Source organism: Arachis stenosperma, chromosome 10 (genome assembly GCF_014773155.1).
Source record: "Arachis stenosperma cultivar V10309 chromosome 10, arast.V10309.gnm1.PFL2, whole genome shotgun sequence".
Classification (NCBI taxonomy): domain Eukaryota; kingdom Viridiplantae; phylum Streptophyta; class Magnoliopsida; order Fabales; family Fabaceae; genus Arachis; species Arachis stenosperma.
The window spans coordinates 52,514,362-52,586,450 of NC_080386.1; the positions used below are offsets into that span (position 1 = coordinate 52,514,362).

General features: G+C 39.7%; 2 protein-coding genes and 1 long non-coding RNA gene across 3 annotated transcripts; 2 read left to right on the forward strand and 1 right to left on the reverse strand.

The window, feature by feature from the left end:
- Positions 1 to 33,617: 33,617 nt before the first annotated feature.
- Positions 33,618 to 35,241, forward strand: LOC130958069 (uncharacterized). Its single transcript, XR_009077324.1, has 3 exons — positions 33,618 to 33,654; positions 34,232 to 34,397; positions 35,182 to 35,241. It is a non-coding gene; the product is annotated as an uncharacterized LOC130958069 (long non-coding RNA).
- A 1,012-nt stretch (positions 35,242 to 36,253) lies between these two features.
- Positions 36,254 to 37,549, forward strand: LOC130957083 (chlorophyll a-b binding protein CP26, chloroplastic-like). The gene is made up of 4 exons (XM_057883980.1): positions 36,254 to 36,305; positions 36,415 to 36,741; positions 37,321 to 37,388; positions 37,544 to 37,549. The coding sequence occupies exons 2-4, from the start codon at positions 36,540 to 36,542 to the stop codon at positions 37,547 to 37,549; spliced, it is 276 nt and encodes a 91-aa protein (XP_057739963.1). The 5' UTR covers positions 36,254 to 36,305; positions 36,415 to 36,539.
- Positions 37,550 to 47,009: 9,460 nt separating this feature from the next.
- LOC130957084 (uncharacterized) lies at positions 47,010 to 48,290 on the reverse strand. Its single transcript, XM_057883981.1, has 2 exons — positions 47,681 to 48,290; positions 47,010 to 47,290 (listed from the first exon to the last, which is right to left on the reverse strand). The coding sequence occupies exons 1-2, from the start codon at positions 48,288 to 48,290 to the stop codon at positions 47,010 to 47,012; spliced, it is 891 nt and encodes a 296-aa protein (XP_057739964.1).
- Between the last annotated feature and the right edge of the window lie 23,799 nt (positions 48,291 to 72,089).

Here is a 72,089-nt window from a genome sequence, read left to right on the forward strand (position 1 = left end):
CAACAAGAATATTCTTGTCCTTGCTCCTGCTCATATGAAAAAGAAGGGAACAGAAAATAATAATAGGGATCCTCTTTGTCCAGATATAGAGGTTCCTTTGTGTGAATAGAAGAAGAAAGGGGATAAGGATTAAGAAGAAGGAATAATCCAAACACAAGGGTAAGGATAGGGGCAGTGATTTGAGATGAAAAGAAGTGTTAGTGAATAAATAAATAAATAGAAGAAGAGGAGAGGGAAGGAATTTCGAAAATAATTTTGAAAAAGTAGTTAGTGATTTTCGAAAATTAAAGGTGAAATAAAATTAAAATTGAAATTTAAAACAATTAATTAATTTAAAAAAAGAATTTTGAAAAAGGGATGAGATATTTTCGAAAATTAGAGAGGAAAAAGTAGTTAGGTGGTTTTGAAAAAGATAAGAAACAAACAAAAAGTCAAATAGTTAGTTGAAACAGATATTAAAATTAAATTTGAAAAGATAAGAAAATAAGAAGTTAGATAAGATATTTTGAAATCAAATTTTTGAAAAAGATAAAATTTTGAAAAAGATATGATATAAAAAGATATGATAAGAAGATATGATTGAAAAATATTTAATTTTAAAAATAAAATTAATTACTTGACTAACAAAAAACTAAAATATAGGATTCTAGAATTTAAAGATTGAACCTTTCTTAACAAGAAAGTAACAAACTTCAAATTTTTGAATCAATCATATTAATTGTTAGTGTAATTTTCGAAAATTATGAAATAATATTAAGAAAAAGATTTTTGAAAAATATTTTTTTTATATTTTCAAAAATAATTAAAAAAATGAAAAAGATTTGATTTTTTTGAAAAAGTTTTGAAAAGATAAGATTTTTAAAATTGAAAATTTGACTTGACTTTGTAAGAAACAACTAATTTTAAAAATTTTTGACCAAGTCAACCCAAAATTTTAAAAATTTTGAGAGAAATAAGGAGAAGATATTTTTTTGATTTTTGAATTTTTGATGATGAGAGAGAAAAACAACAAAAATGACTCACAACATGAAAATTATGAATCAAAACTCATGATGCGTGCAAGAACACTATGAATGTCAAGATGAACACCAAGAACACTTTGAAGATCATGATGAACATCAAGAACATATTTTTTAAAAATTTTTGATGCAAAGAAAACATGCAAGACACCAAACTTAGAAATCTTTAATGCTTAGACACTATGAATGCAAAAATGCACATGAAAAACAACAAAAGACACAAAACAAGAAAATATCAAGATCAAACAAGAAGACTTACCAAGAACAACTTGAAGATCATGAAGAACACTATGAATGCATGAATTTTTGAAAAATGCATAATAATTTTTTTTAAAACATGCAATTTACACCAAACTTAAAAATTGACTCAAGACTCAAATAAGAAACACAAAATATTTTTGGTTTTTTTGATTTTATGATTTTTTTTGTATTTTTATTATTTTTTTCGAAAATATTCTTTAGAAAAACGAAAATAAAGAAAAAAATCTTTGAGAGATTTTTGAAAAAAATTTTTTTTTGAAAAGAAAATAAAAAGAAAATTACCTAATCTGAGCAACAAGATGAACCGTTAGTTGTCCAAACTCGAACAATCCCCGGCAACGGCACCAAAAACTTGGTGGACAAAATTGTGATCATTAACAATGGCTCCAAAGGCTTGGTGCTCTCAAACGTGAATCACACTTTGTCACAACTCCACACAACTAGCTAGCAAGTGTACTGGGTCGTCCAAGTAATAAACCTTACGTGAGTAAGGGTCGATCCCACAGAGATTGTTGGTATGAAGCAAGCTATGGTCATCTTATAAATCCCAGTCAGGCAGATTTAACTGGATTAAGAGATTATTGGTTTTTCGAATAATAATAAAATAAACAAAAAATAAAGATAAAGTTACTCATGTAATTCAATGGTGGGAATTTCAGATAAGCGTATGGAGGTGCTGTGTTCCTTCTGAATCTCTGCTTTCCTACTGCTTTCTTCCAGTTTTTTTATCACTCCTTTCTATGGCAAGCTATATGTAGGGCATTACCGTTGTCAATGCCTACATCCCATCCTCTCAGTGAAAAAGGTCCAAATGCTCTGTCACGGCACGGCTAATCATCTGTCGGTTCTCGATCATGTTGGAATAGAATCCCTTGATTCTTTTGCGTTTGTCATCATGCCCAGCAATCCCTTTTTTTGCCATGCTTTAAAAGCGTACCCATAGAGAGAAACAGGTACGCTTTTAAAACGTGGCTAGTTTGTCAGAATATACAGGCATGGTGCACAAAATTGTGATCCATTCTTTTCACAACTCAAATGGTCCCCGGTAATGGCTCCAAAAACTTGGTGCTCAATACCATGGTCTAAACATAATTTCACAACTTCGCACAATTAACCAGCAAGTGCACTGGGTCGTCCAAGTAATAAACCTTACGCGAGTAAGGGTCGATCCCACGGAGGTTATTGGTATGAAGCAAGCTATGGTCATCTTGTAAATCTCAATTAGGCAGATTCAAATGGTTATGGATGATTTATGAATAAAACATAAAATAAAGATAGAGATACTTATGTAATTCATTGGTGAGAATTTCAGATAAGTGTATGGAGATGCTTTGTCCCTTCCGTCTCTCTGCTTTCCTACTGTCTTCATCCAATCCTTCTTACTCCTTTCCATGGCAAGCTGTATGTTGGGCATCACCGTTATCAGTGACGATATTGATGATAGTGACGATATCGACCGTGACCTTGATACAGAGCTGGAGCTTCTAACTATGATGAATGCGCTAACTATGGATATGATGCCGGAAATAGACCGATTTTATATCACCCTTCAATTCGAATTAGCAAAAGCAATGTCTCCTTGCATAATATAGGCTACAATCCCGTCCTCTCAGTGAAAATGTTCAACGCACCCTGTCACGGCACGGCTAATCATCTATCAGTTCTCAATCAGGTTGGAATAGAATCCATTGATTCTTTTGCGTCTGTCACTAACGCCCAGCCTTCAGGAGTTTGAAGCTCGTCACAGTCATTCAATCATTGAATCCTAGTCAGAATACCACAGACAAGGTTTAGACCTTCCGGATTCTCTTGAATGCCGCCATCAATTCTAGCTTATACCACGAAGATTCCGATTAAGGGATCCAAGAGATTTCCACTCAATCTAAGGTAGAACGGAGGTGATTGTCAGGCACACGTTCATAGGTGAGAATGATGATGAGTGTCACGGATCATCACATTCATCAAGTTGAGGAACAAGTGATATCTTAGAACAAGAACAAGCTGAATTGAATAGAAGAACAATAGTAATTGCATTAATACTCGAGGTACAGCAGAGCTCCACACCTTAATCTATGGTGTGTAGAAACTCCACCGTTGAAAATACATAAGAACAAGGTCTAGGCATGGCCGAATGGTCAGCCCCCATGATCTAAGAACTAGACATCCAAAGATGATCCTAAGATCTAAAATGATCCAAAGATTATCCTAAGATCTAAAATGATCCAAAGATGAAAATACAATAGCAAAAAGGTCCTATATGTAGAGAACTAGTAGCCTAGGGTTTACAGAGATGAGTAAATGACATAAAAATCCACTTCCGGGCCCTCTTGGTGTGTGCTTGGGCTGAGCATTGAAGCATTTTCGTGTAGAGACTTCTCTTGGAGTTAAACGCCAGTTTTTATGCTAGTTTGGGCGTTTAACTCCCATTCTTGTGCCAGTTCCGGCGTTTAATGCCGGGCAGTTTTGAGCTGATTTGGAACGCCAGTTTGGGCCATCAAATCTTGGGCAAAGTATGGACTATTATCCATTGCTGGAAAGCCCAGGATGTCTACTTTCCAACGCCGTTGAGAGCGTGCCAATTAGGCTTCTGTAGCTCCAGAAAATCCACTTCGAGTGCAGGGAGGTCAGAATCCAACAGCATCTGTAGTCCTTTTCAGCCTCTGAATCAGATTTTTGCTCAGGTCCCTCAATTTCAGTCAGAAAATACCTGAAATCACAAAAAAACACACAAACTCATAGTAAAGTCCAGAAAAGTGAATTTTAACTAAAAACTAATAAAAATATAATAAAAACTAACTAAAACATACTAAAAACATACTAAAAACAATGCCAAAAAGCGTATAAATTATCCGCTCATCACAACACCAAACTTAAATTGTTGCTTGTCCTCAAGCAACTGAAAATCAAATAAGATAAAGAGAAGAGAATATGCAATGAATTCCAAAAACATCTATGAAGATCAGTATTAATTAGATGAGCGGGGCTTTTAGCTTTTTGCCTCTGAACAGTTTTGGCATCTTACTTTATCCTTTGAAATTCAGAATGATTGACTTCTATAGGAACTCAGAATCCAGATAGTGTTATTGATTCTCCTAGTTAAGTATGATGATTCTTGAACACAGCTACTTTATGAGTCTTGGCCGTGGCCCAAAGCACTCTGTCTTCCAATATTACCACCGGATACATACATGCCACAGACACATAATTGGGTGAACCTTTTCAGATTGTGACTCAGCTTTGCTAGAGTCCCCAATTAGAGGTGTCCAGGGTTCTTAAGCACACTCTTTTTGCCTTGGATCACAACTTTATTTTTTTCTTTTTCTTTTTCTTTCTTTTTTTTTGTTTTTCTCTCTTTTTTATTGTATTCACTGCTTTTTCTTGCTTCAAGAATCATTTTTATGATTTTTCAGATCCTCAGTAACATGTCTCCTTTTTCATCATTCTTTCAAGAGCCAATATTCATGAGCCACAAATTCAAAAGACATATGCACTGTTCAAGCATACATTCAGAAAACAAAAGTATTGCCACCACATCAAAATAATTAATCTGTTATAAAATTTAAAATTCATGCAATTCTTCCCTTTTTCAATTAAGAACATTTTTCATTTAAGAAAGGTGATGGATTCATAGGACATTCATAACTTTAAGGCATAGACACTAAGACACTAATGATCACAATACACAAACATAGGTAAACATAAGCATGAAAATTCGAAAAACAAGAAAATAAGGAACAAGGAGATTAAAGAACGGGTCCACCTTAATGATGGCGGCTTGTTCTTCCTCTTGAAGATCTTATGGAGTGCTTGAGCTCCTCAATGTCTCTTCCTTGCCTTTGTTGCTCCTCTCTCATGATTCTTTGATCTTCTCTAATTTCATGGAGGAGGATGGAATGTTCTTGGTGCTCCACCCTTAGTTGTCCCATGTTGGAACTCAATTCTCCTAGGGAGGTGTTGATTTGCTCCCAATAGTTTTGTGGAGGAAAGTGCATCCCTTGAGGCATCTCAGGGATTTCATGATGAGTGGGATCTCTTGTTTGCTCCATCCTTTTCTTAGTGATGGGCTTGTCCTCATCAATGGGGATGTCTCCCTCTATGTCAACTCCAACTGAATAACAGAGGTGACAAATGAGATGAGAAAAGGCTAACCTTGCCAAGGTAGAGGACTTGTCCGCCACCTTATAAAGTTCTTGGGCTATAACCTCATGAACTTCTACTTCTTCTCCAATCATGATGCTATGAATCATGATGGCCCGGTCTATAGTAACTTCGGACCGGTTGTTAGTGGGAATGATTGAGCGTTGGATGAACTCCAACCATCCCCTAGCCACGGGCTTGAGGTCATGCCTTCTCAGTTGAACCGGCTTCCCTCTTGAATCTCTCTTCCATTGAGCGCCCTCTTCACAAATGTCTGTGAGGACTTGGTCCAACCTTTGATCAAAATTGACCCTTCTAGTGTGAGGGTGTTCATCTCCTTGCATCATGGGCAAGTTGAATGCCAACCTTATATCTTTCGGACTAAAATCTAAGCATTTCCCCCGAACAATTGTAAGCCAATTCTTTGGGTTCGGGTTCACACTTTGATCATGGCTCTTGGTGATCCATGCATCGGCATAGAACTCTTGAACCATTAAGATTCCGACTTGTTGAATGGGATTGGTAAGAACTTCCCAACCTCTTCTTCGAATCTCATGTCGGATCTCCGGATATTCACTCTTTTTGAGTTTGAAAGGGACCTCGGGGATCACCTTCTTCAAGGCCACAACTTCATAGAAGTGGTCTTGATGCACCCTTGAGATGAATCTCTCCATCTCCCATGACTCGGAGGTGGAAGCTTTTGCCTTCCCTTTCCTCTTTCTAGAGGTTTCTCCGGCCATGGATGCTATAAATGGTTATGGAAAAAACAAAAAGCAATGCTTTTACCACACCAAACTTAAAAGGTTTGCTCTTCCTCGAGCAAGAGAAGAAAGAAGAGAGTAGAAGAAGAAGAAATAGAGGAGATGGAGATGGCTTTGTGGTTCGGCCAAAGGGGGAAAAGTAGTGTTTAGGTTGTGTGAAAATGAAGGAGTGAAGATGGGTTTATATAGGGGTGGGGAGAGGGGTAGGGTTCGGTTATGGGAGGGTGGGTTTGGGAGGGAAAGTGGTTTGAATTTGAATGGTGAGGTAGGTGAGGTTTTATGAAGGATGGATGTGAGTGGTGAAGAGAATAGTGGGATTTGATAGGTGAGGGGTTCTTGGGGAAGAGGTGTTGAAGTGATTGGTGAATGGGTGAAGAAGAGAGAGAGTGGTGGGGTAGGTGGGGATCCTGTGGGGTCCACAGATCCTGAGGTGTCAAGGAAAAGTCATCCCTGCACCAAGTGGCGAGCAAAAATGCTCTCTATGCCAATTCTGGCGTTAAACGCCGTGCTGGTGCCCATTTCTGGCGTTTAACGCCAACTTCTTGCCCTTTCCTGGCGTTTAACGCCAGTCTGGTGCCCCTTTCTGGCGTTAAACGCCCAGAATGGTGCCAGACTGGGCGTTAAACACCCATTTGCTGCCCTTACTGGCGTTTAAACGCCAGCAGGGTCTTCCTCCAGGGTGTGCTATTTTTCTTTCTATTTTTCATTCTGTTTTTGCTTTTTCAATTGATTTTGTGACTTCTCATGATCATTAACCTACAGAAAACATGAAATAACAAAGGAAAATAGATAAATATAACATTGGGTTACCTCCCAACAAGCGCTTCTTTAATGTCAGTAGCTTGATAGTGGGCTCTCATGGAGCCTCAAAGATACTCAGAGCAATGTTGGAACCTCCCAACACCAAACTTAGAGTTTGAATGTAGGGGTTCAACACCAAACTTAGAAGTTGGTTATGGCCTCCCAACACCAAACTTAGAGTTTGACTGTGGGGGCTCTGTTTTACTCTGTTTTGAGAGAAGCTCTTCATGCTTCCTCTTCATGGTGATAGAGGGATATCCTTGAGCCTTAAACACTAAGGATTCTTCATTCACTTGAATGATCAATTCTCCTCTGTCCACATCAATCACAGCCTTCGCTGTGGCTAGGAAGGGTCTGCCAAGGATGATGGATTCATCCATGCACTTCCCAGTCTCTAGGACTATGAAATCAGCAGGGATGTAATGGTCTTCAATCTTTACCAAAACATCCTCTACAAGTCCATAAGCTTGTTTTCTTGAATTGTCTGCCATCTCTAGTGAGATTCTTGCAGCTTGCACCTCAAAGATCCCTAGCTTCTCCATTACAGAGAGGGGCATGAGGTTTATACTTGACCCTAGGTCACACAGAGCCTTCTTAAAGGTCATGGTGCCTATGGTACAAGGTATTGACAACTTCCCAGGATCTTGTCTCTTTTGAGGCAATTTCTGCGTAGACAAGTCATCCAGTTCTTTGGTGAGCAAAGGGGGTTCATCCTCCCAAGTCTCATTACCAAATAACTTGTCATTTAGCTTCATGATTGCTCCAAGGTATTTAGCAACTTGCTCTTCAGTGACATACTCATCCTCTTCAGAGGAAGAATACTCATCAGAGCTCATGAATGGCAGAAGTAAATCTAATGGAATCTCTATGGTCTCAGTGTGAGCCTCAGATTCCCATGGTTCCTCATTAGGGAACTCATTGGAAGCCAATGGTCGTCCATTAAGGTCTTCCTCAGTGGCGTTCTGGTGCACGAAATTGCAATCACACTTTTGCAATCCCGCACAACTAACCATCAAGTGCACTGGGTCGTCCAAGTAATACCTTGCGTGAGCAAGGGTCGATCCCACGGAGATTGTCGGCTTGAAGCAAGCTATGGTTATCTTGTAAATCTTAGTCAGGATATCAGAAATTATCAGGATTGATTGTGAAAAGCAAAAGAACATGAAATAGGTACTTGTTTTGCAGTAATGGAGAATAGGTTGAGGCTTTGGAGATGCTCCATCTTCTGAATCTCTGCTTTCCTACTGTCTTCTTCATCAAACACGCAAGGCTCCTTCCATGGCAAGCTGTATGTAGGGTTTCACCGTTGTCAGTGGCTACCTCCCATCCTCTCAGTGAAAACGTTCCTATGTTCTGTCACAGCACGGATAATCATCTGTCGGTTCTCGGTCAGGCCGGAATAGAATCCATTGATTCTTTTGCGTCTGTCACTAACGCCCCGCCTGCTAGGAGTTTGAAGCATGTCACAGTCATTCAGTCATTGAATCCTACTCAGAATACCACAGACAAGGTTTAGACCTTCCGGATTCTCTTGAATGCCGCCATCAGTTCTAGCTTATACCACGAAGATTCTGGTTAAGGAATCCAAGAGATATCTACTCAATCTAAAGTAGAACAGGGTGGTTGTCAGGCACATGTTCATAGTTGAGAATGATGATGAGTGTCACGGATCATCACATTCATCCGGGTTAAGAGCAAGTGATATCTTAGAATGGAAGCAAGCATGATTGAATAAGAAACAGTAGTAATTGCATTAATCCATCAAGACACAGCAGAGCTCCTCACCCCCAACCATGGGGTTTAGAGACTCATGCCGTGGAAGGTATACAATGAAATGTGTAAAAATGTCATGAGGTTCAGATACAATGTCAAAAGATCCTATTAATAGTAGACTAGTAACCTAGGGTGTACAGAAATGAGTAAATGACGTAAAAATCCACTTCTGGGTCCACTTAGTGTGTGCTTGGGCTGAGCAGTGAAGCATTTTCGTGTAGAGACCTTTTCTGGAGTTAAACGCCAGCTTTCATGCCAGTTTGGGCGTTTAACTCCAAGTTTTATGCCAGTTCCAGCGTTAAACGCTGGAATTTCTGAGGCTGATTTGCCACGCCGGTTTGGGCCATCAAATCTTGGGTAAAGTATGGACTATCATATATTGCTGGAAAGCCCAGGATGTCTACTTTCCAACGCCGTTGAGAGCGCGCCAATTGGGTTTCAGTAGCTCCAGAAAAGCCACTTCGAGTGCAGAGAGGTCAGAATCCAACAGCATCTGCAGTCCTTTTCAGTCTCTGAATCAGATTTTTGCTCAGAACCTTCAATTTCAGTCAGAAAATACCTGAAATCACAGAAAAACACACAAACTCATAGTAAAGTCCAGAAAAGTGAATTTTAACTAAAAACTACTAAAAATATACTAAAAACTAACTAAAAGATACTAAAAACATACTAAAAACAATGCCAAAAAGGGTACAAATTATCCGCTCATCACAACACCAAACTTAAATTGTTGCTTGTCCCCAAGCAACTGAAAATCAAAATAGAATAAAAAGAAGAGAATATACTATAGACTCCAAAATATCAAAGAAACATAGTTCCAATTAGATGAGCGGGACTAGTAGCTTTTTGCCTCCGAACAGTTTTGGCATCTCACTCTATCCTTTGAAGTCCAGAATGATTGGCATCTATGAGAACTCAAAACTCAGATAGTGTTATTGATTCTCCTAGTTAAGTATAATGATTCTTGAACATAGCTAGTGTATGAGTCTTGGCTGTGGCCCAAAGCACTCTGTCTTCCAGTATTACCACCGGATACATACATGCCACAGACACATAATTGGGTGAACCTTTTTAGATTGTGACTCAGCTTTGCTAGAGTCCCCAATTAGAGGTGTCCAAGGTTCTTAAGCACACTCTTTTTGCCTTGGTTCACAACTTTATTTCTTTCTTTTTCTTTCTTTTTCTCTTTTTTTTCGAAATTTTTTTTTTTTGCTTCAAGAATCAATTTGATGATTTTTCAGATCCTCAATAACAGTTCTCTTTCTCCTCATTCTTTCAAGAGCCAACAATTTTAACATTCTCAAAACAACAAATTCAAAAGACATATGCACTGTTCAAGCATTCATTCAGAAAACAAAAAGTATTGTCTTCACATCAAACTAATTCAACTAGTTTCAAGGATTAATTTCGAAATCCTGTACTTCTTGTTCTTTTGTGGTTAAAGCATTTTTCATTTAAGAGAGGTGATGGATTCATAGGATATTCATAGCTTTAAGGCATAAACTTCAAATTTTATTAATTATGAATTAAGAACAAGACTCAGAAAATAAATTTAAGATGAAACTAGAAATAGAAAACAAAACAAAAAAAACGCAAAACATAGGCTCCTAATGATAGAGGTTTTCACAGAGTTAGGACTCAACAACCTTGATTTTGAGAAGTGGATGCTCCCTCAGCTTGAGAGGAGAGCTTTTGGCGTTTCATCTCTTGGAGTTCACGCCCCTGCTTCTCTTGTTCCTTCAGCAATTTGCAGAGCATGTAGTTCTGATTCTGCTGTTCTTCCTTAAGTTGCTCCATAGTCTCTTACAACTTGGTGATAGATGCTTCTAGGCTGGCCCAGTAGCCAATTTCAGGAAATTCAGGGAGGAACTCCTGCGCCCTCCTTTTGATAGAGTTGTCTTGCACTTGTCCTTCCATTGACTTCTTGGTGATTGGGTGTTCAATGGGTATGAATTCATCTACTCCCATTTTTACCCCAGCCTCTTTACAGAGCAAGGAGATCAAGCTTGGGTAAGCCAGTTTGGCTTTAGTGGAATTCTTATTTGCAATTGTGTAGATCTCACAAGCAATCACATGATGAACCTCCACTTCTTTTCCAAGCATAATGCAATGAATCATCACTGCTCTCTTGATAGTTACCTCAGAACGGTTGCTAGTGGGCAATATGGAACGCCCAATAAAGTCTAGCCAACCTCTTGCAATTGGTTTGAGGTCTCCCCTCTTGAGTTGGTTTGGGACACCCTTAGAATTGGTTATCCACTTAGTTCCAGGGAGGCATATGTCCTCTAGAACTTGATCCAACCCTTTATCTGCTCTCACCATTCTCCTATTAAAGGAGTCAGGATCATCTTGCAGTTGAGGCAACTTGAAGATTTCTCTTATTTTGTCCAGATGGAAGTACATAACTTTCCCTCTGACCATGGTTCTGTAGGTATGGTAAGCGGTTCCAGTCATTCTCTGCTTATCTGTCAGCCACAGATTTGAGTAGAATTCCTGAACCATGTTCCTTCCAACCTTTGTCTCAGGATTGGTTAGAACTTCCCATCCTCTGTTTCGAATTTGCTCTTGGATCCCCGGATATTCATCTTCTTTCAGATCAAATTTTACTTCCGGGATCACTGACCTCAGACCCATTATTTTGTGATAATGGTCTTCATGTTCTTTGGTTAAGAACTTCTCTTGATTCCAAAGATTCTTTGGATTATTCTCTTTCTTGCCTCTTAAATTGGTTTGTTTTCCCTTAGGAGCCATGATATTGATGAATCTTGGCTTAGTGATCACGGAAAAGCACACCAAACTTAGAGGTTTGCTTGTCCCCAAGCAAAAGAAAGGAAAGAAGAGAGATAGAGGAGCAAATTCGAGTGGTGTGGGCAATGAGGGGCCGAACGTGTTCTTATAAGGGGGGGAGGAAGGAGATTTTGAAAAAAATAAGAAGAGATTTGAGATGATATGGAAAGAATTTGAAAAAAGGGTGAGTTTTTGAAGAAGATTTGGGATTAATTTGAGATAGATTTGAAGAATGGTTTTGATTTGTGAAGAATTGAGAGTGAATGATGAAAGGTTGAAGTGCATTTATGTAGAAGAGTATGGGTAATAAAAGGAAAGTTTGAAAAAATTTGAGTTGAAAACGAAATTGTGGTCCCCCCACCTTTCTGGCGTTAAACGCCCAGAATGGCACCCATTCTGGCGTTTAACGCCCATTTGATGCCCTTTTGGGCGTTTAACGCCCAGCCAAGTGCCCTGGCTGGCGTTAAACGCCAGAAAGCCTTTATCAATGGGCGTTTTTCTAAACGCCCAGGATTCTGCACACCTGGCGTTAAACGCCCAGAATGGTGCCCATTCTGGCGTTTAACGCCCAAAATGGCACCATTCCTGGCGTTAAACGCCCAGAATGGTACCCATTCTGGCGTTTAACGCCCAAAATGCCCCTTACTGGCGTTTTTTCGCCAGTAAGCTCTTTTTCTCTGCTTTTTGAGCTGAATCCTTCTGTAACTCTTTGAATTCCTTCATTTTTGATACTTGCCTCTGTAAAAACAAATCATATAGCCTCCTAATGACTGGGTTGCCTCCCAGCAAGCGCTTCTTTACTGTCTTTAGCTGGACCTTTACTGAGACTCACTCAAGTCTCAATTTTGAGCATTCCTGCTCAAAATTGCTTTCAAGATAATGCTTGATTTTCTGTCCATTAACAATGAACTTTTTGTCAGAATCAATATCCTGAAGCTCAACATATCCATATGGTGACACTCCTGTGATCACATACGGACCCCTCCATCGGGATTTGAGTTTTCCTGGAAATAATTTGAGCCTGGAGTTGAAGAGCAGAACTTTTTGTCCTGGCTCAAAGACTCTGGTTGACAACTTCTTGTCATGCCACTTCTTTGCCTTTTCCTTATAAATTTTTGCATTTTCAAAGGCATTGAGTCTGAACTCCTCTAGCTCATTTAACTGGAGCAATCTTTTTTCACCAGCTAACTGAGCATCTATGTTTAGGAATCTGGTTGCCTAGTAGGCTTTATGTTCCAGTTCCACGGGCAGATGACAGGCCTTCCCATACACCAGTTGATATGGAGAGGTTCCTATAGGAGTCTTGAATGCTGTTCTGTATGCCCACAGAGCATCATCCAAGCTCTTTGCCCAATCCTTTCTTCGGGCTATCACAGTCCGTTCTAAGATTCTTTTTAGCTCTCTGTTAGAGACTTCAGCTTGCCCATTTGTCTGTGGATGATACGGAGTTGCCACTTTATGGCTAATTCCATATCTAACCATAGCAGAGTGTAGCTGTCTATTACAGAAATGAGAGCCCCCATCACTGATTAGTACTCTGGGAACACCAAATCTGCTGAAGATGTGTTTCTGGAGGAATTTTAGCACGGTCTTGGTATCATTAGTGGGTGTAGCAATTGCTTCTACCCACTTAGATACATAGTCCACCGCCACCAGAATGTAAGTGTTTGAGTATGATGGTGGGAATGGCCCCATGAAGTCAATTCCCCATACATCAAACAATTCTATCTCTAATATCCCTTGTTGAGGCATGGCATATCCGTGAGGCAGGTTACCAGCTCTTTGGCAACTGTCACAGTTACGCACAAACTCTCGGGAATCTTTATAGAGAGTAGGCCAGTAGAAGCCACACTGGAGGACTTTAGTGGCTGTTCGCTCACTTCCAAAATGTCCTCCATACTGTGATCCATGGCAATGCCATAGGATCCTTTGTGCTTCTTCTCTGGGTACACATCTACGGATCACTCCGTCAGCACATCTCTTAAAGAGATATGGTTCATCCCAGAGGTAGTACTTGGCATCTGAAATTAATTTCTTTCTTTGCACACTGCTGTACTCCTTGGGTATGAACCTCACAGCTTTATAATTTGCAATATCTGCAAACCAAGGAGCTTTGATGGGAAATTTTGGTGGAAAAATGAATTTCTCCCAGAACAACACCAATCTAACCGGCAAGTGCACCGGGTCGCATCAAGTAATAAAAACTCACGGGAGTGAGGTCGATCCCACAGGGATTGAAGGATTGAACAATTTTAGTTTAGTGGTTGATTTAGTCAAGCGAATCAAGATTTGGTTGATTGATTGGTACTTTGCAGAATTTAAATTGCATTGAAAGTAAAGGGAATGGGAAATTGGCATGAATCTTAAGAAGCAAGAAATTAATGGCAAAAACTTAAAGAGCAAGAAATGAAAATTGCAATAATCTTAAATGACAAGAAATGTAAATGGCTTGAAATGTAAAGGGGATTGGGACTTGTATTTGCAGGAATTAAACTAAGAGAAATTAACTTGCATCAAACAGGAGAGTAAATGGGATTTGGGATTTAATTGAATTCAAACAGAGAGGTAAAATGAACAATTAAAGCAAGAACAGAAAATTGAAATGGTAAAGTGAGATCTCAGGACCCAGAGACTAGAAAACCAAGTCTAGATCTCAATGCCTTCCTAGATCCAACAAGAACAATAGCAAGAGAATTTAAATTGCAAGGAAATTAGATGAAGAAGCAAGTAAAAGAAACAGAAGCTTAATTGCAGTGAAAATAAACAAGATCCAAGGTGAGATTGAAACAGAATTCCTTCAATTCTCCAACCCAAGATCCAAGACAATTGTACTTGAAATTGAAAGCAATAAAACTAAGAGGAAGAGAATGGAATTCTCCTTCCCCCAAACTAAGAAATTAAAGGTCACTCAATACCAAAAGCTCTCCGAAAACTACTAAGCAAAACTAAAAAGAAGAGCTCCCCGACTAACTTGAATCTTAGCCTATTTATACACTTTCTCCAATTGATCTCCAAGCCTTGAGTTGGGCCTTTGCTCTTGGTGGAATTGGGTTGAAAGAGGCCTTGGTTAATTGTTCTTGAAGTTTGGAGAGAAACCCAAGTGAACCATGTGAACCGGATTTGAGTTTTGTAAAGTTGGATTCAAAGTTTGAGTTGAAGTTAGGGGGCTAACTTTAAGGCCAACTTTTCATATCAGCACACCATACTTCCTGATGCCAACGTTGGTGCCAAAGTTAGGGGGCTAACTTCAGCGCCAACGTTGGCCCTTCCTGATGCATGAATGGCGCCAACGTTAGCCTCCAAGTTAGGGGGCTAACGTTGGCGCAAACTTTGGCCAGCCCCTGGGAGGAATTAACATGCCAACGTTAGCCTCCAAGTTAGGGGGCTAACGTTGGCGCAAACTTTGAATGCCCTGGGTGAGAATTAACATGCCAACGTTAGCCTCCAAGTTAGGGGGCTAACGTTGGCGCAAACTTTGGCCATCCTGGGAAGAAATTGTCATGCCAACGTTAGCCTCCAAGTTAGGGGGCTAACGTTGGCGCAAACTTTGAGTGGCCCAGGGAAGAAAATTCAACTTCTCAAGTTAGCCTTCAAGTTAGGGGGCTAACTTTGAGGCTAACTTTGCACCAAAAGTTTGTGCCAAAGTTTGAGGGCTAACTTCAACTCCAACTTTATATTTCCTGGTTCAATTTCACTTGTTTCATTGTTCCCTCTTTGCTTCTAGCCATTCCTTCTTGCTTCAACCTTTTTCCAAGCTTTCTTCACCTATCATAAATCAACCAAACACATCAAAGCTATGCTCAAAATCATGAGATGTTCAATCTATCATAATATGCAACATTTATGGCTTCAAACCTCATGAAATTGCATTAATTCACATATGGTTGATTTAATCAAAGGAAGCATGAAAATTTACCCAATTGGCTTGCTTATGGCTCAAGAAAGTGCATAATTCAAGTGAAAACAAAAGAAAAAGACTAGTAAAACTAGGCTAAGATGACTTGTCATCACTACACCAAACTTAAAGCTTGCTTGTCCCCAAGCAAGAAATGAATTATTAAGAAGAAAAAATGAAATGGAAGAGGGTGTTCATGCTAGCAGGAAGTTATTGGTAGTTCATGGGATTTTGTGTGGATATGCAATACTCACTTCTTATTGACTCTTAGGCCTAGAAAGTCTCCTTCAAGCTTCAAGTAACTTACAGCTATGACCTCTCATTATTCCCTTATCCTTGGCTATTACTTTGTTCAAAGCTTTATTTGAGTGTCATGTGTAGCAAGTTCATTTTCTTTTCTGTATACTTGACACATTATTCACCATGGACACTTGGCTTACCTTTCCTTTTAAACATTGATGCCCAGCACCTTTTTTATGGTTACTAAATGCCTTGTGGTTAGGTTGCTTTTGATAGTGAATTTTCAGCTGATGATCCCGGATTAGTTAATCCAAGTCACCGAGTGTTGAAGCACTCCAAAGAGCTTAGTAGTCCAAGCAGATCCTAATACACAGACACCACAGGCATATATTTTTAAGGTTCAAGCTATTGGTGTCCAGCTTTGTTTCTTTTGTTTTCTTTGGTTCTGCCATCTTTTGGCTATTTCTTTTCTTTTCTTTTTTTTTTGTTTTTCTTTTGAACCAAGGATTTTCTTATTGAGATTCATAGACAGTAAGTTACTCTATACTTAGAATGAGACATTCTAGTTCTTTATTCACTAAAAGTGAGTTTTTATACAATCACACACATACCACCACTTACTTTTATCATACTTCTATCTAGCAGAGAACTATCTTACTTCACATTCAAACATTTCTTTTATTGATTAGACATGCAGGGGACAGAACATGCTTTTAGTCAAGTGGAAGTAAACACACAAGCACAAACTTAAACTAGCTTACTTATTTTAAAAAAATTGACTCTGTTTGAACTCAATGAACACTTTAGCAAGACACAAGTCAAAGCATTTCTCAACAGCAAGAGTTAAGTATAGATACAACCTATTGGTTTGCAGTTCTTTTGTCCTTCCTTCTGTTGTGCCCCTTTTGAGTTATGATGCATAATGTCTTCAAATGGTGGTTAGTTCCCTGCACAAATCTCAAAAGTTGCTTGCTTCTCAAGCCCTTAGGTGACTGGTTATTATGCAAAGATTGGTTATGGCCTCTTGAACTTACTTTGGTGTGTGAACACCAAACTTAGTCCCTTGCCACTATTTCCCATGCATCAGATTAACCATATGTGGAATCCTTTTTGTCTTTGCTAAAAGTAATAAAACTAAAGACTAAAAAACAAACAATGGCTGAATAGTTTATCTGATTGCTTGGAGCTAGCAAATCTTTATGCAGGGAGTTAGAATGTGCTTTTAAATGAGATTTTGGTGGGACACCAAACTTAAAATCTTTCATTCTCACTTAAATTGTTTTGGTGTGCAACACCAAACTTAGCTCCTTGCAATACATATAAAACTACTCAACCTTTTTATTGAAATAGTTAGGAAAGAAAACTACCTCAGGTTGGGTTGCCTCTCAACAAGCGCTTCTTTATTGTCACTAGCTTGACATCTTGTTCTTTGGTCATGGAGGTTGAAAATCATAGTGCCTCAACTTTTCTCCTCTTACTGTGAACTTCCTTCCATTCTCCTTTTTGATGATCTCTAGGTGTTCAAGTGAAAGGACCCGGTTCACAGTGTAGTATCCAGATAATTGTGGAGACATCTTCATTGGTCGTGTGTTTAACATTACTTTATCCCCTGGTGAAAAGCCTTCAGTGGGGATCTTCTTGTTTCTCCACCCTTTTGGCCTCTTCTTTTTTTCTTTCTCAGAAGATAATTCATGCCTTGGTGGTTCTTTATTTGGGGTGTTGAGGTTCTCATCTGGGGGTTTTGGATCTAGTTCCTCCCTGATTTCTTTGGTCTGTTGCACTATCTCTACTTCTTTCAATCGTAGATTTAGAAGTCTTGGATTTGACTCATTGAATGCCTGCTTCAAGCTTTGATCTCTGGCCTTATCCTTCATACAATCTTCTTCTTGAGTGGGCTCATGCAGGGTTTTAAAAACATGGAATGCTAGGTGCTCATCATGCACTCTTAGCAACAACTCCCCTTTTTCAACATCTATCAATGCTCTGCCCGTAGCTAGGAAAGGCCTCCCCAGGATGATGGGAGTGTTAGGGTCTTCTTCTATATCTGAGATAACAAAGTCAGCAGGGAGAAAGAATTTTCCCACTTTTACCAATACATTCTCCACAACTCCCAGTGCTTGCTTAGTGGATTTGTCAGCCATTTGGAGAACTATTCGTGTGGATTTCAGCTCAGAAATTTGAAGTTTCCTCATTAGAGACAAAGGCATCAGGTTTATGCTTGCACCCAGGTCACAAAATGACTTCTCAATTGTTATGTTTCCTATGGTGCAAGGTATGTAAAAACGCCCAGGATCATCTTTTTTCTCTGGCAACTCTCTTTGGAGGATAGCACTACATTCCTTTGTCATCTCAACAATCTGTCCTTCCTTCAGGGATCTTTTCTTTGTCAGCACTTCCTTTATAAATTTGGCATATAGTGGCATCTGTTCAAGTGCTTCCAAGAAAGGAATATTGATGTTGAGTGTCTTGAATATGTCCAGGAATTTTAAGTATTGCTTATCCTCATTTTCTTTTTTAAACCTCTGAGGGTATGGAAGTTTGGGGACACAAGGATTCACTCCTTCCCTCTTCTCTTGTAGTTGTGGTTCAAGGATGTTCTTGTATCCCTTTGAAATTTGTGCATTTTTGGTTTCTTGATCCTCTTTATTTTTCCCCTCTGTCTCTTCTTGTGGAACTTCTTTGTTGTGTTTGTCTTGATTGATGGCTTCCTTCTTCATAGTCTTCTCACTTCCCACTGTGATTGCTTTGCACTCCTCCCATTTTGTAGCTTTTCCTTTGTCCCTTGGGTGGTCTTGAGTAGCAATAGGAGATGCATTTGATTGCTTCTCACCCATCTCTGCAATTTGTTTAGCCATTTGTTTCATATGCCTCTCAAGAATTCTGATTGAAGCTTCTTGGTGTTTGATTGTAGCTTCTTGGTTTTTGCTTGTTATGGCTTGATCTTTCCGTGCTGCTTCCTGATCTTGTTTTGCCATCTCTTGATTTTTCATGAGTTTCTCCATCATTACCTCTTGGTGCTTCATCATCTTTTCCATCAATGTCTCCAAATTGGAGATTCTTTGAGTGTCTTGTGACGCTTGTGGCTGGTTGTGAGATGTTGAAGGTTGATGGTAGGTGTTTTGGTTAGTGGTTTGGTTATTGGGTGGATAGTAGCTAGAATTTGGGTGGTTGTTTTGGGGTTTTCTATACGGATTGGGGTTAGTGTTTTGCTGGTTGTGGTTTTGGTTGTTTCTTGAGTTGTTTTGGTTTGAGTTTCTTTGCCATGGTTGCTGGTTTTGAGTGTGGTTATCTTCCCATCTTATGTTTGGATGGTTCTTCCAGGACGGATTGTAGGTGTCACCATAGACTTCATTTTGGCCGGAGCTTTGATTGTGCACATATTGAGGTTGTTCCTGCTGCTGATCTTCTTGGTTTTCTTCATTTTGTCCCCATTTGGTTGATGATTGGCTTGTGTTGACTGCTACAACTTGGAGGTTGTCAATCCTTTTGGCCATTTGTTCAAACTGTTGTTGAATCTGTTGTTGCATCATCTTGTTTTGAGCCAAAATGGAGTCCACTCCTTCCAATTCTAATACCCCCTTTCTCTGTGATGGTTGGCGGGTTCTTTGATGAGCAAAGAAGTATTGATTGTTGGCCACCATGTCCACAAGATTCTGGGCTTCTTCAGCAGTTTTCATCAGTTGTAATGAACCTCCAGCAGAGTGATCTAATGCCTCTTGAGATTTCAACGTCAAGCCTTCATAGAAATTTTGTAGCACATCCCATTCATTGAACATTTCTGGGGGACACTTTCTGATTAGAGCTTTGTACCTCTCCCATGCTTCATACAAGGATTCGGCATCTAATTGGGTGAATGTCTGCACCTCAGTTTTTAGCCTGACGATCCTTTGGGGTGGGTAAAATTTGGCTAAAAATTTAGTCACCAAATCGTCCCAACTAGTGATACTTCCTTTGGGAAAAGTTTCAAGCCATTGTGCAGCCTTATCCCTTAATGAGAATGGGAACAGCAACAATTTGTATGGGTCTGGATGCACACCATTTGTCTTGACCGTTTCACAAATCCTTAAGAAAACAGACAAATGTTGGTTGGGGTCTTCAAGAGGGCCACCTCCATAAGCACAATTGTTCTGCACCAAGGTGATTAGTTGAGGCTTCAACTCAAAGTCATTTGCCTGAACATTTGGGGTGAGGATGCTGCTCCCATAATGTCTGGGATTGGGGATAGTGTAAGAGGCCAACACCCTTCTTGCAGGCTAGGCATTGTTGCTCACTCCCTCTTCACGCACCTCAGCCTCCATGACTTGCAAAAATCACAAACAAACCAAATAAAACATGAATATTCTAGTGCTAGAATGTGGTTAGAGGGTTAGGTGACACAATGTGTCAAACAGTTAATGTGCTTAGTAAAAATAAAGAAAAATAAAGAAAAAGTGCTTAATCTAGACCACCACCTTACTTAATCATTGTCAATCTATTTCAATCCCCGGCAACGGCGCCAAAAACTTGATGGGAAATTTTGGTGGAAAAATGAATTTCTCCCAGAACAACACCAATCTAACCGGCAAGTGCACCGGGTCGCATCAAGTAATAAAAACTCACGGGAGTGAGGTCGATCCCACAGGGATTGAAGGATTGAACAATTTTAGTTTAGTGGTTGATTTAGTCAAGCGAATCAAGATTTGGTTGATTGATTGGTACTTTGCAGAATTTAAATTGCATTGAAAGTAAAGGGAATGGGAAATTGGCATGAATCTTAAGAAGCAAGAAATTAATGGCAGAAACTTAAAGAGCAAGAAATGAAAATTGCAATAATCTTAAATGACAAGAAATGTAAATGGCTTGAAATGTAAAGGGGATTGGGACTTGTATTTGCAGGAATTAAACTAAGAGAAATTAACTTGCATCAAACAGGAGAGTAAATGGGATTTGGGATTTAATTGAATTCAAACAGAGAGGTAAAATGAACAATTAAAGCAAGAACAGAAAATTGAAATGGTAAAGTGAGATCTCAGGACCCAGAGACTAGAAAACCAAGTCTAGATCTCAATGCCTTCCTAGATCCAACAAGAACAATAGCAAGAGAATTTTAAATTGCAAGGAAATTAGATGAAGAAGCAAGTAAAAGAAACAGAAGCTTAATTGCAGTGAAAATAAACAAGATCCAAGGTGAGATTGAAACAGAATTCCTTCAATTCTCCAACCCAAGATCCAAGACAATTGTACTTGAAATTGAAAGCAATAAAACTAAGAGGAAGAGAATGGAATTCTCCTTCCCCCAAACTAAGAAATTAAAGGTCACTCAATACCAAAAGCTCTCCGAAAACTACTAAGCAAAACTAAAAAGAAGAGCTCCCCGACTAACTTGAATCTTAGCCTATTTATACACTTTCTCCAATTGATCTCCAAGCCTTGAGTTGGGCCTTTGCTCTTGGTGGAATTGGGTTGAAAGAGGCCTTGGTTAATTGCTCTTGAAGTTTGGAGAGAAACCCAAGTGAACCATGTGAACCGGATTTGAGTTTTGTAAAGTTGGATTCAAAGTTTGAGTTGAAGTTAGGGGGCTAACTTTAAGGCCAACTTTTCATATCAGCACACCATACTTCCTGATGCCAACGTTGGTGCCAAAGTTAGGGGGCTAACTTCAGCGCCAACGTTGGCCCTTCCTGATGCATGAATGGCGCCAACGTTAGCCTCCAAGTTAGGGGGCTAACGTTGGCGCAAACTTTGGCCAGCCCCTGGGAGGAATTAACATGCCAACGTTAGCCTCCAAGTTAGGGGGCTAACGTTGGCGCAAACTTTGAATGCCCTGGGTGAGAATTAACATGCCAACGTTAGCCTCCAAGTTAGGGGGCTAACGTTGGCGCAAACTTTGGCCATCCTGGGAAGAAATTGTCATGCCAACGTTAGCCTCCAAGTTAGGGGGCTAACGTTGGCGCAAACTTTGAGTGGCCCAGGGAAGAAAATTCAACTTCTCAAGTTAGCCTTCAAGTTAGGGGGCTAACTTTGAGGCTAACTTTGCACCAAAAGTTTGTGCCAAAGTTTGAGGGCTAACTTCAACTCCAACTTTATATTTCCTGGTTCAATTTCACTTGTTTCATTGTTCCCTCTTTGCTTCTAGCCATTCCTTCTTGCTTCAACCTTTTTCCAAGCTTTCTTTACCTATCATAAATCAACCAAACACATCAAAGCTATGCTCAAAATCATGAGATGTTCAATCTATCATAATATGCAACATTTATGGCTTCAAACCTCATGAAATTGCATTAATTCACATATGGTTGATTTAATCAAAGGAAGCATGAAAATTTACCCAATTGGCTTGCTTATGGCTCAAGAAAGTGCATAATTCAAGTGAAAACAAAAGAAAAAGACTAGTAAAACTAGGCTAAGATGACTTGTCATCAAGCTTCCTGAATGGCAAAGAGTTGCTCATCTGGGAAAGTCTCGGAGATCTCAGTAGAAGGGAGGGACGCCCCAGCTACTGGTTCTATTTGGGACAGATGATCGGCTACTTGGTTCTCTGTCCCTTTTCTGTCTCTTATTTCTATATCAAACTCTTGCAGAAGCAACACCCATCTTATTAACCTGGGTTTTGAATCCTGCTTTGTGAGTAAGTATTTAAGAGCAGCATGGTCAGTGTACACAATCACTTTGGATCCCACTAGATAAGATCTAAACTTGTCAATGGCATAAACCACTACAAGTAATTCTTTTTCTGTGGTTGTGTAATTCTTCTGTGCATCATTTAGAACACGGCTAGCATAATAAATGACGTGCAGAAGTTTGTTATGCCTCTGTCCCAACACTGCACCAATGGCATGATCACTGGCATCACACATTAACTCAAATGGCAATGTCCAATCTGGTGCAGAGATGACTGGTGCTGTGACCAGCTTAGCTTTCAGGGTCTCAAACGCCTGCTGACACTGTGTGTCAAACACAAATGGTGTGTCAGCAGCTAGCAGGTTACTCAGAGGTTTTGCAATTTTCGAAAAATCCTTTATAAACCTTCTGTAAAATCCTGCATGCCCCAGAAAGCTTCTGATTGCCTTAACATTGGCAGGTGGTGGTAATTTTTCAATTACCTCTACCTTTGCCTTATCCACCTCTATTCCCCTGTTTGAAATTTTGTGCCCAAGGACAATTCCTTCAGTCACCATAAAGTGACATTTCTCCCAGTTTAAAACCAGGTTAGTCTCTTGGCATCTTTTCAGGACAAGTGATAGGTGGTTAAGACAGGAGCTGAATGAGTCTCCATATACTGAGAAGTCATCCATGAAGACTTCCAGAAATTTCTCTACCATATTTGAGAAGATAGAGAGCATGCACTTCTGAAAGGTTGCAGGTGCATTGCACAGACCAAAAGGCATCCTTCTGTAGGCAAACACGCCAGAAAGGCAGGTAAATGCCATTTTCTATTGGTCCTGAGGATCTACTGCAATTTGGTTGTAGCCTGAATAGCCATCCAAAAAGCAGTAATAATCATGACCAGCTAGTCTTTCTAGCATTTGGTCTATGAATGGTAAAGGGAAATGATCATTTCTGGTGGTTGTATTGAGCCTTCTATAGTCAATACACATACGCCACCCTGTAACTGTTCTTGTAGGAACCAGTTCATTTTTTTCATTATGAACCACTGTCATGCCTCCCTTTTTGGGGACAACTTGGACAGGGCTCACCCAGGGGCTATCAGAAATAGGATAAATAATCCCAGCCTCTAGTAATTTAGTGACTTCTTTCTGCACTACCTCCTTCATGGCTGGATTTAGCCTCCTTTGTGGTTGGACCACTGGTTTGGCATTATCCTCCAACAGGATCTTGTGCATGCATCTAGCTGGGCTAATACCCTTGAGATCACTTATGGACCACCCAAGAGCTGTCTTGTGTGTCCTTAGCACATGAATCAGTGCTTCCTCTTCCTGTGGATTTAAAGCAGAGCTTATAATCACTGGAAAAGTTTCACCCCCTCCCAGAAATGCATATTTCAGGGATGGTGGTAGTGGTTTGAGTTCAGGTTTGGGAGGCTTATCCTCCTCCTGAGGAATTTTCGAAAATTCCTTTGTTTCCTGTGGTTCTTCTTGATCAGGTTGAACATCCTTGAAGATGTCTTCAAGCTCTGATTCTAGGCTTTCAGCCATATTGATCTCTTCTACCAGAGAGTCAATAATGTCAGCGCCCATGCAGTCATTTGGTGTGTCTGGATGCTGCATAGCTTTTACAGCATTCAACTTGAACTCATCCTCATTGACTCTCAGGGTTACTTCCCCTCTTTGTGCATCAATGAGAGTTCGTCCAGTTGCTAGGAAAGGTCTTCTTAGAATGAGAGTTGCACTCTTGTGCTCCTCCATTTCCAGCACCACAAAGTCAGTTGGAAAGGCAAAGGGCCCAACCTTGACAATCATGTCCTCTATTATGCCTGATGGGTGTTTAATGGAGCCATCAGCAAGTTGGAGGCATATCCTGGTTGGTTTGACTTCTCCAGTCAACCCAAGCTTTCTGATAGTGGATGCAGGTATTAGATTGATGCTTGCTTCAAGATCACATAGGGCTGTCTTGGTGCAAGCACCCTCTAATGTGCATGGTATCATAAAGCTTCCAGGATCTTGAAGCTTTTTTGGTAAGCTTTTCAGAATGACTGCACTGCATTCTTCAGTGAGAAACACTTTTTCAGTTTCTCTCCAATCTTTCTTATGACTTAAGATCTCTTTCATGAACTTAGCATAGGAAGGTATTTGCTCAAGTGCCTCTGCAAATGGAATCTTTATTTCAAGAGTCCTTAGATAGTCTGCAAAGCGGGCAAATTGCTTATCCTGTTCCGCTTTGCGGAGTTTCTGAGGATAAGGCATCTTGGCTTGATATTCTTCAACCTTAGATGCTGCAGGTTTATTTCTTACAGAAGTGGTTGAAGAAGCCTTGTTAGAGGGATTACTGTTAGCACTCTCAGGTGTCTGATCTCCCCTTGGCGTCTGAACGCCAGGATTGGGTGAAAAATGGGCGTTTAACGCCAACTTTTCCCCCTTTTCTGGCGTTTGAACGCCAGAACTAGGCAAGGAATGGGCGTTTAACGCCAGCTTTCCTTCCCTTTCTGGCGTTTGAACGCCAAAAACATTCCTCTCTGGGCTCTTACTTTCCTCAGAGGGATTTTGAACATTGGTTTGGTTATCCTCTGTCAATTGTTCCTTGTTTGGCTTTTTGCTCTTTTGAACAGTGGTATTCAGTGTTCTCCCACTCCTCAGTTGAACTGCTTGACATTCTTCTGTTATCTGCTTAGATATTTGCTGTTTTGCTTGATTCAACTGCAGTTCTATGTTCTTGTTAGCAACCTTAGTATCATGGAGCATTTCTTTAAATTCTGCTAACTGTTCTGTCATCAGGAGCAATTGTTGATTAAGCTCATTCATCTGTTCTTGAGGATTAGGATCAGTGACTAATGCCATGACTTCCTCTTTTGGAACGAACTCATTGCTAGAATATAAGTATTGGTTTCTAGCAACAGTGTCTATAAGCTCTTGAGCTTCTTCAATTGTCTTTCTCATGTGTATAGATCCACCAGCTGAGTGGTCTAAAGACATCTGAGCTTTTTCTGTGAGCCCATAGTAGAAGATGTCTAACTGTACCCACTCTGAAAACATTTCAGAGGGGCATTTTCTAAGCATACCTCTATACCTCTCCCAGGCATTATAAAGGGATTCATTATCCTCTTGTTTAAAGCCTTGGATGTCCAGCCTTAGCTGTGTCATCCTCTTTGGAGGGTAAAAATGATTCAGGAATTTGTCTGACAACTGTTTCCATGTCTTTATGCTTGCTGTAGGTTGGTTATTCAACCACCTTTTAGCTTGATCTTTTACAGCAAATGGAAACAGTAATAGTCTGTAGACATCCTGATCTACCTCTTTATCATGTACTGTGTCAGCAATTTGTAAGAACTGTGCCAGAAACTCAGTAGGTTCTTCCTGTGGAAGACCGGAATACTGGCAGTTTTGCTGCACTATGATAATGAGTTGAGGATTTAGCTCAAAGCTGCTTGCTTTGATGGGAGGTGTACAGATGCTACTCCCATATGCAGCTGTAATGGGGTTAGCATATGACCCCAGAGTCCTTTTGGACTGATCAATCCCTCTTAGGTCCATAATGGACAAAAGGGAAATGATAATGATTGCAAATAGATAAATTTTTTTTTTTTGAATTAAACGAAAAAAATTAAAATAAAATAAAAGGAAATTAAAAAAAATTCGAAAATCAAAAAGAAAACAAAATCAAAGCAAATTGAGAACTGAATCAATTAGTTAATTAAAAAGATTTTGAAAAAAGCAATTAGAAAGATATGATTGAAAAGTTTCTGAAAAAGATTTGATTTTTGAACAGAGGAAAGAGAAAAACCACAAAAAGACACCAAACTTAAAATTTTTAGAAAATCAAACACTAATTTTCGAAAATTTTAAAGGAAAAACACAAAGAGGACACCAAACTTAGAATTTTTATGAATCAAAAAGGGACTAAGAACATGCAAAATCGAAAATTTTAAAAGAAAAACAAAAGCATGCAATTGACACCAAACTTAGAATATGAAACTAGACTCAACTAAAAGACTCTAAACTAAAAAATAAAACAGTCCTAATCTAAGCAACAGGATAAACCGTCAGTTGTCCAAACTCGAACAATCCCCGGCAACGGCGCCAAAAACTTGGTGCATGAAATTGCAATCACACTTTTGCAATCCCGCACAACTAACCAGCAAGTGCACTGGGTCGTCCAAGTAATACCTTGCGTGAGCAAGGGTCGATCCCACGGAGATTGTCGGCTTGAAGCAAGCTATGGTTATCTTGTAAATCTTAGTCAGGATATCAGAAATTATCAGGATTGATTGTGAAAAGCAAAAGAACATGAAATAGGTACTTGTTTTGCAGTAATGGAGAATAGGTTGAGGCTTTGGAGATGCTCCATCTTCTGAATCTCTGCTTTCCTACTGTCTTCTTCATCAAACACGCAAGGCTCCTTCCATGGCAAGCTGTATGTAGGGTTTCACCGTTGTCAGTGGCTACCTCCCATCCTCTCAGTGAAAACGTTCCTATGCTCTGTCACAGCACGGATAATCATCTGTCGGTTCTCGGTCAGGCCGGAATAGAATCCATTAATTCTTTTGCGTCTGTCACTAACGCCCCGCCTGCTAGGAGTTTGAAGCACGTCACAGTCATTCAGTCATTGAATCCTACTCAGAATACCACAGACAAGGTTTAGACCTTCCGGATTCTCTTGAATGCCGCCATCAGTTCTAGCTTATACCACGAAGATTCTGGTTAAGGAATCCAAGAGATATCTACTCAATCTAAAGTAGAACAGGGGTGGTTGTCAGGCACATGTTCATAGTTGAGAATGATGATGAGTGTCACGGATCATCACATTCATCCGGGTTAAGAGCAAGTGATATCTTAGAATGGAAGCAAGCATGATTGAATAAGAAACAGTAGTAATTGCATTAATCCATCAAGACACAGCAGAGCTCCTCACCCCCAACCATGGGGTTTAGAGACTCATGCCGTGGAAGGTATACAATGAAATGTGTAAAAATGTCATGAGGTTCAGATACAATGTCAAAAGATCCTATTAATAGTAGACTAGTAACCTAGGGTGTACAGAAATGAGTAAATGACGTAAAAATCCACTTCTGGGTCCACTTAGTGTGTGCTTGGGCTGAGCAGTGAAGCATTTTCGTGTAGAGACCTTTTCTGGAGTTAAACGCCAGCTTTCATGCCAGTTTGGGCGTTTAACTCCAAGTTTTATGCCAGTTCCAGCGTTAAACGCTGGAATTTCTGAGGCTGATTTGCCACGCCGGTTTGGGCCATCAAATCTTGGGCAAAGTATGGACTATCATATATTGCTGGAAAGCCCAGGATGTCTACTTTCCAACGCCGTTGAGAGCGCTCCAATTGGACTTCTGTAGCTCCAGAAAATCCACTTCGAGTGCAGGGAGGTCAGAATCCAACAGCATCTGCAGTCCTTTTCAGTCTCTGAATCAGATTTTTGCTCAGAACCTTCAATTTCAGTCAGAAAATACATGAAATCACAGAAAAACACACAAACTCATAGTAAAGTCCAGAAAAGTGAATTTTAACTAAAAACTACTAAAAATATACTAAAAACTAACTAAAAGATACTAAAAACATACTAAAAACAATGCCAAAAAGGGTACAAATTATCCGCTCATCACGTTCACTGCCTCTTCCTCCTCTCCTAGTTCGGCCATGTGGATCATGTTAATGGCCTTGCATTCTCCTTTTGGATTCTCTTCTGTATTGCTTGGAAGAGTACTAGGAGGAAGTTCAATAACTTTCTTACTCAGCTGTCCCACTTGTGCCTCCAAGTTTCTAATGGAGGACCTTGTTTCAGTCATGAAACTTTGAGTGGTTTTGATTAGATCAGAGACCATGGTTGCTAAGTCAGAGTGGCTCTGCTTAGAATTCTCTATCTGTTGCTGAGAAGATGATGGAAAAGGCTTGCCATTGCTAAACCTGTTTCTTCCACCATTATTGTTGTTGAAACCTTGTTGAGGTCTCTGTTGATCCTTCCATGAGAGATTTGGATGATTTCTCCATGAAGGATTATAGGTGTTTCCATATGGTTCTCCCATGTAATTCACCTCTTCCATTGAAGGGTTCTCAGGATCATAAGCTTCTTCTTCAGATGAAGCATCCTTAGTACTGCCTAGTGCAGCTTGCATTCCAGACAAACTTTGAGAGATCATATTGACTTGCTGAGTCAATATTTTGTTCTGAGCCAATATGGCATTCAGAGTATCAATCTTAAGAACTCCTTTCTTCTGATTCGTCCCATTGTTCATAGGATTCCTTTCAGAAGTGTACATGAATTGGTTATTTGCAACCATTTCAATTAGTTCTTGAGCTTCTGTAGGCATCTTCTTCAGATGAAGAGATCCTTCAGCAGAGCTATCCAATGACATCTTGGACAGTTCAGACAGACCATCATAGAAAATACCTATGATGCTCCATTCAGAAAGCATGCCAGAGGGATACTTTCTGATCAATTGTTTGTATCTTTCCCAAGCTTCATAGAGAGATTCACCTTCCTTCTGTCTGAAGGTTTGGACTTCCACTCTAAGCTTACTCAATTTTTGAGGTGGAAAGAACTTTGCCAAGAAGGCATTGACTAGCTTTTCCCAAGAGTTCAGGCTTTCTTTAGGTTGTGAGTCCAACCATATCCTAGCTCTGTCTCTTACAGTAAAAGGGAATAGCATAAGTCTGTAGACCTTAGGGTCATCCCCATTGGTCTTGACAGTGTCACAGATTTGCAAAAATTCAGCTAAAAACTGATGAGGATCTTCCAATGGAAGTCCATGGAACTTGCAATTCTGTTGCATTAGAGAAACTAATTGAGGCTTAAGCTCAAAGTTGTTTGCTCCAATGGCAGGGATAGAGATGCTTCTCCCATAGAAGTCGGGAGTAGGTGCAGTAAAGTCACCCAGCACCTTCCTTGCATTGTTGGCATTGTTGTTGTTTTCGGCTGCCATGGATTCTTCTTCTTTGAAGATTTCTGTTAGGTCCTCTACAGAGAGTTGTGCCTTAGCTTCTCTTAGCTTTCGCTTCAAGGTCCTTTCATGTTCAGGATCAGCCTCAACAAGAATGCTTTTGTCTTTGCTCCTACTCATATGAAAGAGAAGAGAACAAGAAAATTTGGAATCCTCTATGTCACAGTATAGAGATTCCTTGAGGTGTCAAAGGAAAAGAAAAATAGAAGGAAGAGGTAGAAAATTCAAACTTATCAAGGAAGATGGAGTTCGAATTGTGAATTGAGGAGGAGTGTTAGTCCATAAATAGAAAGATGTGAGAAGAGGGGAAGAAATTTTCGAAAATTAAGTAAAAGATTTTAAAAACATTTTGAAAAAAACACTAATTGATTTTCGAAAACTAAGAATGGAAAAGAAATCAAGTGATTTTTGAAAAAGATTTTGAAATTAGAAATTAAAAAGATATGATTGAAAACTTATTTTGAAAAAGATGTGATTAAAATATATGATTGAGAAGTTATGGTTTTAAAAAGATGTGATTGAAAAGATATGATTTGAAAAACAATTTAAAAAGATTTGATTTTGAAAAATTAATGACCTGCCTAACAATAAAGATATGATTCAAACATTAAACCTTTCTCAACAGAGAAGGCAACATACTTGAAATGTTGAATCAAATCATTAATTGTTAGCAAGTATTTTTGAAAATGGAAAGAAATTGATTTTGAAAAAGATGTGATTGAAAAGATATGATTTGAAAAAGATTTGATTTTGAAAAATTTTTAAAACTTGAAAAAAATTTGAATTGAAAACAAAATCTTCCCTCTTGTGCCATCCTGGCGTTAAACGCCCAGAATGGTGCACATTCTAGCGTTTAACGCCCAAAACACTACCCTTTTGGGCGTTAAACGCCCAGCCAGGCACACTGGCTGGCATTTAAATGCCAGTTTGCCTTCCTCACTGGGCGTTTTGAACGCCCAGCTTTTTCTGTGTAATTCCTCTGCTGTATGTTCCGAATCTTCAATTCTCTATATTATTGACTTGAAAATACACAAATTAAAAATATTTTTTGGATTTTTAATAATGAGGAGTAATCAAAATGCAACTAAAATCAAATAGCAATGCATGCAAGACACCAAACTTAGCAGTTTGTATACTACTGACACTAACAAAATGAGAATGCATATAACAAAACACTCAAGTCAAGAGAATTCGAAGGTCAGAGCAAGAAAATCATCAAGAACATCTTGAAGATCACTTAAGACACATGAATGAATGCAAGAAGAGCAGAAACATGCAATTGACACCAAACTTAACACGAGACACTAGACTCAACAAGAAACATAAAATATTTTTGGTTTTTATGATTTTGTAATTTTTTTTTTGGATTTTTCGAAAATTAAGTGGAAAAGAAAATAAAGATATCAAAATTCTTAATGAGAATTCCAGGAATCATGCAATGTTAGTCTAAAGCTTTAGTCTAAAGAAATTAGACATGGCTAGCCAAGCTTCAGCAGGACATTGCATTCAAGAGCTAAATCGTTGAGAATCAATTAGCTTTGGTGATGATAAGAACATCACCTTGAAACACTAGAATTCATTCTTAAGAACTCTGAAGAAAAATACCTAATCTAAGCAACAAGATGAACCGTCAGTTGTCCATACTCGAAACAATCCCCGGCAATGGCGCCAAAAACTTGGTGCACGAAATTGTGATCCATTCTTTTCACAACTCAAACAGTCCCCGATAATGGCTCCAAAAACTTGGTGCTCAATACCATGGTCTAAACATAATTTCACAACTTCGCACAACTAACCAGCAAGTGCACTGGGTCATCCAAGTAATAAACCTTACGCGAGTAAGGGTCGATCCCACGGAGATTGTTGGTATGAAGCAAGCTATGGTCATCTTGTAAATCTCAGTTAGGTAGATTCAAATGGTTATGGATGATTTATGAATAAAACATAAAATAAAGATAGAGATACTTATGTAATTCATTGGTGAGAATTTCAGATAAGCGTATGGAGATGCTTTGTCCCTTCCGTCTCTCTGCTTTCCTACTGTCTTCATCCAATCCTTCTTACTCCTTTCCATGGCAAGCTGTATGTTGGGCATCACCGTTGTCAGTGGCTACAGTCCCGTCCTCTCAGTGAAAATGTTCAACGCACCCTGTCACGGCATGACTAATCATCTGTCGGTTCTCAATCAGGTTGGAATAGAATCCATTGATTCTTTTGCGTCTGTCACTAACGCCCAGCCTTCAAGAGTTTGAAGCTCGTCACAGTCATTCAATCATTGAATCCTACTCAGAATACCACAGACAAGGTTTAGACCTTTCGGATTCTCTTGAATGCCGCCATCAATTCTAGCTTATACCACGAAGATTCCGATTAAGGGATCCAAGAGATATCCACTCAATCTAAGGTAGAACAGAGGTGGTTGTCAGGCACACGTTCATAGGTGAGAATGATGATGAGTGTCACGGATCATCACATTCATCAACTTGAGGAACAAGTGATATCTTAGAACAAGAACAAGCTGAATTGAATAGAAGAACAATAGTAATTGCATTAATACTCGAGATACAGCAGAGCTCCACACCTTAATCTATGGTGTGTAGAAACTCCACCGTTGAAAATACATAAGAACAAGGTCTAGGCATGGCCGAATGGCCAGCCCCCATGATCTAAGAACTAGACGTCCAAAGATGATCCTAAGATCTAAAATGATCCAAAGATGATCCTAAGATCTAAAATGATCCAAAGATAAAAATACAATAGCAAAAAAGGTCCTATATGTAGAGAACTAGTAGCCTACGGTTTACAGATATGAGTAAATGACATAAAAATCCACTTCCGGGCCCACTTGGTGTGTGCTTGGGCTGAGCATTGAAGCATTTTCGTGTAGAGACTTCTCTTGGAGTTAAACGCCAGTTTTTATGCCAGTTTGGGCGTTTAACTCCCATTCTTGTGCCAGTTCCGGCGTTTAACGCTGGGCAGTTTTGAGCTGATTTGGAACGCCAGTTTGGGCCATCAAATCTTGGGCAAAGTAGGGACTATTATACATTGCTGGAAAGCCCAGGATGTCTACTTTCCAACGCCGTTGAGTGCGCGCCAATTGAATTTCTGTAGCTCCAGAAAATCCACTTCGAGTGCAGGAAGGTCAGAATCCAACAGCATCTGCAGTCCTTTTCAGTCTCTGAATTAGATGTTTGCTCAGGTCCCTCAATTTCAGCCAGAAAATACCTGAAATCACAGAAAAATACACAAACTCATAGTAAAGTCCAGAAAAGTGAATTTTAACTAAAAACTAATAAAAATATAATAAAAACTAACTAAAACATACTAAAAACATACTAAAAACAATGCCAAAAAGCGTATAAATTATCTGCTCATCAAGGCACATTTTAAAGCGTGCCTATAACCTTTAATTATTTGGGACCCTAAAAAAGCGTAACGATAGAATTCCCACTTAATTTAATTTTTCACTCAAACACTTAATTTCTTTATCAGAATACTCAAAGCAGCCCTCACTTAGAAGTGAGAACCCAAACCCTCGAATATCTCCATTACTCAACTAAGAACCCTAAACTTTCATAGCCCTCTCTCAGTTCGCAGCCCTCTCAGCTCGCAGCCCTCTTCATCACCGAGAAGCGAGAATCCATCTTCATCTTTCAGGTCGTAGCCCGCTCTCAACTTGCAACCCTCTATCCTTCTCTTACAACCCTTTATCCCTCTTTCGCAACTCTTGGAAACTTCAATCAGTGCTGCCTCCGTCGGTGCACCCTCCATCGGCGCGCCCTCTGTCGGCGTTCACTCTCACTCGCAAGGCCTCCATCGGCGCTCGCTCTCTCTCGCTCAAACCTTACCTCCGTCGACGCTGACTCAATCGTCGCTGCCTCTCCCTCAATCGCCGTTCCTCCCTCAATCGGTGCTCAACCCTCACCATAACACAAGAAGGTACGGATTTAAAGATTTAATCCCTTTTTGTTTCTCTGTTTCAACCCTCCACAAATTTCTCTATTTCAACCCTCACCATAACGCTGATTAATGTTTTCTTTTCTTATATAATCATCTCTTGCAACTGTAATCACCTCTCTTTTTGTTTTGTTTCTATTATGTGGTGAACTCTCTAGTTTGACCGCATTCGTGTGGGGAATGTGATGGATTGTCTATTTTATTATATGTGCTTTGCCTTACCATGACACGCATGCATTTGTTCGAATAGTACAGATACTTGATATAAGGTTTGAGTGATATGATCATTTGTTATTTTGTTTGATTATGATGTAAATTGCTTATTGGAATGGTTTCTGATGTTTGTCTTCAATTTTTTGGTAAAGCAATACTAAATGGAGGTTTCTTGAGGGTGTGAGGGTCTCTGGTGCACTACCACCTAGAACGGTCTTGGTGTAGCAGTGTATCTGTGATAAAGGTGTGTTGGAAGTTCTATGCAACTATGTGAGTGCTCAATTTGTTTTCATTTTTGTATTTGATTTTTGTCCAATGGAATTGAATAGTTAGATAAAAGTTTCAATTACAGGCAGCTCCATCAAAGAAGTTTCAAACTTTCAACCTTCAAGACATGTAATAGGCTTATGTACTGCGGTTTGCATTTCATCAAAAGAAAATTATTTCCTAGCTTAAATGCTGTAATTTTGCAATAATCTGATGGTATGAAGCTAAGCATTTGACCTGAATCAAATAAGTATCCTTTGTTCATACTCATTTTTTTTGGGGCCTGGATATATGTTTTTACTTTTTATCCTAATGTGTTCTCTGCATATATGATTTAGTATAGAGAGAGTTTTACTAATACAAAAAGGAAATGATTTTATAGAGAAAGTGAACTTCTATGTATTTAATGCCATTGGAAACTCAGATTTTATCTTTCCTATAAAAATTCTTTTGTTTTTGTATTCTTCACAAATGCCCTTTGTAAAATTGATAAAGATATAAATTCTGTCAACTGCTGTCTGGTATACCAATGTGTTTTCTAGTCCAAATTTTTTAAGAGTTTGCTTAATTCATTTTTTAGGTTTCATGGGGAGAATCAAGTATGATTCAAGCTGAAAGGTTATTTTCCTGAACCCAAAGAACAAGGAAATGTTGCTGGAGAACTTCAAAGAACAGATTGCTTTGTCTGTGAGAAGCATCCAGTGGAGCTATGCAATATTCTGGTCTACTTCATCTACCCAACTCAGGTACTAACTTCTAACTAACTGCTTCCTTGAATTTCAGTTCTGTTTTGTGATTTTTTTTTTCATTTTCTGTTTCTTGAATATGTGTTGTTTGTGAAAATACCTCAATGGACTTCATATGACGAAACACATCATGACTTGTTTGTTCTTCTTCTATAATATGAACAACTCAATAGAATAGCTTCTTAGACAACACCACAATTCAATAATACTACTATTCAAAATTAATTTCTTTCTATTCATGGTGCCCATTTAGTAGGGTGTTGAGTTGGGGGGGGAAGGATATTACAATAGAGACATTAAGACAAGGAAGACAAGTTAAGGAGTGGAACTCAATTCTGATCAGATAGGGTTGCAGCGGAGTGAGTAGCTTCGAGAGTTATACAAGTCCCTCAAAGCTGTAGATGCCAGCCCTCAAATTAAGGTTGTTTTGTGTGTTGGGTTAAGTTTTCTTCAAACAAAAATGGTAGCTGTTGTTAGCATTGGTTTTTCCAATAGAATCTGAGTCTCCGGCGAGAGAAATAGAAAAAACATATTTGAGAAAAAAAGGTTTTTCCATGAGCATTGCTTTTTTTTTTGCCTTTTGACTTTTCAGTATGAATCTAGCTAAATACATACTTTTTTTTCTTATCTTGACACAATTTACAGCAACTTCACCGATGCTCTCCCTTTGGTACGTGTTCTTTGTGTGATTAGGTCAAACTGTAAATAATTAAAGGCCAAATATTCATGTTAGAGCTTAATGGGATGTGTGATTTTGCTTTTTGATGTGTTGTTTCTGTTTCAGGTGAAGTACTACTCTGAGAATAACAAGAGGCTTATTCACTTCTCTACTTGTGAAGTTGCATTTATTTTGACCTGCAGAGGTCAGTAACTCTTCATAACTTAATTGTTATCAGATCTCATTATCCTTCTTGTTGCTGCAGCTGTGTTATTAGAACTCCTTTTTTCTATTTTTTACTTTTTATTCCGTATCTTATCTGAAATTGTTGGTTATAATGGCTTTCCAAAAGGATTTTATCGAAATGTTCAAACATAGGCGTTCAGTTGACACTTTTTGAGACTATAAGTATCTGGGAACCCGAAACCATGTTGATGGAATAGTTGGGGAGTAAGCAGCTCAATTATTTATCCATTATGCTTTCTTGTCCTTCTTTTCTTTTATAATAAAACTTATTTATGAAGAACTCATTATTTCCACTCTTATTCCACTGTCAAGGTACAAGTGGTTGACTTTTGGAGAAGCAGGTACTGCACGGTCAGCTATAGGCTCTGGTCTGATTTATTATGGAATTCCAAAGGTTAATTCTATAATATAGTCATGAACCTCAATTATTTATTTCAATACTTGGCATATATTATTACATAACCACTGGTATGTGCATTTCCAGGAGCTTGCTCTCCCTTTTCTTTTTATTATTTTCTATTTTATAAAAGAAACACAAAATATTTCTTTTTACTATTTTTTCTTTGCACTAACATCGTGATTGTAGTTTCTTACCACCATCTGTAGTTGCTAATGATTTATAATTTTATTTATTCAAGAAGCATCATTTATGATTTCATTGCTAAGTACTTGTTACCACTTGCCTTTTTCTGCCTTGGATGTAGGGAAGCAGTAATCTTCAGCCCTTTAGCCACCAAAATCTGATGATGTTGCAACTATTTGCTATACAAGTGGTACAACTGGAACCCCAAAGGTGAGTAGGTTCTTGCCAAATTACAATTTTTTGTTTATGGTAGATGTTGTGTGCATGAAATGCTTTCCTTGGTAATGGTCACTTTATAGAACATTCTTCATTTATCCTTCTGCTAAACGAATTCTCTTCAGGGGGCTGTCTTGAGCCATGCAAACTTCATTGAAAATGTTGTTGGGACCACTATGGATGAAAAATTTGGCCCTTCTGATGTGTGAGTTCATTTTGAATGCCTACGTCATAATGTCTAGTAGTATTATTGTCATATTTTGGCTAATAAAATATTCTAAATATTCTTGCTCTGGATTCCTTTTTATTTTCAGTTATATATCATATCTCCCTTTAGCACACATTTATGAGCGGACAAACCAAGTCATGCATGTACATTTTGATGAGACTCAGATCACACATCTGCTAAAAGAGGTCCAGAAGATATTGAGGTTAGAACATGGCTTCAATTGGGGTGTCAGAGATGCTTGGAAACCCCATCAAGTTGAGTGGTGCAACAAGGTCAGCACCATCAGCTTCTAGCCCTGCCACCTTCGAGACTGTGGCTCTCTTTGGTAAGAAGAAGGCAGCACCACCTCCTCCTTCAAAGAAAGCTGCTGCTGCTGTCACTCCTGCCAATGATGAACTCGCCAAGTGGTATGGTAAGTGGTTGCTCCTATCTTCACATCCTTTCCTTCTTTTGTTCTTTACCATATCTAATCTAGTTACTAGAAAAACTTCTACATGAACTACTTTTTATTAAATTATAAGTATTCTTTAAGCAGAAATTCATTATAGAATATGCAAATAAACTGAGAGAACCAAAGTAGCTAACAAGTCCATAGAGTATAGACATGGTTGTGTTCTTTTGACAATGTAATTTGTTGAAATATGGTAACCGAGAAAGGAAGAGAAGGAACTAACAAAGTTTGACTTAGCAGTAAGAGGAAGGTAAATTGCTGGTTGATCCCTTTTTTCTGATGTTAAATTGCTCTCTAGTATGCTTGGCAAGTAAATTCACTTTATTGAATGGGAATGATCATCTTTCTTATTCCAGAATTGGTTTCAAGTAGAAAATGAATGTATAAATGCATGCATTAAAAGATGAACAAAGAACTATATCTCTGTTCTCTTCTTATTAAAGTGAATGCTCATTAGCTCAGGAGCTTGTGTTGAAAAATTTACTCGTAATTAATGAGACTGAGCTTATATTTATGCAGTATAATTGAATGGTTTTGCAGGATTCTGGCTGAAGTTGAAAACCTTGCTACTAATTGTAATGAGACTGAGCTTAAGTTGTATTGTTTCTGTATTTTTTTTCAATTTTTAGTTTTGGAATTCGAACTCAAGATTTATTTTGTATTTGAGTATTAGTTTTTTAATGTATAAAACAATTATCGCAAAAATTGTCACTAATTATTGTTTAATTTATGTTGTACTAAAAGTTGCATGCTATATTTGTAGGTTTAGTAATAAAAAAGGTTTGAAAATTTATATTTTGTAAGTAAAAATAAGAAAAAGGATTTTTTTTTTAATTTTATGAAGCTATTGCCACGCTTTTAATGTGTGGCCATATAACTGGCTATCGCCACGCTTTAAAAAGTGTAGCCATATCTTTCTCTATCGGCACGTTTTTAAAGAGTATCCAAAACAAACATTCTGGGACGTTTTAAAAGCGTGGCGATATGTGCACTTTTCGGTACGCTTTTTAAGCGTACCTATAGGTTAAGACCTATGGCTACGCTTTTAAGCGTGGCAAGAAATGGAAGCGTGCCAACAAAAAAAGCGTGCCGATAGAACCACAAAAGCGTGGCGATAGAGCAATCGGCACGCTGGCAGATGTGACCCTTTCACAAGCATGCCGAAAGTTCAAAAAGCATGGTGAAAAGCTATCAGCACGTTTTTTTGCACTTTTCAGCACGCTTTTAAAGCGTGGCAGAAAGCTTATTTTCTTGTAGTGAGTGGCGGAAGTGCAAGGAAGATGCTTGGTGACTTTACTGCACCAAATTCCAACTTCCATGGAAGAAGCATCTCAATCCCTGCCATTGGAGCAAACAATTTTGAACTAAAGCCTCAATTAGTTTCTCTGATGCAACAGAATTGCAAGTTTGATGGACTTCCATCAGAAGATCCTTTTCATTTCTTAACTGAATTCTTGCAGATCTGTGATACAGTTAAGACCAAGGGATTTGATCCCGAGGTCTATAGGCTTATGCTTTTCCCTTTTACTGTAAGAGACAGAGCTAGAACATGGTTAGACTCTCAACCTAGAGATAGCCTGAACTCTTGGGATAAGCTGGTCACAGCTTTCTTAGGCAAGTTCTTTGCTCCTCAAAGGCTGAGCAAGCTTAGAGTGGATGTTCAAACCTTCAGACAAAAAGAGGGTGAATCCCTCTATGAAGCTTGGGAAAGATATAAGCAACTGACCAAAAAGTGTCCTTCTAACATGCTCTCAGAATGGACCATCCTGAATATATTCTATGATGGTCTGTCTGAATTGTCTAAGATGTCAGTGGACCATTCTGCAGGTGGATCTAATCACCTGAAGAAAATGCCTGCAGAAGCTCAGGAACTCATTGACATGGTTGCAAATAACCAGTTCATATACACTTCTGAAAGGAATCCTGTGAGTAATGGGACGCCTCAGATGAAGGGAATTCTTGAGATTGATGCTCTGAATGCCATATTGGCTCAGAACAAAATGCTGACTCAACAAGTTAATATGATTTCTCAGAGTCTGAATGGATTGCAAAATGCATCCAACAGTACTAAAGAAGCATCTTCTGAAGAAGAAGCTTATGATCCTGAGAACCCTACAATGGCAGAGGTAAATTACATGGGTGAAGACTATGGAAACACCTATAATCCCTCATGGAGAAATCATCCAAATTTCTCATGGAAGGATCAACAAAAGCCGCAACAAGGCTTTAATAATGGTGGAAGAAACAGGTTTAGCAATAGCAAGCCTTTTCCATCATCCTCTCAGCAACAGACGGAGAATTCTGAGCAGAGCCCCTCTAGCTTAGCAAACTTAGTCTCTGATCTATCTAAGACCACTCTAAGTTTCATGAATGAAACAAGGTCCTCCATTAGAAATTTGGAGGCACAAGTGGGCCAGCAAAGTAAAAGAGTCACTGAAACTCCTCCGAGTACTCTCTCAAGAAATACAAAAGAGAACCCTAAAAGTGAGTGCAAGGCTATAACCTTACTTGGTGTGGCTGAATGCACAGAGGAGGAGGAGGATGTGAATCCCAGTGAGGAAGACCTCTTGGGACGTCCTCTAGACAAAAAGGAGTTTCCAATTAAGGAATCTAAGGAATCTGAGGCTCACCTAGAGACCATAGAGATTCTGTTGAGCTTTCTTTTACCATTCATGAGCTCTGATGACTATTCATCTTCTGAAGAAGATGAAGACATTGTTGAAGGGGTAGTTGCCCAGTATTTAGGAGCAATCATGAAGCTGAATGCCTAGCTATTTGGTAATGAGACTTGGGATGATGAGCTTCCATTGCTCATTAATAAACTGAATACCTGGGTTCAGCACACTTTACCTCAAAAGAAACAGGATCCTGGTAAATTCCTAATTCCCTGTACCATAGGCACCATGACCTTTGAGAAGGCTCTGTGTGACCTAGGGTCAGCCATAAACTTAATGCCATTCTCTGTAATGGAAAAATTGGGAAATTTTGAGGTACAGGCTGCCACATTCTCATTAGAGATGGCAGACAAATCCATGAAAAAGGCTTATAGACAGGTAGAGGACGTGCTAGTAAAGGTCAAAGGCCTTTACATCCCTGCTGATTTCATAATCCTAGACACTTGGAAGGATGAGGATGAATCTATCATCCTTGGAAGACCCTTTATAGCCACAGCAAAAGCTGTGATTGATGTGGACAGAGGAGAGTTGGTCCTTCAACTGAATGAGGACTACCTTGTGTTTAAAACTCAAGGATCTCCCTCTGTAACCTTGGAGAGGAAGCAAGAAAAGCTTCTCTCACTGTAGAGTCAACCAAAGCTCCCACAGTCAAACTCTAAGTTTAGTGTTGGGAGGCCACAACTAAACTCTAAGTTTGGTGTTGGGAGGTCCCAACAATGCTTTGAATATCTGTGAGGCTCCATGAGAGCTCACTGTCAAGCTATTGACATTAAAAAAGCACTTATTGGGAGGTAACACAATTTTATTTATCTATGTATTTTCCTTTTTTTAGGTTGATGATCATGTGGAGTCACAAAAACAACTGCAAAATTTAAGAAAAATAAAAAACAACATTAAAAACAACACACCCTGGAAGAGAGACTTACTAGCGTTTAAACACCAGTAAGGGTAGCAGAATGGGCGTTTAATTCCCAGTCTGGCACCATTCTAGGCGTTAAACGCCAGAAACAAGCACCAGACTGGCGTTAAACACCAGAAACAGGCTACAATCTGGCGTTAAACGCCAGAAATACGTTGCATCCTGGCGTTTAACGCCAGGAAAGAAATAAAAGCTGGCGTTTAACGCCAGAAACAAGCAGCAGTCCGGCGTTAAATGCCAAGATTGCACAGCAAGGGTGTTTTGTATGCCTAATCGGAGCAGAGATGACACATCCTTGACCCCTCAGGATCTGTGGACTCCACAGGAACCCCACCTACCCTCCCACAACACTCTTCACCAAAAACCCCACCTACCTCACTTTAAAAATTCAAACACTTTTTCCTCCCATACCCAACCCTAATGACCGAAACCCAACCCTCCCTTCACCCCTATATAAACCCCTCACTACTCCTTCATATTAACACAACACAAACACATTTCCCCCTCTTAGCCGAATTCACTTCTCCCTCCATCTCCTCCATTTTTCTTCTTCTTCCCCTTCTTTCTTTCTTCTTTTGCAAGAGGACGAGGAAACCTTTTAAGTTTGGTGTAGTAAAAGCATTGCTTTTTGTTTTTTTATAACCATTTATGGCACCTAAGGCCGGAGAAACATCTAAAAGAGGAAATGGAAGGCAAAAGCTTCCACCTCCGAGTCATGAGAGATGGAGAGATTTATCTCAAAGGTCCATCAAGACCGCTTCTATGAAGTTGTGGCCAAGAAGAAGGTGATCCCTAAGTTCCCTTTCATGCTCAAGAAAAATGAGTATCCGGAGATCCGACTTGAAATCCGAAGAAGAGGTTGGGAAGTTCTTACCAACCCCATTCAACAAGTCGGAATCTTAATGGTTCAAGAGTTCTATGCTAATGAATGGATCACTAGGAACCATGATCAAAGTATGAACCCGAATCCAAAGAATTGGCTTACAATGGTTCGAGGGAAATACTTTGATTTCAGTCCTGAAAATGTAAGGTTGGCGTTCCACTTGCCAATTATGCAAGAAAATGCACGCCTCTACACTAGAAGGGTCAACTTTGATCAAAGGTTGGACCACGTCTTCATGGACATATGTGTGGAAGGAGCTCAATGGAAAAGAGACTCAAGAGGCAATCCGGTTCAATTGAGAATTGTGGCAAGAGGATTGTTGGAGTTTATCCAACGCTCCATCATTCCTACTAGCAACCGATCTGAAGTGACTGTGGATCGGGCCATCATGATCCATAGTATCATGATTGGGGAGGAAGTGAAAGTTCATGAGATCATACCTCTAGAACTCTACAAGGTGGCTGATAAGTCATCCATCTTGGCAAGGTTAGCCTTTCCTCATCTCAATTGTCATCTATACAATTTGGCTGGGATTGACATAGAAGGAGACATCCTCATTGAAGAGGACAAGCCCATCACTAAGAAAAGGATGGAGCAAACAAGAGAGCTCATTCATGGACTTCAACAAGAGCATGAGGAAGATCCTCATCAAGAATTCCCTGAGATGCCTCAAGGGATGTAATTTCCTCTACACAACTATTGGGAACAACTCAACACCTCCTTGGAAGGCTTGAGTTACAATATGGACCAACTAAGTGTAGGGCACCAAGAGCACTCCATCATTCTCCTTGATATTAGAGAAGATCAAAGAGCTTTGAGGGAGGAGCAACAAAAGCAAGGAAGAGACATAGAAGAGCTTAGGTGCTCTGATGAGCGGATAATTTATACGCTTTTTGGCATTGTTTTTAGTATGTTTTAGTTAGTTTTTATTGTATTTTTATTAGTTTTTAGTTAAAATTCACTTTTCTGGACTTTACTATGAGTTTGTGTGTTTTTCTATGATTTCAGGTATTTTCTGGCTGAAATTGAGGGACCTGAGCAAAAATCTGATTCAGAGGCTGAAAAGGACTGCAGATGCTGTTGGATTCTGACCTCCCTGCACTCGAAGTGGATTTTCTGGAGCTACAGAAGCCCAATTGGCGTGCTCTCAATGGCGTTGGAAAGTAGACATCCTGGGCTTTCCAGCAATGTATAATAGTTTATACTTTGTCCGAGATTTGATGGCCCAAACCGGCGTTCCAAATTAGCTCAAGAATGCCCAGCGTTAAACGCCGGAACTGGCACAAGAATGGGAGTTAAACGCCCAAACTGGCATAGAAGCTGGCGTTTAACTCCAAGAAAAGTCTCTACACATGAAAGCTTCAATGCTCAGCCCAAGCACACACCAAGTGGGCCCGGAAGTGGATTTTTATGTAATTTACTCATCCTTGTAAACCCTAGGCTACTAGTTCTCTACATATAGGACCTTTTACTATTGTATTCTCATCTTTGGACGTCTAGTTCTTAGATCATCTTGGTAGCTATCTTTGAGTAGTCTTATGCTATCTTAGATCATGGGGCTGGCCTCACGGCCATGCCTAGACCTTGTTTTTATGTATTTTCAACGGTGGAGTTTCTTCACACCATAGATTAAGGTGTGGAGCTCTGCTGTACCTCGAGTATTAATGCAATTACTATTGTTCTTCTATTCAATTCAGCTCATTCTTGTTCTAAGATATCACTTGTTCCTCAACTTGATGAATGTGATGATCCGTGACACTCATCATCATTCTCATCTATGAACGTGTGCCTGACAACCACCTCCGTTCTACCTTAGATTGAGTGGATATCTCTTGGATTCTTTAATCGGGATCTTCGTGGTATAAGCTAGAATTGATGGCGGCATTCAAGAGAATCTGGAAGGTCTAAACCTTGTCTGTGGTATTCTGAGTAGGATTCAATGATTGAATGACTGTGACGAGCTTCAAACTCCTGAAGGCTAGGCGTTAGTGACAGACGCAAAAGAATCAATGGATTCTATTCCAACCTGATTGAGAATCGACAGATGATTAGCCATGCCGTGACAAGGTGCGTTGAACATTTTCACTGAGAGGACGGCATTGTAGCCACTGACAACGGTGATGCCCAACATACAGCTTGCCATGGAAAGGAGTAAGAAGGATTGGATGAAGACAGTAGGAAAGCAGAGAGACGGAAGGGACAAAGCATCTCCATACGGTTATCTGAAATTCTCACCAATGAATTACATAAGTATCTCTATCCTTGTTTTATGTTTTATTCATAAATCATCCATAACCATTTGAATCTGCCTGACTGAGATTTACAAGGTGACCATAGCTTGCTTCATACCAACAATCTCCGTGGGATCGACCCTTACTCGCGTAAGGTTTATTACTTGGACGACCCAGTGCACTTGCTGGTTAGTTGTGCGAAGTTGTGAAATTATGTTTAGACCATGGTATTGAGCACCAAGTTTTTGGAGCCATTACCGGGGATTGTTTGAGTTGTGAAAAGAAGAGATCACAATTTCGTGCACCACGCTCCATTGGTTCTTCAAGAGGAAGACGCCATCGTCACTAAGGTGGACTTATTCCTTAATCTCCTTGTCTATTTATTTTTCTGTTTTCGGTTTTGAGCTTTATGTTTGGCTATGTTTTGTGTCTTCACGACATGATCATTAGTGCCTAGTGTCTATGTCTTAAAGCTATGAATAATTCCATGAATCCTTCACCTCTCTTAAATAAAAAATGTGCTAAATTTTAAAAGAACAAGAAGTACTTGGATTTCAAATTTTATCTTGAAATTAGTTTAATTATTTTGATGTGGTGGCAATACTTTTTGTTTTCTGAATGAATGCATGAATAGTGCATATTTTTTTATCTTGTTGTTTATGAATGTTAAAATTGTTGCCTCTTGAAAGAATGATGAACAAAGAAAAATGTTACTGATAATCTGAAAAATCATGAAATTGATTCTTGAAGCAAGAAAAAGCAGTGAAAAAAAAATAATAGTGAAAAAAAGTGGCAAAAAAAAGAAAGAAAGAAAATGAAAAAGCAAGCAGAAAAAGCCAATAGCCTTAAAACCAAAAGGCAAGGGTAAAAAGGATCCTAGGCTTTGAGCATTAATGGATAGGAGGGCCCAAGGAAATAAAATCCAGACCTAAGCGGTTAAATCAAGCTGTCCCTAACCATGTGCTTGTGTCATGAAGGTCCAAGTGAAAAGCTTGAGACTAAGTGGTTAAAGTCATGATCCAAAGCAAAAAAAGTGTGCTTAAGAACTCTGGACACCTCTAACTGGGGACTTTAGCAAAGCTAAGTCACAATCTGAAAAGGTTCACCTAGTTATGTGTCTGTGGCATTTATGTATCCGGTGGTAATATTGGAAAATAAAGTGCTTAGGGCCACGGCCAAGACTCATAAAGTAGCTGTGTTCAAGAATCAACATACTTAACTAGGAGAATCAATAACACTATCTAAAATTCTGAGTTCCTATAGATGCCAATCATTCTAAACTTCAAAGGAAAAAGTGAGATGCCAAAACTGTTCAGAAGCAAAAAGCTACTAGCCCCGCTCATCTAATTAGGACTAAGTTTCATTGATATTGTGAGATTCATTGTACATTCTCTTCTTTTTATCCTATTTGATTTTTAGTTGCTTGGGGACAAGCAACAATTTAAGTTTGGTGTTATGATGAGCGGATAATTTATACGCTTTTTGGCATTGTTTTTACATAGTTTTTAGTATGATTTAGTTAGTTTTTAGTATATTTTTATTAGATTTTAAGAAAAATTCACATTTCTAGACTTTACTATGAGTTTGTGTGTTTTTCTGTGATTTCAGGTATTTCTGGCTGAAATTGAAGGACCTGAGCAAAAATCTGATTCAGAGGCTGAAGAATGACTGCAGATGTTGTTGGATTCTGACCTCTCTGCACTCGAAATGGAGTATTTGGAGCTACAAAAATCCAAATGGCGCTCTCTCAACAGCGTTGGAAAGTAGACATCTAGGGCTTTCCAAAAATATATAATAGTCTATACTTTTCCCGAGTTTAGATGACACAAACTGGCGTTTAACGCCAGCTTTCTACCCTATTAGGGTGTTAAACGCCAGAAACAAGTTGCAAAGCAGAGTCAAACGCCATAAACAAGTTACAAACTGGTGTTCAACTCCAAGGAAGACCTCTAGACGTGAAAGCTTCAATGCTCTGCCCAAGCACACACCAAATGGGCCCGGAAGTGGATTTCTGCATCATTTACTCATTTTTGTACCCCTAGTAACTAGTCTAGTATAAATAGGACGTTTTACTATTGTATTTTCATCTTGGTATCTATCTTTGATCAGTTTATGCAATCTTAGACCTTGGGGGCTGGCCACACGGCCATGCCTAGACCTTGTTCTTATGTATTTTCAATGGTGGAGTTTCTACACACCATAGATTAAGGGTGTGGAGCTCTGCTGTTCCTCGAGTATTAATACAATTACTACTATTTTCTATTCAATTCAAGCTTATTCTTATTCTAAGATATTCATTCGCACTTCAACCTGATGAATGTGATGATCCGTGACACTCATCACCATTCTCACTTATGAACACGTGTCTGACAAACACTTCTGTTCTACCTACGAAAGCTAGAGTGTGTATCTCTTGGATTCCTGGTCCACGACGGATGGTTGCCTCTCTTGACAACAGAGCCTTCCATTCCATGAGATCAGAGTATTCGTGGTATAAGCTAGAATCCATTGGCAGCATTCTTGAGATCCAGAAAGTCTAAGCCTTGTCTGTGATATTCCGAGTAGGATCTGGGATGGGATGATTGTGACGAGCTTCAAACACGCGACTGTAGGGCATGGTGACAGACGCAAAAGGATAGTAAATCCTATTCCTACACGATCGAGAACCAACAGTTGATTAGCCATGCGGGAAACTGTAGAGGACCTTTTTCACTGAGAGGATGGGAAGTAGCCATTGACAATGGTAACGCCCTACATACAGCTTGCCATAGAAAGGAGTATGAAGGATTGGATGAAGGCAGTAGGAAAGCAGAGATTTAAGAAGGATAAAGCATCTCCATACACTTATCTAAAATTTCCACCAATGATTTACATAAGTATCTCTATATTTATTTTACGTTTTATTTACCTTTTTAAAACTCCATAACCATTTGAATCCGCCTGACTGAGATTTACAAGATGACCATAGCTTGCTTCAAGCCGACAATCTCCATGGGATCGACCCTTACTCACGTAAGGTTTATTACTTGGACGACCCAGTGCACTTGCTGGTTAGTTATGCGATGTTGTTAAAAATAGTGATATTACAATTGTGCGTACCAAGTTGTTGGCGCCATTGAGATCACAATTTCGTGCACCAGTGTCCAAGATCACAAAATCGGTAGGAAAGATGAACTCTCCAACCTTCACTAATAAGTTATCCACAACTCCATTGGATATCTTGATTGATCTATCTGCCATTACAAGTGACATCCTGGTAGGTTTGATTTCCTCTATGGCAAGCTTTTTCATCATTGAGAGGGGCATCAAGTTGATGCTAGCACCCAAATCACAAAGAGCTTTTTCTAATGTCATTTTGCCTATAGTGCATGATATGACAAAACTCCCTGGGTCTTTAAGCTTTGGTGGAATACCCCTTTGAATCACTGCACTGCATTCTTCAGTTAGGATGATGGTTTCCTTCTCATGCCGCTTCTCTTCTTATTGATGAGTTCTTTTAAGAATTTTGCATACAAAGGCATTTACTGTAATGCTTCAGCAAGGGGGATATTAATTTCCAGCTTTTTAAAAACTTCTAGGAACTTGGGAAATTGTTGATCCTTGAGCTCCTTCTGTAATCTTTGAGGGTATGGCGAAGGAGGGGTGTAAGGCTTCACCATCTTCCTCTGTTCTTGTGATTGCTCATCCATGACTTTCTTTCCCTTCTTTGAAGCTTGTGGCTCTTCTTCTTTCTCCTTGAGCTTCTCCTGGTCTTTCTCTTCAGTTGCCATTTCTTTCTTGCTGCTGGCCTTGTTATCCTTCACTGTTCTTCCACTCCTCAGTTAGATTGCCTTGCATTCCTCCTTGGGGTTTGGGATAGTGTCACTTGGAAGTGTATTGGTGGGTCTTTCAGCTACTATTTGCTTGGACAGTTGTCCAATTTGCCTTTCCGGATTCCTTAGTGAAGCTTCATGGTTCCTATTGGCCAATTCTTGATGCTTGATCATTTTCTTCATCATTATCTCCAAATTGGAAATTCTTTGGGATTCTTGGGGTGGCTGTGGTTAACTGTAGAATGTGGATGGTGGGTGAAAATTATTTTGGTTAGCTGAGGGGTTATTAGGTGGATAGAAGTTGGATGGGGGTTGGTTATTTTGTGGTTTTCTATATGGATTTTGGTTAGTATTTTGATGGTTTTGATGGTTTATGTTACGTGAATAATTTTGGTTGGAGTTTCTCTGCCAGGATTGTTGGTTTTGGTTCTCTCCCCACCTCAAATTAGGGTGGTTCCTCCAAGAAGGGTTGTAAGTATCACCATGAAATTCATTCTGACCAGCACCTTGATTGTGCATATAATTAACTTGCTTCGGTTGTTGCTCTTCATAGCTCTCTTCATTTTGTCCCCATGTAGGTGATGGTTGAATTGTAGTGTTCACTGCTGCAATTTGAAGACCATCAATCCTCTTGGCCATCATCTTCATTTGCTGCTGGATCTGTTGATGCATCACCTTGTTTTGTGCCAAGATGTTGTCCACACCTTCCAGCTCCAATACACCCTTCCTTTGAGCTGGTTGGCGTTGCCTTTTATAAGCATAGAAGTATTGGTTATTTGCCACAGTGTTTATGAGATTCTGAGCTTCCTCAGCTGTCTTCATTAGTTGTACTGATCCTCCAGTAGAATAATCCAAAGCTTCTTGAGCTTTTAAAGTCAATCCCTCACAGAAATTTTGAAGTCTGTCCCATTCATTAAACATCTCTGGTGGGCACTTCCTAATCAAGGCTTTGTATCTTTTCCAGGCCTCATAAAGTGATTCTCCATCCATTTGGGTGAAGGTTTGCACCTCTGTCTTTAATCTTATGATCATCTGAGGTGGGTAGAATGTAGCCAAACATTTGCTCACTAAATCCTCCCAGTTGTTGATGCTTTCTTTGGGAAATGCTTCTAACTATTGAGTTGCTTTATCCCTCAGGGAAAATGGAAACAACAAATAAATGTCTGGGTGTACACTATTTGTCTTAACTGTGTCACATATCCTCAAAAAGATGGCTAGGTGCTGATTTGGATCTTCCAAGGGACCTCCTCCATAAGAACAGTTGTTCTGCACCAGTGTAATGAGTTGAGGTTTCAACTCAAAGTTGTTTGCATGAACATTTGGAGTGAGTATGCTACTTCCACATTTTCTTGCACTGGGGAAGGTGTAGGAGGCTAGAACTCTCCTTTGAGGCTGGCCATTGTTATTAGCCACCCCTTCATCGGGTAGATTAGGGGGGTTGCCCTCCATCTCTTGATTCTCTTCCTCTAATTATTCTTCTTCAATTACTCCCTTCACTCTTGCTTCTCTTCTCAATCTCAAGAATGTTCTCTCTGGTTCAGGGTCAAAAGAAATGCAGTCACCTCTTCTCCCTCCTGACATGCAACCAAAACAACAAGAAACGCAAACAGAGCACTCTGTTCCTTGAGTGCTGTTAGGATTAGTAGAGACAAAATCTCAAATACTTAGTGTGCTTAACAAAACAAAGAAAAAAATGCTTAATCTAGATTATCACCCTACTTAATCATTGTCAATCTATATCAATCCCCGGCAACGGCGCCAAAAACTTGATGAGGAAAAAATGATTCCACACAAACTCACCGACAAGTGTACTGGGTCGCATCAAGTAATAATAACTCACAAGAGTGAGGTCGATCCCACAGGGATTGATGGATTGAGCAACTTTAGTATGGTGATGAATTTAGTTAAACGAATATTTGATGATTTGGGTGAAACTTGATTAACAGAAATAAAATTGCAAGAAAATAAAAGGGAGGAGGTAAATTCAAAAAATCTTAAAGTGTAGAAGAAGTAAATTACAGAAACTTAAAGTGCAAGAAAGTAAAAGAGCTGAAACTTAAATTGCAAGAAAAGTAAATAACTGAAACTTAAAGTGCAAGGTATTTAAATTGCTGAATCTAAATTGACAGAAAACTTAAATTGCATGAAGAATAAAGGGATTTGGGTACTGGGATTCAAAACTGAGCTGGAAAATATAAAGTGCAGTAAATTAAAGAAGTGTGAGATGAAGAGAAATTGCAGAAGAACCAAAACAGAAATGAAAAATTTCAGAAGAAAGAAAATCAAAGAGACAACTAAGATCAAATCCCCAATTATTAGAATTATAAAAAGGAAAAGCAAATGGGATGATTCTCAGATGAAGAATTTCAGTCCAATTCCTCAATCTGAGTTCAAAACTCAAAACAGAAAATAGAAGTTGCAAAAGAAAGAAAAATGAACACAGAAAGAAAGATCAGATCCGATCTCAATTCCCCAAATTCCCAAAATTCTAAAAGGAAACTAAAAGATAGCTAAAGTAAAAGTCCTCCCCTTAAATTAAATTTGCTCCTATTTATACACTTTCTATTTCCATCATCAAGCACTTGGAGTGGGCTTTTATTGGTTTGGCCTTATAAGAAGTGGATCAGAGGTGCTTGTTTGCTCCCAGGGGAACGTTCAGTTCACAAAATGAGCGCTCCGTTCATTAACCAGCGCACATTTTCACTAGCCAGCGCTCTCTTAATGAGCGTTATGCTTGCTTGCTGAGCGCTGCACCTTGCGTGCTTCTTAGGTGCACTCTCTTAATGAGCGCCAAGTTAACTTAGTGAGCGCTCCTAGTGTGTATGGATAGCACAAGGCTTGCCTCCCAGACTTGAGATTCACGAAAATGCTCACTAAGCTCACTTAGTGAGCATGGCGCTCACTTTGGAAGTGAACGCTACTCCAAAATGTTGCTGAGCGTGGCGTTCTCATTGTGAACGCATCGCTTTATTGTTTGCTTCCCCCTTGTCTTCATTTCATCACCTAAAAAACAACCAAACAAACAATCAAAGTCTAACCAAAATCACAAGGTCTTTGCATCATTCATAAAATCAATTAATTCTAGCATAAATCTTATGATTTTGTGTAAAATAAATGATGTTTGATTGATTCAAAATAATCATGAAATTCCACTCAAATCACTTACTTATTGTGCAAGAAAGTGCATAAAACCTAATGAAGCAAATGAAAAATGCATGTAAAACTATCATAAGATGACTTGTCATCAATAGACTGAACTTAGCAAGCATTTTTTCAAAATTTGACATGAAATCTGGGTACTAGCAAATCCGGATTAGCGAGGAGGATAGATACAAAACGGCATTCACAGTACCTTTCCGTCAGTACGAATGGAATGTGATGCCTTTTGGCCTAAAAAATGCCCCATTCGAATTCCAAAAAATCATGAATGACATTTTCAATCCTTTTTTCGACTTTGCCATCGTCACGTGCTAATTTTTTCCCAGTCTTTGCATGAACATTTTAAACATGTGAAAACTTTTATGCACACTGGTGAACAAAATTGTTACTTATGCTTAAATTATTGTTCGAAATTGATTGTCCCTGGTGATGGTGCCAAAACCTGGTGCGTAATACCATGGACCAAACATAACTTCACAACTTCGCACAACTAACCAGCAAGTGTACTGGGTCGTCCAAGTAATAAACCTTACGTGAGTAAGGGTCGATCCCACAGAGATTGTTGGTATGAAGCAAGCTATGGTCATCTTGTAGATCTCAGTCAGGCTGAATCAATTGGATTATGGTTTTCGGAAAATATAAAGAGATACTTAATTAAATAATAAAGAATAGAAATACTTATGTAAATTAATGGTGGGAATTTCAAATAAGCATATGGAGATGCTTGTCTTTGTTGAATCTCTGCTTTCCTACTGCTTTCATCCAATCCTTCTTACTCCTTTCCATGGCAATCTGTATGTAGGGCATCACCTTTGTCAATGGCTACATCCCATCCTCTCAATGAAAAAGGTCCAAATACTCTGTCACAGCACGGCTAATCATCTGTTGGTTTTCAATCAGGTTAGAGTAGAATCTAGTGATTCTTTTGCGTCTGTCACTAACGCCCAGCCTTCAGGAGTTTGAAGCTCGTCACAGTCATTCAATCCCGGAATCCTACTCGGAATACCACAGACAAGGTTAGACTTTCCGGATTCCCATGAATGCTGCCATCAATTCTAGCTTATACCACGAAGATTCTGATCAAGGAATCCAAGAGATATGCGCCCGGCCTAAGATAGAACGGAAGTGGTTGTCAATCACACGCGTTCATAGGTGAGAATGATGATGAGTGTCACGGATCATCACATTCATCAAGTTGAAGTGCAACGAATATCTTAGAATAGGAATAAATTGAATTGGATAGAAGATAATAGTAATTACATTAAAACTTGAGGTACAGTAGAGCTCCACACCCTTAATCTATGGTGTGTAGAAACTCCACCGTTGAAAATACATAAGTGAAAGGTCCAGGCATGGCCTAATGGCCAGCTCCCACGATCTAAGAACTAATCGTCCCAAGATTGAATAATACAATCAAAGGTTTCTAATACAATAGTAAACTATCCTATTTATACTAGACTATCTACTAGGGTTTACAGAAGTAAGTAATTGATGCATAAATCCACTTTCAGGGCCCATTTAGTGTATGTTTGGGCTGAGCTTGATCTATCCACGAGCTGAGGCTTCTTTTGGAGTTGAACGCCAAGTTGTAACGTGTTTTGGGTGTTCAACTCCGTTTCGTGACGTGTTTCTGGCGTTTGACTCCAGACAGCAACATGGAAGTTTACGTCGTTTAATCACGAATAAAGTATGGATTATTATATATTTCTAGAAAGCTCTGGATGTCTACTTTCCAATGCCGTTGAGAGCGCGCCATTTGAAGTTTTTTAGCTCCAGAAAATCCATTTCGAGTGCAGGAAGGTCAGAAAAACTAATGAAAACATCCCTAAAAGTAACTAGATTATATTAAAAACTACCTAAAAACAAGGCCAAAAAGCGTATAAATTATCCGCTCATCACAACACCAAACTTAAATTGTTGCTTGTCCCCAAGCAACTGAAAATCAATTAGGATAAAAGGAAGAGAATATACTATAAATTCCAAAATATCAATGAATATTAATTCTAATTAGATGAGCGGGACTTGTAGATTTTTACTTCTGAACAGTTTTGGCATCTCACTTTTTCCTTTGAAGTTCAGAATGATTGGCTTCTCTAGGAACTTTAGAATTTCAGATAGTGTTATTGATTCTCTTAGTTAAGTATGTTGATTCTTGAACACAGCTACTTTTATGAGTCTTGGCCGTGGCCCTAAGCATTTTGTTTTCCAGTATTACCACCGGATACATAAATGCCACAGACACATAACTGGGTGAACCTTTTCAGATTGTGACTCAGCTTTGCTAGAGTCCCCAGTTAGAGGTGTCCAGAGCTCTTAAGCACACTCTTTTTGCTTTGGATCACGACTTTAACCACTCAGTCCAAGCTTTTCACTTGGACCTTCATGACACAAGCACATAGTTAGGGACAGCTTGATTTAGCCGCTTAGGCCTAGTTTATTTCCTTGGGCCCTCCTATCCATTGATGCTCAAAGCCTTGGATCCTTTTTACCCTTGCATTTTGGTTTTAAGGGCTATTGGCTTTTTCTGCTTGCTTTTTCTTTTTCTTTCTATTTTTTTTCGCGATTTTTTTCCCAAGCTTTTGCTTTTTCACTGCTTTTTTTTGCTTCAAGAATCAATTTCATGATTTTTCAGATCATCAATAACATTTCTCTTGGTTCATCATTCTTTCAAGAGCCAACAATTTTAACATTCATAAACAACAAGATAAAAAATATGCACTGTTCAAGCATTCATTCAGAAAACAGAAAGTATTGTCACCACATCAATATAATTAAACTAACTTCAAGGATAATTTCGAAATTCATGTACTTCTTGTTCTTTTGAATTAGAAACATTTTTCATTTAAGAGAGGTCAAGGATTTATGGAATTTATTCGTAGCTTTAAGACATAGTTACTACATACTAATGATCATTGAGTAGAGATACAAAACATAAATAGGCATGAAGCATAAAAATCGAAAAACAGAGAAATAGAACAAGGAATGAGTCCACCTTAGTGGCGTCTTCTTCTTGAAGGACTAATGATGTCCTTAAGGTCTTCTATGTCCCTTCCTTGCCTTTGTTGCTCCTCCCTCATTGCTCTTTGGTCTTCTCTTATTTCATGGAGAATGATGGAGTGCTCTTGATGTTCCACCCTTAATTGTTCCACATTGTAACTCAAATATTCTAAGGAAGTGTTGAGTTGTTCCCAATAGTTGTTGGGAGGAAAGTACATCCCTTGAGCTCCATGAGTGGGCTCTCTTGTTTGCTCCATCCTTTTCTTAGTGATGGGCTTGTCCTCCTTAATGAGGATGTCTCCTTCTATGATAACTCTAGCTGAGTAACATAGATGGCAAATAAGATGAGGAAAAGCTAGCCTTGCCAAAGTAGAGGACTTATCGGCTATTTTATAGAATTCATAGGAGATGACTTCATGAACTTCTACTTCCTCTCTAATCATGATGCTATGAATCATGATGGCCCGATCCACAGTGACTTCAGATCGGTTGCTAGTGGGGATGATGGAGCGTTGAATGAACTCCAACCATCCTCTAGCCACAGGCTTAAGGTCCGGTCTTCTTAGTTGAACCGGCTTGCCTTTGGAGTCTCTTTTCCATTGAGCTCCTTCCACACATATCTCCATAAGGACTTGGTCTAACCTTTGATTAAAGTTGACCCTTCTAGTGTAGGGGCGTTCATCTCCTTGCATCATGGGCAAGTTGAATGCCAACCTTACATTTTCTGGACTAAAATCTAAGTATTTCCTCCGAACCATTGTAAGATAATTCTTTGGACTCGGTTTCATACTTTGATCATGGTTCCTAATGATCCATGCATTGTCATAGAACTCTTGAACCATTAAAATTCCGACTTGTTAAATGGGGTTGGTTAGAACTTCCCGACCTCTTCTTCGGATCTCATGTCGGATCTCCGGATACTCATTTTTCTTGAGCTTGAAAGGGACCTCAGGGATCACCTTCTTCTTGGCCACAACATCATAGAAGTGGTCTTGATGGGCTTTGGAGATGAATCTTTCCATCTCCCATGACTCGGAGGTGGAAGCTTTTGTCTTCCCTTTCCCTTTTCTAGAGGATTCTCCGGCCTTGGGTGCCATCAATGGTTATGGAAAAATAAAAAGCTTATGCTTTTACCACACCAAACTTAAAATATTGCTCTCCCTCGAGCAAGAGAAGAAAGAAAAGAAGAAAAAGAAGAAGAAAATATGGAGGAGAGGGGGAGAGGTGTATTCGGCCAAGAAGGAGAAGAGAGGTTTGTATTGTGTGAAAATGAAGTAGAATGGAGGGGTATTGTTCATACCCTGGGTCAAGCTGTCCGACCCGGGATGCTCTACAGACAAAGCGACCGACCTCTTCAGGTCAGGACAACCCGACCTCTTTTCAAAGAGCTCGGCCAAGCCACAAAAAAGCCCAAACAAAGGGCTCAAATAGAGGAACACGTCCCAAATCCAAGGGCAGCCCAAGCCCATAGAGATAAAGGCGATTCCCTTAAAGATGACCTCACTTAAAAGATAAGATAAAGATAAGATAAGATAACTAACTTATCTTATCCACAGAAGGCCACATCTCACCATTATAAATACACTGGAGCACCCAGGTATAACTCAAACTCTGATTCTACTCAATACCTGCTTAATACCCTTGCTAACTTAAGCATCGGAGTCCCTTGTAGGTACCCCCCACCCTCCGGGGACGAAGGATCCGCACCACTACCAAGTCCAACAAGTCGGACACATCAACTCCGGCCGCCGTACACCTACCGGATGCGTCGATTCCGACCCACACAGACGATCTCATCCAAGACCGGCCTACAGTTTCAGGTAACCCTCGGAACATTGGCGCCGTTGCCGGGGAACCTGGAAGTCATCCCATTGACATGGCAGATGACCATAACAACGACCACGATTCAGGTCTGGAAGATAGAACGCCGCATAAAAACGCGGACACAATACTCAAAGATACTCCAGAAACTAATGGAGACAAAAATTCATCAAATCTAGGAGTAATAGAAACACTTCAAAATCGATTGGAGCAACTCGAGAAAGAAGCCCAACATCGACGTGAAAAGGAAGAAGATCTACGCCGGGAGATAAGGCGGCGCAGAGAACTAGAAGATAAGCTTGTAAAACTTGAAGCCGATCTTAAAACTAAAGCTACTCGATCATCCGCAGAAAATAGCTCTCAGAAAGATCAAGATCCATTCACCAGAGAAATTATGAAGACCAAAATTCCAAAAGATTTCAAGCTTCCGGATATGACTCTATATGACGGCACCTCGGACCCTAACCATCATCTCAGCAACTTCAGAAGTAGAATGTACCTCACAGATGCCTCAGATGCAGTCCGCTGCAAAGCCTTTCCAATAACTCTCACCAAGACAGCCATTAAATGGTTTGACAACCTACCTCCAAAATCCATCTTGAGTTTTGACAATCTGGCCAAGAAGTTCCTGGCCCAATTCTCCATACAAAAGGACAAAGCCAAACACGCACCTAGCCTCCTAGGGATCAAACAAGGAGATTGGTGGACGAAATTGTGATCACATGTTCTTTGATTTGATTCATTGTAATTGGATTTTAGAAATTGGCACTGCCATGTTCTAATTATTTTGAGATGAAGGCTTCTAAGGAGCAGCACCTGTGTGAGGTTTTCTTTATTGGAATTCACAACTCCGTTCAACTAACCAGCAAGTGTACTGGGTCGTCCAAGTAATAACCTTACGTGAGTAAGGGTCGAATCCACAGAGATTGTTGGTATGAAGCAAGCTATGGTCACCTTGCAAATCTCAGTTAGGCGGATTAAAAAGGTAATAGTGATAATTGGATTGTTAAATAAAAAGGAATAATAAAAGGGATAGAGATACTTATGCAGATTCATTGGTAGGAATTTCAGATAAGCGGAATGGAGATGCTGTAGAGCTCTCGGACGCCTGCTATCCCATTGCTTCTACTCAATCCTTCTTACTCCTTTCCATGGCAAGCTTTGTATAGGGGTTCACCATCAACTGTGGCTACTTTCATCCTCACGGGGAAATATCCTATGCGGCTGTCACTCGCACAGCTAACCAGTCTGGAGGCATCACCCATGGTTGATAACTACATCCCATCCTCGCAGTGAAAGCTAATGCTCACGCACTCTGTCACAGTACGGCCAATCACCGGTTGGTTCCCTCCCCTACTGGAATAGAATCCCTCTTTTGCGTTTGTCACTAACGCCCAGCAGGTTACAGGTTTGAAGCACGTCACAGTCATTCATGAACGGAATCCTACTCGGAATACCACAGACAAGGTGAGACTTTCCGGATTCCCAGGATCCTACTCGGAACACCACAGACAAGGTTGGACTTTCCGGATCCAGACAAATGCCGCCATCTATCTAGCTTATACCACGAAGATTCTGTTGGGGAATCTAAGAGATACACATTCAAGCCTTGTTGCATGTAGAACGGAAGTGGTTGTCAATCACGCGCGTTCATCAGTGAGAATAATAATGAGGGTTATCTAACTCATCATCATTCATCATGTTCTTGAGTACGAATGAATATCTTGGAATAAGAATAAGATAGAGAATTGAATAAAAGAAAATAGAACTTCATTAATCTTTGAGGTACAGCAGAGCTCCACACCCTTAATCTATGGTGTGCAGAAACTCCACCGTTGAAAATACATAAGTGAAAGAAGGTTCAGGCATGGCCGAATGGCCAGCCCTCTCCATGATCAAGTGACCGAATGATAGAAGACTTAGAGTGGTCAAAAGATGTCTAATACAATAGATAAATGTCCTATATATACTAGACTAGCTACTAGGGTTTACATGAGTAAGTAATTGATGCATAAATCCACTTCCGGGGCCCACTTGGTGTGTGCTTGGGCTGAGCTTGATCTATCCACGAGCTGAGGCTTCTCTTGGAGTTGAATTTCGAGTTATGATGTGCTTTGGGCGTTCAACTCCGGATTATGACGTTTTTCTGGCGTTTAACTCCAGAAAGGAGTGTGTACTTGGCGTTCAACGCCAAGTTGCGTCGTCATTCTTCGAATAAAGTATGGACTATTATATATTTCTGGAAAGCCCTGGATTTCTACTTTCCAACGCCGTTGAGAGCGCGCCATTTAGAGTTCTGTAGCTCCAGAAAATCCATTTCGAGTGCAGGGAGGTCAGAATCCAACAGCATCAGCAGTCCTTTTGTCAGCCTTTTTCAGAGTTTTGCTCAAATCCCTCAATTTCAGTCAGAATTTACCTGAAATCACAGAAAAACACACAAACTCATAGTAAAGTCCAGAAATGTGAATTTAACATAAAAACTAAGGAAAACATCCCTAAAAGTAGCTTGAACTTACTAAAAACTATATAAAAACAATGCCAAAAAGCGTATAAATTATCCGCTCATCACAACACCAAACTTAAATTGTTGCTTGTCCCCAAGCAACTGAAAATCAAATAGGATAAAAAGAAGAGAATATACTATAAAGTCCAAAATATCAATGAATATTAATTTAATTACATGAGCGGGACTTGTAGCTTTTTGCTTCTGAACAGTTTTGGCATCTCACTTTTTCCTTTGAAGTTCAGAGTGATTGGCATCTTTAGGAACTTAGAATTTCAGATAGTGTTATTGACTTTCCTAGTTAAGCATGTTGATTCTTGAACACAGCTACTTATGAGTCTTGGTTGTGGCCCTAAGCACTTTGTCTTCCAGTATTACCACCGGATACACAAATGCCACAGACACATAACTGGGTGAACCTTTTCAGATTGTGACTCAGCTTTGCTAAAGTCCCCAGTTAGTGGTGTCCAGAGCTCTTAAGCACACTCTTTAGCTTTAGATCACGACTTTAACCACTCAGTCTCAAGCTTTTCACTTGGACCTTCATGACACAAGCACATGGTTAGGGACAGCTTGATTTAGCCGCTTAGGCCTGGATTTTATTTCCTTGGGCCCTCCTATCCATTGATGCTCAAAGCCTTGGATCCTTTTTACCCTTGCCTTTTGGTTTTAAGGGCTATTGGCTTTTTCTAGTGCTCCTTCTTTTTTTTATATACTCTTTTTTAGATCCCCTTTTTTTTTTTCGAATGCTTCACTGCTTTTTCTTGCTTCAAGAATCAATTTCATGATGTTTTTCAGATCATCAATAACATTTCTCTTTGTTCATCATTCTTTCAAGAACCAACAATTTTAACACTCATAAACAACAAGCTCAAAAGACATATGCACTGTTCATTCATTCATTCAGAAAACAAAAGCATTGTCACCACATCAATATAATTAAACTAAATTCAATAATAATTTCGAAAATTATGTACTTCTTGTTCTTTTGAATTAAAACATTTTTCTTTTAAGAGAAGTGAAGGACTAATGGATTTTATTTATAGCTTTAAGGCATGGTTACATACTAATGATCATGAAATAAAGACACAAAACATAGATAAACACAATAATTAAAAACCGAAAACAGAAAGAAATAAAGAACAAGGAATGAATCCACCTCTAGTGGCGTCTTCTTCTTGAAGGACCAATGATGTTCTTCAACTCTTCTATGTCCCTTCCTTGCCTTTGTTGCTCCTCCCTCATTGCTTTTTGATCTTCTCTTATTTCTTGGAGAGTGAGGGCGTGTTCATGGTGTTCCACCCTTAGTTGTTCCACATTATGGCTCAAATCTTCCAAGGAGGTATTAAGTTGCTCCCAATAGTTGTTGGGAGGAAAGTGCATTTGAGGCATTTGTTGATGGTGAACCTCCTCTTGTTCTCCTTGAGGGCCGTGAGGAACTTCCCTTGTTTGCTCCATCCTTTTCTTGGTGATGGGCTTGTCTTCTTCAATGGAGACATCTCCATCTATGATAACTCCGGCTGAATAACATAGATGGCATATGAGGTGAGGGAAGGCTAGCCGTGCATGTATGAAGGCTTGTCAGCTATTTTGTAGAGTTCATTGGATATGACTTCATGAACCTCTACTTCCTCTCCAATCATGATGCTATGAATCATGATGGCCCGATCCACAGTAACTTCAGATCGGTTGCTTGTAGGAATGATGGATCTTTGGATGAATTCCAACCATCCTCTAGCTACAGGCTTGAGGTCCAGTCTTCTTAGTTGGACTGGATTACCTTTGGAGTCAACTCTCCATTGGGCGCCTTCCACACAAATGTCCCTAAGGACTTGGTCCAACCTTTGATCAAAGTTGACCCTTCTAGTGTATGGGTGTTCATCACCTTGCATCATAGGCAAATGAAACGCCAACCTCACATTTTCCGGACTAAAATCCAAGTATTTCCCCCTAACCATTGTGAGATAATTCTTTGGATTCGGGTTCATACTTTGATCATGGTTTCTAGTGATCCATGCATTGGCATAGAACTCTTGAACCATTAAAATTCCAACTTGTTGTATGGGGTTGGCTATGACTTCCCAACCTCTTCTTTGAATTTCAAGTCGGATTTCCGGATACTCATTCTTCTTGAGTTTGAAAGAGACCTCATGGATCACTTTCTTCTTTGCCACAACATCATAGAAGTGGTCTTGGTGGCTCTTGGAGATGAATCTCTCCTTCTCCCATGACTCGGAAGTGGAAGCTTTGCCTTCCCTTTTCCTTTTCTTGAGGAAACTCCGGCCTTGGGTGCCATTGATGGTGAATGAAAAAATAAAAAGCTTAGGCTTTTCACCACACCAAACTTAAAGTTTGCTCGCCCTCGAGCAAAAAAAGAAAAGAAGAGTAGAAGAAGAAGAGAATATTGGAAGAGAGGGAGAAGAGAGGGTTCGGCTATATGAGAGAAGAAGGTGTTTGTGTTGTGTGAAAGTGATGAAGAATGGAAGGGTATTTATAGTGAGGGGGGAGGGTATAGGTTCGGCCAATTTGGGTGGGAGTGGGTGGGAAATTGAATTTGAAAGTAGTGGGGGTAGGTGGGGTGTATGGGGAAGAGGGGTTGATGTGAATGGTGAATGGGGTAATTGGGAAGAGGAATTGAGGTGATAGGTGAAGGTTTTTGGGAAGTGTGACATTGAGAATGAGATTTGGATTAGGAGAGTGTGATTAGGATTAAAAGAAAAGGTAGGTGGGGATCCTGTGGGGTCCACAGATCCTGAGGTGGGGATCCTGTGGGGTCCACAGATCCTGAGGTGAAAACAAATACCATTCCTTCACCATATAGGCATGTAACATGCCTTCATGCATCATTCTGGCGTTCAAACGCCCATTGATGCCCGTTCTGGGCGTTAAACGCCCATGTTATGCATGTTTCTGGCGTTGAACGCCAGTTTCATGCTTGTTTCTGGCGTTCAGCGCCAGATTGTCCTCTGTGTGCGCATCCTGGCGTTAAACGCCAGGTTGTTGCTTGTTTTGGGCGTTCAGCGCCAGAAAGATGCTCTGTTCTGGCGTTGAACGCCAGCCAGATGCTCCTTCTGGGCGCTGAACGCCAGCCCGTGCGTCCTCCAGGGTGAAAATTTTTTTCTTCTGTTTTTGACTCTGTTTTTAATTTTTTTGATTTTTTTCGTGGCTCCTCATGATCATGTACCTAATTAAACACAAAAATAACACCAAAACAAAATAAAATAAAATTAGATAAATAAAATTGGGTTGCCTCCCAACAAGCGCTTCTTTAATGTCAATAGCTTGACAGTGGTTCTCATGGAACCACATGGTGATCAGGTCAATTTAGTGTGTAGTATTCCCAACACCAAACTTAGAGTTTGGTTGTGGGGTTTGAACACCAAACTTAAAGTTTGGTTGTGGCCTCACAACACCAAACTTAGAGTTTGACTGTGTGGGCTCTTTTTGACTCTGAATTGAGAGAAGCTCTTCATGCTTACTCTCTTCTGCCATAAAGGGATGGCCATGTGCCTCAAACACAAGGTAGTCTCCATTCAATTGAAGGACTAACTCACCTCTGTTGACATCTATCACAGCTCCTGCTGTGGCTAGGAAAGGTCTTCCTAGGATGATGCATTCATCATCTTCCTTCCTAGTGTCTAGGATTATGAAATCAGTAGGGATGTAAAGGCCTTCAACCTTTACTAGCATGTCCTCTACTAATCCATAAGCTTGTCTTATAGACTTGTCTGCCAATTGTAATGAGAACAAGGCAGGTTGTACCTCAATGATCCCGATCTTCTCCATTACAGAGAGTGGCATAAGATTTATCCCTGACCCCAGATCACATAGAGCTTTTTCAAAGCTCATGGTGCCAATGGTGCAGGGTATTAAGAACTTGCCAGGATCTTGTTTCTTTTGAGGTAGAGTTTTCTGAATCCAGGTATCTAGTTCACTAATGAGCAAGGGAGGTTTACTTTCCCAAGTCTCATTACCAAACAGTTTGGCATTCAGCTTCATGATAGCTCCTAAATATAGAGCAGCTTGCTCTCCAATCACATCTTCATCCTCTTCAGAGGATGAATATTCTTCAGAGCTCATGAATGGCAGAAGGAGATTTAATGGAATCTCTATGGTCTCTAGATGAGCCTCAGATTCCTCTGGATCCTTAATAGGAAACTCCTTCTTGCTAGAAGGACGTCCCAGGAGGTCTTCCTCCTTAGGATTTTTGTCCTTCTCCTCCCTTGTGCATTCGGCCACTTTGATTAAATCAATGGCCTTGCACTCTCCTTTTGGATTCTCTTCTGTATTGCTTGGGAGAGTACTGGGAGGAGTTTCAATGACTTTCTTACTCAGCTGGCCAACTTGTGCTTCCAGATTTCTAATGGAAGATCTTGTTTCATTCATGAAACTGAATGTGGCCTTTGACAGATCAGAGACTATATTGGCTAAATTAGAATTATTTTGTTCAGAGTTCTCTGTCTGTTGCTGGGAGGATGATGGATATGGCTTACTATTGTTCAGCCTATTGCGTCCACCATTATTAAAACCTTGTTGAGGTTTTTGTTGATCCTTCCAGGAGAAATTTGGATGATTTCTCCATGATGAGTTATAGGTGTTTCCATAAGGTTCACCTAAGTAATTAACCTCTGCCATGGCAGGGTTTTCAGGATCATAAGCTTCTTCAGAAGCTGCCTCTCTATTACTGTTAGATGCATTTTGCAATCCATTCAGATTTTGAGAGATCATGTTGACCTGTTGAGTCAACACTTTGTTCTGAGCCAATATGGCATTCAGAGCATCAATTTCAAGAACTCCTTTCTTCTGAGGTACCCCATTGTTCACGGAATTCCTCTCAGAAGTGTACATGAACTGGTTATTTGCAACCATGTCAATGAGCTCTTGAGCCTCTTCAGGCGTTTTCTTCAGGTGAATAGATCCACCTGCAGAGTGGTCCAATGACATTTTCGAAAATTCAGAGAGACCATAATAGAATATATCTAATATGGTCCATTCTGAAAACATGTCAGATGGACATCTTTTAGTCAGCTGCTTGTATCTTTCCCAAGCTTCATAGAGGGATTCACCATCTTTTTGTTTGAAGGTTTGAACATCCACTCTCAGCTTGCTCAGCTTTTGAGGAGGAAAGAATTTATCTAAAAATGCAGTGACAAGCTTATCCCATGAGTCCAGGCTATCCTTGGGTTGAGAATCCAACCACACTCTAGCTCTGTCTCTTACAGCAAAAGGGAAAAGCATGAGTCTGTAGACTTCAGGATCAACTCCATTCGTCTTTACAGTCTCACAGATCTGCAAGAATTCAGTTAAAAACTGATAGGGATCTTCAGATGGAAGTCCATAAAACTTGCAGTTTTGTTGCATTAAAGCAACTAGTTGAGGCTTAAGCTCAAAGTTATTGGCTCCAATGGCAGGAATGGAGATGCTTCTTCCATCAAATTTGGACGTTGGCTTAGTGAAGTCACCAAGCATTCTCCTTGCATTATTATTATTATTTTCGGCCATCACCTCTTGTGCTAATGTTTCTGAAAGGTTGTTTCTGGATTGTTGTAATTTAGTTTCTCTTAATTTTCTCTTCAGAGTCCTTTCAGGTTCTGGATCAATTTCAACAAGAGTGCCTTTATCCTTGTTCCTGCTCATATGAAAGAGAAGAAAACAAGAATAGAAAGAGGAATCTTCTATGTCACAGTATAGAGATTCCTTTATGTTAGTAGAAGAAGAAAGGGATATAAGAAAGAGGAAGGGTGGTTCGGATTTTTGGATGAAGAGAGGTGAAGAGAAGTGTTAGTAATTAAATAATTAAATAGAAGAAGAAAAGAGAAGAGAGAATTCGAAAATAATTTTTGAAAAGGGGTTAGTGATTTTCGAAAATTAGAGATAAGTTGTAATTAAAATTAAAACATGAAACAATTAATTAATTAAAAAGAATTTTTGAAAAAGAGAGAGATATTTTCGAAAATAGAAGAGGGAAAAGTAGTTAGGTGGTTTTGAAAAAGATAAGAAACAAACAAAAAGTTAGTTAGTTGTTTGAAAAAAGATTTGAAATCAAATTTGAAAAAGATAAGAAGATAGTAAGTTAGATAAGATATTTTTGAAATCAAATTTTGAAAAAGAAAAATTTTTTTGAAAAAGATAAATTAAAAGATAAAAAGATTTAATTCAAAAATTTTGAAATTAATTACTTCACTAACAAGAAACTACAAGAAAAGATTCTAGAACTTAAAGATTGAACCTTTCTTAACAAGAAAGTACCAAACTTCAAATTTTTGAACCAATCACATTAATTATTAGTGAATTTTTGAAAATTACATATAAAGATAAGAAAAAGAATTTGAAAACAATTTGAAAAATATTTTTGAAATTTTCGAAAAAAATTTGAAAAAGATATGATTTTGAAAAAGATTTTGAAAAGATAAGATTTTTAAAATTTTGAAATTTTGACTTGACTTGTAAGAAACAACTAATTTTGAAAATTTTTGACCAAGTCAACCCAAAATTTTGAAATTTTGGAGGGAAATATGGAAAAGATATTTTTTTTTTTGATTTTTGAATTTTTGAGTATGAGAGAAAAAAAACAACAAAAATACTTTATGCATGAAATTTTTAGATCAAAACAATGAATGCATGCAAGAATGCTATGAATGTCAAGATGAACACCAAGAACACTTTGAAGATCATGATGAACATCAAGAACATAATTTTGAAAAATTTTTGATGCAAAGAAAATATGCAAGACACCAAACTTAGAAATCTTTAATGCATGGAAAATATGAATGCAAAAATGCACATGAAAAACAAGAAACAACACAAAACAAAAAATCATCAAGATCAAACAAGAAGACTTGGCAAGAACAACTTGAAGATCATGAAGAACACTATGAATGCATGAAGTTTTCGAAAAAAATGCAAGAAAAATTTTTAAAGCATGCAATTGACACCAAACTTAAAAATTAACACAAGACTCAAACAAGAAACACAAAATATTTTTGATTTTTATGATTTTCTAATTTTTTTGTATTTTTATTAATTTTTTTCGAAAAACATTTTTGGAAAAACGAAAAAGAAAAGAAAATTTTTGAAAAAGTTTTTGAAAAGAAAATTACCTAATCTGAGCAACAAGATGAACCGTCAGTTGTCCATACTCGAACAATCCCCGGCAACGGCGCCAAAAACTTGGTGGACGAAATTGTGATCACATGTTCTTTGATTTGATTCATTGTAATTGGATTTTAGAAATTGGCACTGCCATGTTCTAATTATTTTGAGATGAAGGCTTCTAAGGAGCAGCACCTGTGTGAGGTTTTCTTTATTGGAATTCACAACTCCGTTCAACTAACCAGCAAGTGTACTGGGTCGTCCAAGTAATAACCTTACGTGAGTAAGGGTCGAATCCACAGAGATTGTTGGTATGAAGCAAGCTATGGTCACCTTGCAAATCTCAGTTAGGCGGATTAAAAAGGTAATAGTGATAATTGGATTGTAAAATAAAAAGGAATAATAAAAGGGATAGAGATACTTATGCAGATTCATTGGTAGGAATTTCAGATAAGCGGAATGGAGATGCTGTAGAGCTCTCGGACGCCTGCTATCCCATTGCTTCTACTCAATCCTTCTTACTCCTTTCCATGGCAAGCTTTTTATAGGGGTTCACCATCAACTGTGGCTACTTTCATCCTCACGGGGAAATATCCTATGCGGCTGTCACTCGCACAGCTAACCAGTCTGGAGGCATCACCCATGGTTGATAACTACATCCCATCCTCGCAGTGAAAGCTAATGCTCACGCACTCTGTCACAGTACGGCCAATCACCGGTTGGTTCCCTCCCCTACTGGAATAGAATCCCTCTTTTGCGTTTGTCACTAACGCCCAGCAGGTTACAGGTTTGAAGCACGTCACAGTCATTCATGAACGGAATCCTACTCGGAATACCACAGACAAGGTGAGACTTTCCGGATTCCCAGGATCCTACTCGGAACACCACAGACAAGGTTGGACTTTCCGGATCCAGACAAATGCCGCCATCTATCTAGCTTATACCACGAAGATTCTGTTGGGGAATCTAAGAGATACACATTCAAGCCTTGTTGCATGTAGAACGGAAGTGGTTGTCAATCACGCGCGTTCATCAGTGAGAATAATAATGAGGGTTATCTAACTCATCATCATTCATCATGTTCTTGAGTACGAATGAATATCTTGGAATAAGAATAAGATAGAGAATTGAATAAAAGAAAATAGAACTTCATTAATCTTTGAGGTACAGCAGAGCTCCACACCCTTAATCTATGGTGTGCAGAAACTCCACCGTTGAAAATACATAAGTGAAAGAAGGTTCAGGCATGGCCGAATGGCCAGCCCTCTCCATGATCAAGTGACCGAATGATAGAAGACTTAGAGTGGTCAAAAGATGTCTAATACAATAGATAAATGTCCTATATATACTAGACTAGCTACTAAGGTTTACATGAGTAAGTAATTGATGCATAAATCCACTTCCGGGGCCCACTTGGTGTGTGCTTGGGCTGAGCTTGATCTATCCACGAGCTGAGGCTTCTCTTGGAGTTGAATTTCGAGTTATGATGTGCTTTGGGCGTTCAACTCCGGATTATGACGTTTTTCTGGCGTTTAACTCCAGAAAGGAGTGTGTACTTGGCGTTCAACGCCAAGTTGCGTCGTCATTCTTCGAATAAAGTATGGACTATTATATATTTCTGGAAAGCCCTGGATGTCTACTTTCCAACGCCGTTGAGAGCGCGCCATTTAGAGTTCTGTAGCTCCAGAAAATCCATTTCGAGTGCAGGGAGGTCAGAATCCAACAGCATCAGCAGTCCTTTTGTCAGCCTTTTTCAGAGTTTTGCTCAAATCCCTCAATTTCAGTCAGAATTTACCTGAAATCACAGAAAAACACACAAACTCATAGTAAAGTCCAGAAATGTGAATTTAACATAAAAACTAAGGAAAACATCCCTAAAAGTAGCTTGAACTTACTAAAAACTATATAAAAACAATGCCAAAAAGCGTATAAATTATCCGCTCATCAGAGATCGGGAGAGCCTTCGCAACTACATGGAAAGATTCAACAAAACATGCATGGACATACAAAGTCTACCAATAGAGGCTGCCATTATGGGCCTTATAAATGGCCTACGAGAAGGACCATTTAGCCAATCTATATCAAAGAGATATCCTACATCCTTAGACGAAGTACAAGAACGGGCACAAAAATACATCAACATGGAGGAAAACTCTCGGCTTGTCGAAGCCTCAAGGTTCGGTCCTGCCTACCGAGATAAAGAATCCAAGAAAAAGGAAGATCGCTCCGGAGAGAAAATCAAAAAATATCATAACTATACTCCTCTTAGGGTATCCTTGGTAGATGTTTACAAAGAAGTCTGCCATACAGAGAAAATCCCTCCAGCTCGGCCACTTAAAGGTAAAAGAGGAGGAGGAAATCGGAATGAATATTGTGAATATCACCGACTTCGAGGGCATTCCACCAATGAATGCTTCGATTTTAAAAACATCATAGAAAAACTAGTAAGAGAAGGAAAACTAGATCGATTTCTGGCTAATCGGGATGACGAACCAAGAAAAAGAAGAAGGGATGAGGATGTTGGACGATCTGAACGATCACCTCGCACACCGGAAAGACACGTTCACGTAATACACGGCGGATTTGCTGGAGGAGGAATCTCTAAATCATCTCGCAAGCGACACCTCAAAGAGGTATACCACGTCGAAGGAAAGAAGGAAGCCCCAGACATCCCAGCAATCACGTTTACCAAGGAAGACAAATCCGGAATCATCTCGGGATATGACGACCCCATGGTCATTACGATCATACTGGCAAACGCCAACCTTCACCGTACACTAATTGACCAGGGAAGCTCTGCCGACATCTTATTCAAAACTGCCTTCGACAAACTCGGTCTTGAAGAAAAAGAGCTAAGAGCGTACCCGAACAGCCTGTTCGGACTAGGAGATGCCCCAGTTCAACCGCTGGGATACGTATCGCTGCATACAACCTTCGGAAAGGGGAACCAATCCAGAACACTCAAGATAGACTACATCGTGGTCGAGTAAGCTCAGCCTACAATGCCTTGATAGGTCGGACAACGTTAAATCAACTCGATGCAATAGTTTCAACTCCACATCTATGTATGAAATTCCCAACTGCGGAAGGGATAGCTACAATAAAGGCAGATCAAAAGATGGCACGTCGCTGTTATAACAAAAACCTAAACCTCCGAGGTGAAGGAGGAGAGTTCCACACAATCGAGCTCGGTGGAGTTCAGAGGCAAGAAGAACTCCGACCACAACCCGAAGGAGAAGTAGAAAGAATCCAGATCGGAGACACCTCGGATAAAACAACTAATATTGGCACGATCCTGAAAGGAGACATAAATGAATCACTAATACGGTTCCTACGAGATAATGTTGATCTCTTCGCATGGAAATCTGCCGACATGCCAGGTATTGATCCCGAACTAATGAGCCACAAATTGGCAGTCTATCCGGGATCCCAGCCGGTACAACAAAGACGAAGAAAACTTGGACCAGAACGAGCTCAGGCTGTAGAAGAACAAGTACAAGCGCTACTTGAGGCCGGGTTCATAAGGGAAGTCAAATATCCACTATGGCTAGCAAACGTCGTCTTGGTGAAAAAGTCAAATGGGAAGTGGCGAATGTGCACCGACTACACCGACCTGAACAAAACCTGCCCAAAAGACCCCTACCCACTCCCAAGCATCGACACTCTAGTGGATGCTTCATCAGGATATAAGTATCTCTCATTCATGGATGCATATTCAGGGTACAATCAAATTCCCATGTATCCACCAGATCAAGAAAAAACCTCGTTCCTAACACTGAAAGCAAACTAGTGTTACATAGTGATGCCTTTTGGTCTCAAGAACACAGGAGCTACTTATCAAAGGCTAATGAATAAAGTTTTCTCAGATCACATCGAAAAAATCATTGAAGTTTATGTAGACGATATGTTGATAAAGACACAAAGCGAAGATACATTGTTATCCGACCTGACTCAAGTGTTTTACACTATCAGAAAACACAACATGCGGCTCAATCCCGCAAAATACACCTTCGCAGTAGAAGCCGGCAAATTCTTGGGCTTCATGCTCACACAAAGGGGGATTGAAGCAAATCCAGACAAGTGTCGAGCCATACTCAACATGAAGAGCCCAACCTGTATCAAAGAAGTACAACAACTCAACGGGAGGTTGGCCGCTCTATCCCGATTCTTAGCAGGAGCTGCGATAAGATCTCTTCCCTTCTATGCTACTTTAAGAAAGGGAAAACAGTTCGAATGGACGACAGAATGTGAGCAAGCCTTCCTAGACTTCAAGGAGTTCTTAGGACGGCCGCCCATCCTATCTCGGCCACGAGAAGGAGAACCGCTCATATTATATCTCGCAGTAGGGAGCCGGGCAATAGCCTCAGCACTACTCAGAGAAGACGAACATGGGCAAAAACCCGTCTACTTCATTAGCAAAGCACTACAGGGATCCGAGCTGAACTACCAGAAAATATAAAAGTTCGCCTACGCTCTGATCCTCTCATCCCGGCGGCTTCGCCCATATTTCCAAGCGCATACCATTAAAGTTCGAACCAACCAACCCATAAAAGGAATATTGCAGAAAATAGATCTAGCAGGAAGAATCCTACAAACTAGGTGGCAACAACAGAAGCCTCATCCAGGAGATATTACAGAACCCGTCAATAGCAGAAGAAGAAAGAATCCTAGCCATAATAGGTCGGGATCAAGGATGGATGACCCCCATAATAAACTACCTCAAAACAGAAGAACTCCCTACAGATGAAAAGGAGGCAAAGAGGTTGAAAAGGGAGCCACAGTACTACACTATCATAAACAACACGCTGTACAAAAGAGGGATATCAACACCTTTACTAAAATGCGTACCAACTTCCAACACAAAGGAAGTCTTGGAGAAAGTACACAGCGGCATTTGTGGAAATCATCTCGGAGCGCAAGCCCTCACCAAAAAGATACTCCGGGCGGGATTCTATTGGCCAACTCTATAAAAGGAGGCTACAGAATTTGTAAAGACATGTCCACCATGCCAGAAGCATGCCAACTTTCACATTGCCCCACCAGAAAAGCTCATCAGCGTGACCTCACCCTGGCCATTTGCGAAATGGGGACTCGACCTTCTCGGACCCTTCCCACAGGGATCGGGACAAGTAAAATTCTTCATAGTAGGAGTAGACTATTTCACAAAATGGATCGAGGCAGAACCCCTGGACAACGCCACCGCTCAAAGAAGTCGAAAATTCCTATATAGGAACATTATTACGAGGTTCGGGGTACCATACTCCATCACCACGGACAACGGTACCCAATTTACAGAGGCAGGCTTCAGAAAATTGGTGGCCGACTTGAACATAAAGCACCAGTTCACCTCCGTCGAACATCCCCAAGCCAATGGACAAGCCGAAGCGGCCAACAAAGTCATATTGGCCGGACTAAAGCGGAGGCTACAAGAAGCAAAAGAAGCCTGAGCGAGGAACTTCCACAAGTCCTATGGTCGTATCGAACAACCCCCCATTCTACTACAAACGAATCACCATTTTGACTAGCATACGGAGTGGAGGCAATGATTCCAATAGAAATCAAAGAAGGATCTCCCCGAGTAGTCCACTACAATGAACGAGCAAACTCCCAACTTCAGAGAGAAGAGCTCGACTTGCTACTCGAAATCCAAGAAAGAGCTCGGATCAGGGAAGAAGCTCTAAAGCGACGAATGGCTTCCAGGTATAATCAAAAGGTAGTGCCGAGAAGTTTTGCAGAGAATGATCTCATTCTAATCAGAAATGACATTGGAACAACTCGACCCGGAGAAGGAAAGCTGGCGGCAAACTGGAAAGGACCCTACCGAGTCATTGAAGTACTGGGGAAGGGCTACTACAGACTGTCCGAGCTTGAAGGACGAGAGCTTCCTCGATCATGGCACGCCTGCAACCTAAGAAGGTACTACAGTTAGAAAAAAGGATCTCACTAAATGGATGCGCTCTTTTTCCTGAAAAGGTTTTTTAATGAGGCACCATGTCGAGACCTAGATCATACCCGACTTAAAGGAACAAGGAAATTCCCACATGTATATATTTGCATTTTTTCTTTGAATAAAGTTTATTTAGATATTCTACACAATCCCAAGACGTATTAATCTGAAGTATTCATCGTCCGATTATAAAGCAACAGGTCGGCAGAAAGTGAAAAACAAATTCACTGCGCGACCACGATGAAAATAATCGTCTGATAAAGGTGAAAACGCGATTCACCCAAAGGACGATCTAAAGACGCCAACCATTTTCTACAAATCGGCAAAGATGAACACAGAATAATGTAAGAAGTTATCGAAAGAAATCCAAAAAAAGAACCTGACGAGGTCTTATGGATAGCTAATATAATAACTTAAAGACTGGCCGACGTTCAGAAGTCGGACCAAGTCAACCCAAGTTATAAGTAAACCCTGGAAAGAGGTCTGGCCAACCCTATTAAAGAGGATTACTTTAACTTAGAAGGGCCTGACATAACAAAGTCAGCCCAAAACTAAAAAGTTATACAAGTAGTCCCTGAAAGAGATCTGACAAAGATCCAAGAAAGAGGATTACAAAAAATAACTTAAAGGAGACCGACATAACCAAGTCGGACTCCTATCACTAAAAAAGTTATACAAGTAATCACTGAAAGAGATCTGATAAAGATCCAAGAAAGAGGATTACGCTATAACTTAAAGGAGACCGACATAACGAAGTCGGACTCCTACTACCATTAAAATGTTATCAAAGTAATCCCTGAAAGAGATCTGACAAAGATCCAAGAAAGAGGATTACAGAAATAACTTAAAGGAGACCGACATAACCAAATTGGACTCCTACCATTAAAAAGTTATCAAAGTAATCCCTGAAAGAGATCTGACAAAGATCCAAGAAAGAGGATTACAGAAATAACTTAAAGGAGACCGACATAGCCAAATCGGACTCCTACCATTAAAAATTTATCAAAGTAGTCCCTAAAAGAGATTTGACAAAGATCCAAAAAAGAGGACTACGAAAAATAACTTAAAGGAGACCGACATAACCTAGTCGGACTCCTACCATTAAAAAGTTATCAACATAATCCCTGAAAGAGACCGAGTAAAGGCCCAGAAAAAGGGATCACAAAAATAACTTTTGAGGGGGACCAACATAAAGAAATCGGTCATAAGGCGCTAAAAATACAAACAAAGAGCGAGGAAACCGAGAAACAAGTTGGACCCCCCACAGGCA

What these genes read in the sequence shown, in the direction of transcription:
- LOC130957084 (XM_057883981.1), bottom strand. Translation starts at nt 48,290, where the DNA reads ATGGATGGAGAATCACTTTATGAGGCCTGGAAAAGATACAAAGCCTTG. An exon ending in CTCCAACCAAAATTATTCAC is followed by an intron (nt 47,291 to 47,680) that starts GTAACATAAACC and finishes GTGGAAGAACAG; the next exon opens with TGAAGGATAACAAGGCCAGC.
- LOC130957083 (XM_057883980.1), top strand. Translation starts at nt 36,540, where the DNA reads ATGGCTTCAATTGGGGTGTCAGAGATGCTTGGAAACCCCATCAAGTTG. An exon ending in TGAACTCGCCAAGTGGTATG is followed by an intron (nt 36,742 to 37,320) that starts GTAAGTGGTTGC and finishes ATGGTTTTGCAG; the next exon opens with GATTCTGGCTGAAGTTGAAA.